This window comes from Cheilinus undulatus, linkage group 18 (genome assembly GCF_018320785.1).
Source record: "Cheilinus undulatus linkage group 18, ASM1832078v1, whole genome shotgun sequence".
NCBI lineage: Eukaryota > Metazoa > Chordata > Actinopteri > Labriformes > Labridae > Cheilinus > Cheilinus undulatus.
This window is the reverse complement of record NC_054882.1, coordinates 2,168,510-2,233,462: the sequence shown is the minus strand read 5'-3', so window position 1 is coordinate 2,233,462 and position 64,953 is coordinate 2,168,510. Positions and strand designations below refer to the sequence as shown.

The following is a 64,953-nucleotide window of genomic DNA, read 5'->3' as shown; positions in this document are numbered from 1 at the left end:
AAAGGGTGGATTTTCAACATTTTTTTTACTTTGTAATCTTAGAAATACACATTTTGGTTCACGCAATTTAAGTCTGTTAAAATGACACTCCCGTTTTTCTTTTTCTCTTTTTTACTTTCTAATGTAATAATATAACTAAATCAAAATTGCAATTTAAGCTGAAACTGCGTAGGGATGTGTTATTTCTGTTTCCTGTTCACGCATCGATCATCTCTCCATCTTTGTAGCATCTTTATTTTATCTTTTATTATCTTCCTCTTCGTCTTTTGGCCCGTCTCCTCCCCCGTCCTCCTCCTCCGTGCAGTAATAAGAGAGGAGAGGTCAGTCAGTCGACCCTCTGAGGCCGCCCAGCCAACTTTAAATATTTCACACTATTTTAAATGAGCGCACATGAATCATAGATCACAGGCAGCGGCGCTCTGTGCGAGTGTGTGCGGAGGTGCCCGGACCTGAAGCTCCTTCTAATAACCTCTGGCTGTCCGTCTCAGCGAGGAGGTCTGATGGTGAATTTAGATGGTAACGAGCGGCCTTTCATCATCGGCCGTGATGGACGGATGATGAAACAAAGCGTTAGAGATGAAACTCGCTCCTTTTTTTCTTAAATCTATCTGCACTTTCTCTGGGGCTGATCTCCCTAATTCCCAACATGCACCAGGAGTCAAAACATCACAAAAATCTGTAGAACTCTTTTGGAGACACGCCGTCGCTTCTGGAGACATGATGTGGCGTTTAAGTTCCTGAGGAGAAGCCCGGTGTTCTGGGCGTCTCTGCTACTTTAAAGAGAATTTATATGGATGTTTTTATATTTATCAATAGTATTAGTGTAGTAGGTGTCTGCTTCTGCAGAGAAGCCATCTTATACATATGAGATTTTTGGGGATTTGTAATCCACATTTGGCTTTGTCCTGTTCTCTGGCTCTGTTAGCTGAAAACCAGTGATTCTAAACATGTTGTTCACTCCACAGATTATCCAAACTGAGTCATGAAAGTGGAAGTTTTCCTCATTTCTCTTGAAACAGGTGATAATTAAGATAAGCACAGATCCAAAACATTGTTTAGGGCCGGCTAAAAATGTCAAATTACAAAGCAAAGAAAACTATAGATCAGATCCATGCCAGGAAATGCAAATTTATTCCAGCACTTGTTGGTTCCACTTTTGGCGGAAAAGCATGCTAGTGTGTAATAAAGCAAATCAGCACCGGGGGTTTCTGACAGAGTTTATCACAAATCAGTGCTGAACTCATGTTTGAGGGGCACGGGCAAAAATACAACAAAAAAGGGCACCTGCTGAATACTGTGGGGGTACCAGTGCATATTTTTGTCAGGTTTCACCCTCTTAGAGGGCACCAAAGAAGGAACTTTGACAGTTTGTTCCACAGAAAAGCTGAATTTGTCAAAATTTCCCCAATAAGAATGCACCAAAGAGCCACTTGTTCTGGTTTTACCTGATTAGAGGGCATTCAGATAGAGGGGAACAAAGAGGGTATTTGATCTGTTTTTAATTTAGAGAGCACATTTAGAAGATGCACACTGAAAAGGGGTATTTGTCAAACTCACACACTAGGCCGCTGAACATCAACTGGCAGCCCGGGGGCCACATCAGGCCCCCCAAAAGCTTCCTGTCCAGCCCCCCAGAAGATCCTTAAATCCAGTAAAGGAGGGAAAGAAGATGTTGTTGGCTTTAAATGTCTGCAGCCGTTAAATCCACCCCAAAAATAATTATTGAAATAGTTTTAAAATGACTTAAAATTTGATCTGTTTTTATAGAAATTTACTTGCCAGCCATTATTGGTAAAGCGTTCTTAACCCTCTGGTATCCCTACAAACTGCTGCCTCATTTTCCTCCTAGTGTGCAAAAAATGCACAAATATTAGTTTATTTTTGTTTCATTTTTTCCTTGTTTCATCAACTTGTGCCATTAACAAAAATACCAAATACTCAATAACTGTCATATCTTTTAACCCTTTAATTGCCATGTTTGTAATGTAAACAAACAAAAAATTTTTATAAAAAAAAAACAAATTGATTTTTTTCAAGATACCACATTTAAAGTGAATAACTTATTTATGGATGATTGCAGCCTGGCATATGTCATTGATTTGTAGCATCACTGGTTAAAATGCATTATTAGTATTTTTGTGAGGTCAGTTATTCTAAAATACTCATGTTTTTCACCCTTCTGCACAAAAAATGCACACCTTTAAATCATGTTATAAATATCATACATTTCAAAATTGTTTTACTGCTATTGAATTATAATTTTCTCATTTAAGGTCAGCCCTAATCATAAATGTCAAATACTCATTCATTTTATTTTTTTAACCCTTTAAATGCCATGTTTCATTGATGATGTCACTGCATTTTTAGATGCAAAATACACAAAAAATGATTTTTTGCAAGTTACTACATGAAAATTAGATGACTTGTTTTTTGATTATTGCACAGACACACTCACAGACTCACACACTGATCTGCACTGAAACAAAACCTCAGAGAGCTAGTGAGGAGGGGAGCAGAGGGCAGTGTAACACTGAAATCTGGTGGAAAAAACATGTATTTCCTGCCCTCGCCCATATATGGTAAAAGTGATGTCACAGGGTAAAAAAATGGTCCAGGTGCAAATGTAAAGCCCCAACTCTCAAATGAAGCCCAGAGACCAGAAAAAGCATGATTCATGCCTTAATGGCGTATGGATCTAAAGAAGTGGTTTGAATGGGTTTCAATGGGGACTTTTTACATACCAGGAATATTAACGCTATAAAAAAGGTTTACTTCATTTATGTTGGGCTGATTGTTGTGGCTGGGACAGAATTTTGAAAATTGTGCAAAAAATAAAAAAATACAATACACGATAATATTAATTGTGAAAGAGGACAAAGGTTTTTTTGTAAATATCAACTAAGTGTGCATTTTTGGCACAAGGGGTACCAGAGGGTTAAAATAGGGTAAAGTTGGCAGAAATGTTGCAAAAATGAACAGATAAAGTGGTGAAACAGGGTTAGAGAGTGGCAAAAGTGGGTGATTAAAAAAATGGGTTGCAGAGTGGCACAAAGTGACAAAAAATTGACAGCAAAAGTGGTGAAAAGAGGTTAAAATGGGGCAAAACATTAATTGGTAAAAGAGGGAAAAGCATTAAAAAGGGGTTGAAAGTTGCAAAAAAAGTGCAAAAAAGCAATGAAAATGGGTTAAAACTGGCAAAAAATACAAGAAAAGTTGCAGAAATAGATAAAATAGTTACATAAAGTGGAAAAAAATGCAGGAAACGTGATTTAAAAAGGGTTAAAGAAAGGCAAAAAATTTGGTTGATGTATCAAAGAGGGGCAAAAAGTGGCAAACATAGCAAAAGTAGCCTGGCAAAGTGATGAAAATGGGTTAAAGAGTTGCACACATGGGGAAAAAAATAGCAAAGAAGGGGTTTAACGAGTGGCAAAATGGGTGAGAAGTGGCAAAAATTGGTTTGAAAGTGGCAAAGTGGTGCAAAAAAAGGAATTAAAAGGGGTTAAAAAGTGGCAAAAATAGGTAAAAGAGCGACAAAGGGGATAAAACATGCAGGCTAAGTGGTACAAAAGGGGTTAAAGAATGTCAGAAAATGGTTAAAGAGGCAAATAGGGGCAAAAATTGAAAAAAAAAGAGTTACTAGTTAATACTGGTGCTAAATCACAACTGGGGAGAGCCTATTCTCTAGGATTTTCAGGGCCAGGCCTATTACGGGGACAGGCCTGTCTTCTTGTGGCTGGCTGCACAATTACATGTTAATCAAACCAAAATATTTACTTCATTTTTGTTTATTTAAAAGTCTGGCCCCAGGGTTTCTGACATGACTAAATCTGGCCCTTGTGCAAATGTACTTGATGACCCCTGCACTAGACTATTTTAAAATCTTCTACAACCATAAAACCATAGAAGACCACAGACATCAGGACAATTTCAGAGGGCTTTTTATAGGGGTGTAAGAAAATATCGATACACTGATATATCGCAATAATTCGCAGTGCAATACTGTATCGATATTTCAAAATGCAGTATCGATTTTTTTTATTTGTTTGGTGTGGCAGTTTGGTGTAATTTCACCCCCTGACCACTAGTTGGCAGCAAGCAGTTGACTCTTCCGTCTTCTCCTCTGCTTAGACAACGAGATCACGCAAGACTTCCTGTCTGAGCGAGCCAGGTGCTCGTGCCTACCCAGCAGAACAGTTTCTGCTGCATTCGTAGCTGATATGTGGACTTATTTTGGCTTCCAGAACATTAAAGACGGTACAGACTTATACAGGAGTCAAGTCGTTCGTAAGATATGCCAAGCCAGAGTGAAATACTTGGACAATACGACCAACCTGAGCGATAGCTTAGTGGCTAACAGCTAGCATGAAAGAAGCCTGCTGAAGCTACCGCTGATTTTTACACGTCACCATAATTACCCAGTCAATACTTTGTGTTTTTGTAAGGACCTGTGCCATCATAGTGTCGTTAAGAATGACAGCTTCCATCATGCAATTAAAAAAAAAAAAACTCTGGGCCGTCACGTCATGCCCTCCTCACAACACAGTCCACCAGTCCTTAAAGCTGGACATGTCCAGGTTTGATTTGTTTGGTTTTTGAGTTTCTCTAGTGTTTTGCTGTGTTTATTCTGTGTATTTCATGTTTCTAGTTTTGTGTTTCATTATTTCTTGTATAGTCTAGTGTTTTTTGGTAAGCCTTTAACCTCCCTGTGTTTGAGTTTCCCTCCTTGTGTTCTTTGTATTCCCTTTGGTTGTGAGTTTGTTGCCCTTGTATTCTCCTGTGTTTTCGGTCTTTCCTTAGTTGTAGTTTCTAGTGTTCTGTTTTGTTGTCTTTCAGCCCTTGTGTGTTTCTTGGTACTGTCTTGTGAAGTGGTCCATGTTTCCTTTTTTATTTTGTAGTTACCTTCCCTTGTGTGTGATTGCAGTTTTTCTTCCTGCCTCAGTTTCCCTCCACTGTGATCACCTTCACTAGTTTCACCTGAGTCTCGTTTACCACACCTGTCTCTCTTTGTGCAATCACTCCCTGTGTGTTTAGGTTCTGTGTTTCTCCCTGTCCTTTGTCAGATCGTCATATGTCTCCCTCCTGGTTACTCCCTGTGTTACTTCTAGTGTTACTCCTCATGCCTTCCATGCATTTTGCCTTTTTGATGGACTATTGTTTAAAGTAAGTTTTGTTTTTGTGTCTTTTTCCTTGTGGATCCTAAGTTGTTTTTTCACTGTGATGGACTTTAGTTTTGGACTTTAGTTTGTTTTATTAAATCCTTTTGAGTTCTGCATTTGGGTCCTCATTTTGAGTTTTTTCACCAAACCTGACAGGACATGAGGATCAGTGATCCTCCACAAGCACTTTGTCATTACGTTAAGACATACAAGCTGATGTACCACGAAATATAAAAGATTTACTCTATATTGATTTATTTTTCCATTTTTCTTTACAAGTCCTGAAAGAATTTAAATTCTTTACCACTAATAGGACAAAATCCTCATCTTCATATTGCACAAAAAGAGTTCAAACTCTAGATGATGCAGGACCATTTATTTTACAATACACCATGTATTTTATATTTATGTACTATACATATAATACATATAATTTTAATACATTTTTATTATCTTTATATGTTATATTCCATATTAACTTAAAATTACAGTTGTTATTTACTTAAATACACACACACACACACACACACATATATATATATATATGGTCAAATTACAAAAATACCACAATACATCGCCTTGCTCATAGTATCACAATATATCGATATCGGCACCCCTGTATCGCCTTACGTATCGTATCGTGTCGATATTTCCTCTTGCTGTCCCTCCACAACAGGCTGCCCTGGCGTGTGTTACAGGTGCAGCAAAAATCAAAACAAGGGAAAGACTCAGGATGAACTCCTGGCTGGAAAAAAGCTGAAGTTGTTTGTGGTTCTGAGAGTGAAAGTGTCTATGATCCAGCAGGTGATGCTGCTCCGTCTGCTCGCTCTCATTGGTTGTTGTGGGTGCTCATTGCCCATTTTTGCCACTTTTTCCCCATTTTTGTCCTTTTTCACAATTTTTTGCCACTTTTTGCCCATTTAAGCTACCCTTTGCCATTAAGTACCCATTTTTATCCAATTTTTGCCCATTTTGCAACTTAATTTAGCCACCTTTATCCCATATTTGCCTCTTTTCACCATTTTTCGCCACTTTTTGCCTATTTAAGATACATTATACCATTAAAAAAACACATTTTTTGCCCATTTAAGCTACCTTTTGCCATTGAGTACCTATTTTTTCCTCTTTTTTTGCTCACTTTTGCAAATTCTTTTAGCCACCTTTATCCCATTTCTGCCCTTTTTCACCATTTTTTAACCCCTTTAAGCTATGTATTGTCATTACATACCACTTGTGCGCTATTTTTTGCCCTATTTTGCCACTCTTGACTGCTTTTTGCCCATTTTAGTCACTTTTCTCTTATTTTTTTGTGCCCCGTTTTTGCCACTTTTGGACAATTTTTGCCCCCTTCAACCTATTTTTATTGCGACTTCAAGCTGTTCTTGTCACTTTTCACCACTACGACTGTGGCTCTTGCAAATGTATTTTTCAACAATTCTGCTCTTTGGTTGAGCAGGATTGAGTAACGCTGATTTAGATGTTTTGTTTCTGCACAGAGTCTGGTCCAACCAGCTGACATCTGCAGCCAATAACGGAGTGAAAGAACCACAGAGTGGTCTGAAGATGAAGCAGAGGAATTTGGAAATAGAGGGGAATAAAGTCTTCTTTTACAAGAGTTACCAGTAGCCCCATCAGATTATCTTCATCTGACTCTTCTTCCAGAGAGACGTAACTCTGTCTGGTGGAGTCACAGAGACATCTAGAGGCTGAAACCTGCAGGTGAGTTTAAATCTCTTCATCGCCACAGTCTGCTGGAAGTTGTATTCACTGGGAAATTTAGCATGAAGGAAAAAGCACTGTTTGCAGAGAAAATACTTTTTTCAAAACTCCATTTTCACCTGTAAAATCATGTTGTTTTCTTTATCTCATTACTAGCTTCTATAATGCAATGCAGCATTGAACTCTCTCCTCCTGCATTCGTTTGTGAGTTGTTTCATGTGTAGTGAAACCTCCTGCTCTTGACTCTAATGCCTGCATATCAGCAGTGGATGGAAACACATCAGTTTGCATTGTCTCATACTCATTTCTGAAAAATTGGTCCAACATTTGACATTAATTTTGAAATTGATCCACTTCTGAGTTGTTTCTTCATGTTGAAATGTTTAATTGAACATATCTGATACTGTAATGTGACACATTGGAGCTCTCAAAGAATCTAGATCTTTCCAACAAAGACTCTCGCAGCAGAAACTTCAACAAGTTGTTTTAAAGTGACTCGGGTCATCCCGGTCCAGCTGTGGAGAAACAACAGATGAGGTTTTAAAGGCAGTGTAAGTCACAGCGAGCGCTATTCTTTCAGGACTCAATAACATCTCCAAAGAGCTGTTTGAACAGAGCATCAATTATTCATCCTCTCTCATACACACGCTCTGTGACAGCCGCTTCACACGCCGCTCAACAAATCTGCTGCATCAGTGGAATCAGTCTCCTCTTCGTCCTTCCTCGGTTGGTGGAGGACGCAGCGTTCACAGAGCGCTGGAGGCCATTTAAAGAGTCAAAAACAAAAAACTTACAAGACTGCATACGGTGAAAGGAAATCTAAGATAGGATTTTAAAAACATTTTATGCTCAATAATCAAAATAACCCAAAAACAGGAAACATAATATTACCATGTATGTATGTATGTATGTATGTATGTTTGTATGTATGTGTGTATGTAGGTATGTATGTATGTATGTATGTATGTATGTTTGTATGTATGTGTGTATGTAGGTATGTATGTATGTATGTATGTATGTATGTTTGTATGTATGTGTGTATGTATGTAGTTATGTATGTAGTTATGTATGTATGTAGTTATGTATGTGTGTATGTATGTATGTACTTACGTATGTAGTTATGTATGTTTGTATGTATGTATGTAGGTATGTATGTATGTATGTAGTTATGTATGTATATGTGTATTATTGTAGTTTTGTATGAATGTAGTTATGTTTGTATGTTTGTACTTATGTATGTATGTTTGTATGTAGGTATGTATGTAGTTATGTATGTGTGTATGTATGTAGTTATGTATGTATTTATGTATGAATGATTTTATGTATATACGTTTGTAGTTATGTACGTATGTAGTTATTATATTGATTGTATGTATGTATGGTTGTAGTTATGTATGTATGTGTGTATGTATGTGTGTATGATTGTAGTTATGTATGTATGTATGTATGTATGTTTGTAGTTATGTATGTATGTATTTATTATGTATGTATGTATGTATGATTGTATGTATGTGTGTTTGTAGTTATGCATGTATGTACTTATGTATGTATGTATGGTTGTATGAATGCATGTATTTATGAAAGTATGTATCTATACATGGATGAATGTAGTTATGTATGTATGTTTGTAGTTATGTATGATTGTATGTCTGATGTATGTATGTATGTATGCTTGAAGTTATGTATGTATGTAGTAATGTATGTATGATTGTATGTATGTATGAAAGTATGTATGAAGGTATGGATGTTTGTAGGTATGCATGTAATAATGTATGTTTGTATGTATGTAGTTATGTCTGTATGTATTTATATATGTATGTATTTTGTTTGTAGTGATGTATGTAAGATTGAATGCCCAATATATGTTTGTATTATATATATATTGTATGCATGCATGTATGTATGCATGTATGTATGTATGAAAGTATGTGAGTATGTATTGCATGTATGTAAATTTATATTTATCTAAGTATGATTTTATGTTTGTAGCTATGTATGTATGATTGTAAGTATGTTTGTAGTTATGTATGTTTGATTGTATGTATGTATGTAAGTATGTATGTATGTATGTATTTTTTTCGTAGCGATGTATGTATGGTTGTATGCCAAATATGTTTGTAAATATACGTGCATGCATGCATGCATGCATGCATGTATGTATGTATGTATGTATATATGTATGAAAGTATGTATGTTTTGTATGTAAGTTAATTTTTTTTATCTAAGTATGATTGTATGTTTGTAGTTATGTTTGAATAATGATGTGCTTGTATGTTTGTATGCATGCATGCATGCATGTATGTATGTAAGTATATATGTATGTATGTATGTATGTAGCTGTGTATGAATGCATGTATGTATGTATGTATGTATATATTAGTATGTGAGTATGTATTGTTTGTATGTAAATTTGTATTTATCTAAGTATGATTGTATGTTTGTAGTTATGTTTGAATATGTGTGTGTATGTATGTATGTATGTATGTCTGTAAGTATGTATGTATGTATGTATGTGTGTATGTATATATGTATGTATTAAAGTATGTATGTCCTTATGTTTGTATGATTGTATGTATGTATTTTTGTATTTATGTATGATTGTTTTTATGTATGTCTGTATGCATGCATATATGTATGTATGTATGTATATATGAAAGTAAGTGAGTATGTATTGTATGTTTTTCAATTTGTATTTATAAGTATGATTGTATGTTTGTAGTTATGTTTGAATAATTGTGTGTATGTATGTTTGTATACATGCATGTATGTATGTAAGTATGTCTGTATGTGTGTATGTATATATGTATGTATTAAAGTATGTATGTCCTTATGTTTGTATGATTGTATGTATGTATTTTTGTATTTATGTATGATTGTTTTTATGTATGTCTGTATGCATGCATATATGTATGTTTGTATGTATGTGTATGCATGTATGTATATATGTAGGTATGTATGCATGCATGTATGTATGTATGTATATATGTATGTATGTATGTATGTAGGTATGTATGGCATGCATGCATGTATGTATGTAAGAAGGTATGTATATATGTATGTATGTAAGAATCTATTTATGTATTCATGTAGTTATGTATGTATGTTTCTGTGCATGCATGTATGTATGAAAGTATGTAAGTATGTATGCATGTATGTATGTTCGTAGTTATGTATGTATGACTGTACATATGTATGTATGTCTGATGTATGTATGTTTGTAAGTATTTATATATGTATGCATTTATGTTGTTTGAAAGTATGTATGCATGCATGTATGTATGTTTGTATCTAGTTATGTATGTATGAAAGTATGTATGTATTTGTAGTTATGTATGTATGTATGTATGTTTGTATGAATGCATATGTGCATGATAGTAGTTATATATGTAGTTATGTATGTATGATTATATGTGTGAATATTTGTATTTATGTATTTACGATTGTATGTTTGTATGTTTGTAGTTATGTTTCTATGTAAGAATGTATGTATGTATGTATGTATGTTCGTAGCTATATAATGATTATTGTATGTGCTTATGTTTGTTATGTATGTATGATTGTATGTCCAATGTATGTTTGTATGCATGCATGTATGCATGCATGTATGTATGTATGTATTTTTGTATGTATCTATGTATAGGTATTTATATATAGTTATGTCTGTATGTATGTTTGTAGTTATGCATGCATGTATGTATGAAAGTGTAAGTATCTATGCATGTATGTTTGTAGTTATGTATGTATGATTCTATGTCCTATGTATGTATGTATGCATTTATGTATGTATGCATGCATGTATGTATGCATGCATGTATGTATGAAGGTATGTAAGTATCTATATATGTATGTATGTATGTACATATGTAGTTCTGTTTGTATGATTGTATGTTTGTATGGTTGTGGTTATCGATGTATAATTGTATGTATGTTTGTATGAATGCTTATGTGTATAAAGTATGTGTGTATCTATTTAGTTATGTATGTATGATTGTATGTATGTATATTTGTATTTATGTATGTATGTTTTCTGTGTTTGTAGTTATGTATGTTTTGATGCATGTTTGTATGTTTGTAGTTTTGTATGTATGATTGTATGTACGATGTATGTATTTATGTATGTTAGCATGCTTGATGTATCTATGTATGTATGCATGCATGTATGTATGTAGTTCTGTATGTATGATTGTATGTATCTATGTTTGTGGTTATCTGTGTATGATTGCATGTTTGTATCTATGTTTGTATAAATGCATATGTGTATAAAAGTATGTATGTTTGTATGTGTGTGTGTAGTTATGTATGTATGACTGTATGTATGTATGTTTGTATGTATGTATGTATAATTGTATGTATGTTTGTAGTTATGTATGTCTGATTGTTTGTCCGATGCATGTATGTATGCATGTATGTACGTATTTTTGTCTGTATGTATTTATGTATGTATGCATGCATGTATGAATGTAGGTATATTTTTATGTATATATGTATGTTTGTATTTTTTGTATGTATGTTTTGTATGTATGTTTGTATTTATTTATATATTCATGCATGTATGTATGAAGGTATGTAAGTATTTATATATGTATGTATGTAGTTATGTATGTCGTTCTGTATGTATGATGGCATGTTTGTATATTTGTGGTTATCTATCTATGATTATATGTATGTATGTTTGCATGTTTGTATGAATGCATACGTGTATGAAAGCATGTATGTATGTATGTAGTTATGTATGTATAATTGCATGAATGTATGTTTGTAGTTATGTGTCTATATAATGAATGTTGTATGTATGTATGTTTGTAATTAAGTATTTATGATTGTACGTACAATTTATGCATGAATGTATGTATGTAGTTATACATGAATGATTGTATGTATGTATGTTTGTGGGTTTCTATGTATAATTACATGATTCTATCTATCTTTGTATAAACGCATATAAAAGTATAAAAGTCTGTATGTATGTGTGTAGTTATGTATGTATGATTGTTGGTCCGATGCATGTATGTATGCATGTATGTACGTATGTTTTTATGTATATATTTATGTTTGTATGTATTTATGTTTAGTGTGTATGTATGTTTTTTTATATATGCATGCATATATGTATGACAGTACGTAAGTATGTGTATATGTATGTATGTATGTATGTATGTGTGTATGTATGTATGTATGTGTGTATGTAGTTATATATGTAGTTCTCTATGTATGATTGCATGTATGTAAACTTGTGGTTATCTATGTCTAATTGTATGTATGTATGAATGCATACGTGTATGAAAGTGTGTATGAATGTTTGTTTGTAGTTATGTATGTATGTATGTTTGTAACTATGTAATGAATGTTGTATGAATGTGTGTTTGTAGTTAGTTATTTTTGATTGTATGTTCAATGGATGCATGCATGCATGTATGTATGTCTGTATGTATGGATGCATGCATGCATGCATGTATGTATATATGTATGTATGTTTTTATGTTTGTATGTATGTATGTATACATGTTTGTATGACAGTATGTATGAATGTCGTTATATATGTAGGTATGTATGTAGTTGTATGCATGCATGTATGTATGGAAGTATGAATGTATGTATGTTTGTTGTTGTGTGTATGATTGCATGTATGTATGTACCTAGTTATGTATATATGATTGTTTGTATGTATATTTGTATTAATGTATGTATGATTGTATGTATGAATGCATGTTATTTTTTTTGATTGTATGTATGCATGCATGTATGTATGAAAGTTTAAGTACCTATGCATGTATGTATGTTTTAAGTTATGTATAGATTGATGCATGTATGTATGTTTGTAGTTATGTATGTATGATTGTATGTCCTATGAATGTATGTATGTTTGTATGTATGTATGAATTTATGTATGTATGCATTCATGCATGTATGTATGAAGGCATGTAAGTATGTAGGTATGTATGTATGTATGTATAAATGTAGTAGTTATGTATGTAGTTCTGTATGTATGATTGTATGTATGTATGTTTGTGGTTATCTACGTATAATTGTATGTATTTATTTTTGTATAGAAACAATGTGTATGAAAGTATGTATGTATGTATGTATGTAGTTATGTATGTATGATTGTATGTATGTATGTATATTTGTATTTATGTATACATGTTTGTATGTATGTTTGTAGTCATGTATGCATTGGTGTATGTTTGTAGTTATGTATGTCTGATGTATGTATGTATGTTTGTATGTATGTATGTATTTATGTGTATATGCATGCATGTGTGTATTTATTTATATATGCATGTATGTATGTATCGATGTATGTATGAAGGTATTTAAGTATGTTTATATGTCTGTCTGTATGTATGTATTTAGTTCTGTATGTATGATTGTATGCATGTATGTTTGGGGTTATCTATATATGATTGTATGTATGCTTGTATGTATGTTTGTATAAATGCATATCTATATAAAAGTATGTTTGTATGTATGTTTGTATTTATGTTTGTAGTTATGTATGCATTGGTGCATGTTTGTATGTTTGTAGTTATGTATGTAGTTATGTGATGTATGAAGGTATGTAAGTATGTATATATGTTTGTATGTTTGTGGTTATCTATATATAATTGTATGTATGTATGTCTGTTTGTATAAATGCATATGTATATAAAAGTATGTATGTTTGTATTTATGTATGTATGTTTGTAGTTATGTATGTATGTATGTTTGTATGTGCATGTTTTTTTACATGTATGTATGTATACATGCATGTATGTATGTAGGTATGTTAGACTGTATATATGTATGTTAGACTGTATATATGTATGTATTTATGTATGTATGCATGTTTTTATGTATGTATTTATGTATATATGCAGGCATGTATTTATGAAGGTATGTAACTATGTATAAAGAATGTATGTATGTATATTTGTATGTGTGTTTGAATGCATACATGCGTGAAAGCATGTTGTGTTTGCATGCATGTAGGTATGAAAAAATGTATGTATGCATGTATGTATGTTTGTAGTTAAGTTATGTATGACTGTATATATGTAGTTATGTATGTATGATTGTATGTCCTATGTATGTATGTGTATGTATGTATTTATGTATGTATGTATGTATATTTGAATGTATGTATGAATTTATGTATGTATGCATGTATGTATGTTTGTAGTTAAGTTATGTATGACTGTATATATGTAGTTATGTATGTATGATTGTATGTCCTATGTATGTATGCGTATGTATGTATTTATGTATGTATGTATGTATATTTGAATGTATGTATGAATTTATGTATGTATGCATGTATGTATGTTTGAAAATATGTATGTATATATGTATGTATATATGTATGTAGTAGTTATGTATTTAGGTCTGTATGTATGATTGTATGTCCGATGTATCTTTTCATGTATGTATGTTTGTATGTATGTATTAATGTATGTATGCAAGCATGTATGTATTTATGTATGTATGCCTGCATGTATGTATGAAGGTGTGTAAGTATGTATATATGTATGTATGTGATTATGTATGTAGTTATGTATGTATGATTGTATGTATGTATATCTGTATTTATGTATGTATAATTGTATGTATGTTATTAGTTATGTATGTGTTGATGCAGTTATGTTTGTATTTTTGTAGTTTTGTATGTATGATTGTATGTCTGATGTATGTATGTATGTATGTATGTATGTTTGTATGTATTTATGTATGTATGTGTGCATGTATGTATTTATGTATGTATGCATGCATGTATGTATGAAGGTAAGTATGTATAAATGTATGTATGTAGTTATGTATGTAGTTATGTATGAATGTTTGTGGTTATCTATGTATGATTGTATGTTTGTATTTATGTTTGTATAAATGCATATGTGTATTAAAATATTTATGTATGTATGTAAGTATGTATATAAGTAGTTATGTATGTATGTATTTATTTATGTATGCATGCATGTATGCATGTATGTATGTTTATATGTATGTATTTATGTATATATGCATTCATGTATGTATGAAGGTACGTATGTATCTAAGTTTGCATAAATGTTTATGTGTATAAAAGTATTTATGTATGTATGTGTGTAGTTATGTATGTATGATTGTATGTTCTATATATGTATGTACGTATGTATTTTTGTAGTTATGTATGTATGATTGTATTTCCGGTGTATGTATGTATGTACGTATGTTTTTATGTATGTATGTACTTATGATTGTTTGCATGCATGTACGTATGTAGGTATGTTAGTATGTATATATGTATGTATGTTTGTGTGTATATCTTTATGTATATATGCATGTATGTATGTATGAAGGTACGTATGTATCTATGTTTGCATAAATGTATATGTATATAAAAGTATTTACGTATGTATGTGTGTGGTTATGTATGTCTGATTGTATGTATGTTTGTACTTAGGTATGTATGTTTGTATGTGTGTATGTATTTTTGTAGTTATGTATGTATGATTGTATTTCCGGTGTATGTATGTATGTACGTTTGTTTTTATGTATGTATGTACTTATGATTGTTTGCATGCATGTATGTATGTAGGTATGTTAGTATTTATATATGTATGTATGTATGTATGTATTTAGTTATGTATGTAGTTCTGTATGTATGATTGCATATATGTATGTTTGTGGTTATCTATGTATGATTGTATGTATGTATGTTTCTATGAATGCATTCGTGTATGATAGCATGTATGTATGTATGTAGTTATGTATGTATGATTGTATGTATATATGTTTGTAGCTATGTGTCTATGTAAGTATGTATGATAGTAACTATGTAATGAATATTGTATGTATGTATGTTTGTAGTTATTTATGATTGTACGTACAATGTATGCATGTATGTATGTGTGTATGTATGTATATGTATACATGTATGAATGAAAGTATATATGGCTGTCGTTATATATGTCGGTATTTATATAGTTATGTATGTATTATTGTACGTATGTGTTTTTATGCATGCAAATATGTATGAAAGTATGTATGTTTGCATGTATGTATGTTTTTATTTATGTATGTATGATTGTATGTATATATATTTGTATTTATGTATGTATGAAAGCATGTTTTAAAGTGTAAGTATCTATGCATGTATATATGTTTTTAGTTATGTATATATTAATGCATGTATGTAGGTTTGTAGTTATGTATGTATGATTGTATGTCCTACATATGTATATATGTATGTACGTATGTTTGTCAAAATGCATACGTGTATGAAAGAATGTTTGTATGTATGTATGTAGTTATGTGTCTATAAATATATGTATGTTTGTAACTATGTAATGAATATTTTATGTATGTATGTTTGTAGTTATTTATTATTGTATGTATGTATGCATGCATGCATGTATTTATGTTTGTATGTATGAATGTTTTTATATATGTATGTATGTATGTAGCAATGTATGTATGATTGTATGTATGTACAGTTGTATGATCATCTGTGTGTATGTGAGTATCCATAAGAATATGTATGAATACATATATACAAAAATTACAGAACACTCTTCGTCAAAATTCCTTTGATTTATTATCTTTAAGCATCAACAGATTTAACCACCTTTAAACATCCTTAACAACATATGAGTGCAACAACACATTGTGTATTTATTATTGACCTTTGTCACCAGTTACTTTCCTCTATTAATCCCCATTTGACTGAATTAAGAGCCCTCCCATGTGTTAAGTTCTTCCAAAGTCCAACAAAGACGTCATATACAGCATAGTAATGTCACAGTAAGTGCAGGTCCTGTCTCTTCAGTCTTTCTGTCTGTAAACCTCAGAGTCTGTTGGCTATCTCTCTTCCTTCTATTAAGAGACCTGAGGGCAAGGCTTTAAGGTGCGGTCCACATGTCCTCTCTCAGTAGAAATCAGCAGCACAAACATCATGTAGAGTGGGAAAAGTCCAGAGCAGCTGCAGGACCCTGAACCCATCATTGGTCAGGTTTCAGCAGTGCAGGAGGCCGGTCCAGACCTCCTCCAAGCAAAGACACGAGGGAAAACACAGATTTGTAGATTTCATAACCCCCTCAACTCCACTGGAAACTTTTTTTTTTTCTTTCAGCTTTTCAGAAGCTTTGCGAGTCTGGAGGAGTCCTGTCGTCCTTTCCTGCTGATCAGCAAGTCAAACACCAGGTGGCGATGTTTCCTCACATTCAGCTGGAGCTGCCGGCCTGCTGCTGTGTCGAAGCTGAAACACATGAACAAAAAGGTCAAACTAGAGCAAATGATCACCAGTATTCTCTACAATACTTGTATGCTCTTCTTAACTACCCTAACAAGATAGCAGATTTGAAGTCTAAGGTACAGGTGCATTTACGTTGGAGTGTTTCAAAATGCTAAGAAATGAAAGAATGTGTTTCTCATACTTTCTACATGCAAAAATTTTTTTTTCCTCATATTTTGAACTTTTTGTTCCCTTGTTTTCACCCTGACTTGCTAAAACACTTCTTCTATTAGTCACTGAATGTGTGACTGAAAAGGAAAAATAAATGGCTCTAAGTGAACTACTTCTCCCTTTATATCCAGTGTGTGCTCATGTCTGTGAATACCTGTCAGGCTCTTGAAGCGTCTCTTAGCCTCGGCTCTCTCCTCTGAGTCGAAATACCAGACTGTGATGGCGTATCTGAAACAAAAAACATTAGATTTTTACTCATTTGATAGCAGTTAACATGTTTGTACAGCTCTTACATTAAAACCAGTGTCTTTAATGTAGTTTTTCATAGATAAATACTCAATTTAAGCCAAAAAATGCCTGGCTCTCCCTCTGCACTGACTGCACAAGTTTTTTAAAAGCCAACAGAAGTGTAAAGACACAGGATAGAGGTTAAGATGTAGAATAAATAAGCAAAAAGTAATGTAAAAATACAGGTAATTATGATTAATTTCTGAGAACATAGTGATATTTTTTGCAGCTTGTTAAAATGCGTGATGGAAGAAATAAATCTGAAATATATTTCCTCAAGAAATTATCTAACAGATTTCTTTTTTTTACACTTACAATTTAATCCTGGCCATATATATATATATACATATACATATACATATACATATATATGTGTGTGTGTATTTCCTATTCTTTCATCCACATACACAATGGACGACACAAAATAAGGCCATGGAAGAGATGGAAATCTGCAATTTTCCCCCTTCAGACTTCATTTCATTTTTCTATATTTCCTAGTTTCATTTTCACACAGATCAGGGGTGTCAAACTCAATCACAGCAGGGGCTGGATTCTGAATTTGGGTCTAACCTGAGGGCCTAACAGGGCCAATATTTAACCATTTAACCAACCTAAATTATTTTGAGATTAAAATGTCAACATGATAAGTTAAAAACTCAAAAAGTCAAATTTAGTGTTAAAGGTAATGTTTTTAAAAGGCAAACTATGAGATAAAATATTGAAACCATGATTTTTGACAGTCAAAATATGATATAAAAGTCAAAATCAGGAGTTTTAAAGGTAAAAAATGAGCTAAAAGTCAAAGTTAGGAGTTGAAAATGGTCAGCAAAACTGAGAAAAAAAAGATCAAAATCATTATGTGAGAAAAACATCGAAATTGTGAGTTTAAAATGTCAGAATATGAGATTAAATTTCAAATTCATGAGTTTTAAAAGTCAAAATTAGGAGTTGAAAAAGTTCAAAACATAAGATAAAAGTCAAAATCACGAGTTTTAAAGGTTAAAAAAGAGCTAAAAGTCAAAGTTAGGAGTTGAAATGGTCAGCAAAATTGACAAAAAAAAATCTAAATCATGATAATATGTGAGATAAACATCGAAATTGTGAGTTTTAAAGGTCAAAATATGAAAAAATGTTAATAATGAGTTTTAAAGGTTAAAAAAAAGGGGTAAAAGTCAAAATTAGGAGTTGATTAAAGTCAAAATCATGACTTTAAAAGGTCGAAATAGGATTTAAAATGTAAAAATATGAATCTAAAAGGTAAAAATATGAGATAAAAAGTTAAAGTCATGAGATGTAAAGAATAAAATATTAAACAAAAAGTCAAACCATAACTTTTAGTCCTAACTAAAACGCAAAATTGAAAATATATATACATACATTTTGAAACCGTTAACCCTTGGCTGTACATCTTTATATTCATGACAAGAACCAGGTAAAGTGATTTGAGACGCTCCTTTTCTAGAATCAACTCAAGTTTTTGTGTTAATACACATTTTCACCAGCAGATGGAGCCAACTACCTGTTGATAAAGGGCACTCAGAGTTTAATTCAGTTATTTGAGAATATAAAACTTAATTTTATATCACTATTTAGGGACTGGGGAGAATTATTTGAAATAATAATTGAGAATAAAGTTGACTTAAAACAGAATAAGACTTATTTTGCTATAAAAGCTGACTTTGATGTAGGCCAGTTCAAATATTTCAGGTAAGAAATGATGGAGGAAAGGTCAGCTCGATAAATCTGTAATAATTAATGAATTATTTAAAAGCCAATGTCCTTTAGGTATAAACTATTCAGTTTTCAGTTATTGGTTGATTTCATCCTGCTGATTGGCTGGTTACCTGGTGGCGTAAGAGGGCTGCACCTCATGTGGGTTCCTGCGGTCGGACCAGAAGAAGAGCAGCCTGTCGAACAGCGGTTTGATGTCGACCACGTAGGATTTCCCCTCTGGAAAGATCCGGAGGATTCCTCCGTGCTCCTGAACGACAAAAAGAACAACACAAGGATCAGCTGATGGAAGCATGACCAGATTCTCTGACACAAACCAGAAAAATCAGCATGGTGGATCTTTTTTTTAGGCCAGATCCTGAAGCAGAGATGTTATGCATTCCATATGCAATCATTCTAGTGGCATGTTTTGAGAATAGTGTACAAAAAATATCTTATTTGCTTCATTTTTGCATGTTTTTCTCATTAAATATTAGAATTTTATTAAAATTACCACTCCCTTTAATGAAACAGTTCATATCTAATTGATATTCAAGATATTTTTTCGAAATTGTTCAGCCCTAGTTTAATCTCATATTGTGTCGGCTATAGCATGTTATCCCTCTGGGGTCTGGGGTATAATTGTTTTTGACTACTTTTGAGTTTTATCTTTATATTTCACCTTAATAACGGTTTACACAACCTCACATGTGAGATTTTAGTTCTATTTTTCATTTTGACATACTGTATCAGCACACTGGACCTAATATAACACACAAACATCAAATTTGAGTCGGAACAATTTTGGTTTGAACCACTTTTATAACTTAGGATGCAAATATAAACTGTAAATTTCAAAAATGTGTGTACAAATTTAGCAAAAAGAAGTTATATACAACATTTAATGGCGCAAATTATTCATCATAAGTCTGGTTTTTCTTGGCCTATCAACACAATTTAAAAACTGGTATATAGTTTGAGATCTGCACTTTTGACATGGGTTGAAACACAGACTGGGCAAGGCTGTGTCTTGCTGCTACACCGTCTTAAATCGGTCACGTGATTTGGACGTGCTGGTGTGTCCTTAGACTCCAAAGGGTTCAAATCTTTATGACATTACCAAACTTTTACCCTGAACTTTCTGTGAAAAAATGAAGCCCGAGTGATTACTAAAACAAAAGTGCTAACTCTCTGATAGATGTGAATTAAAACTAAACCCTCGCTAAGAAGATCAAACTTTTACAGGTTCCTAACAGCGGAGACAGACAGTGGAGCTGGAATGTACAGAGGTCTTTGAACGCACCTTGGGGTCCCAGTTCTTGTTGAGGTAGTAGATACAGGTGATGCAGCGTCCATCCATGTTCGGGTTGTCCACGTGTTTGACGTAACCCGCCCCGTTTCCAGGGTAACACGCCACCATGGCCTGGAGACACAAAACAGGACAGAAAGAAAAACATTTAAATTTACCTGAACAGGATATAATCCTTTTATCATCCCTCAAACTACATTTCCCATTGTTTTCAGTGGCACCTGGCTGTGAAAGAAGCTGGAGCAGATATTAAAACTGTTTGCTAGCCGCCATTAAATCACAAATAAAGAAGAAGGCAGAACTGAGGAGCCAAGAAACTCCCATTTTCTTAATTCAGAATCAGTCTTTTGTAATAAGTCCTCAATTCTATTTTTTACTTTGACCAGTGATACTAAACACGTGGCTCTTTAATGTCTAAATTTGAAATATTATCCCCCAGAAAACCTTTATAAAGGGAAACTAGGACTTCAGAAATTATACGTTACAACTCACATTAATCAGTTTGAATCCCCACATTAATACAGTTGGCTTTAATTTTCAACCTTTACTTTTTGTCCGTACATTTCCATCGCCCTAATTTGCAATTTTTTGCCTTTTTGTCATTTTTTTGCTCCTTTTAATCCATTTTTACAGCTTTAAGCCCACTTCTGCCATCTCTTTTTGCTCATCTTTACTACTTCTGTCCTATTTTTGCCACCAGTTTTTTGCCTCTTTTATCCTGCTTCAGGCTATTTGCCATTTTTGCCTCTTTTTTTTTGCCATTTTTTGACCATTTAAGCTGCATTCTGCCATGAAATGCCACTGTTTTGAGCATTCTTGCCACTCTTTGCTGCTTTTTGACCATTTTTTTTCCAATAAAAGTCACTTTTACACTCATTTCTTGCCATGTTCTTGCTGTTTTTGGCCATTTTTCCCACATTTTTGTCTATTTTAGTCACATTTACCCATTTTTCGCCATGTTTTTGCTGTTTTTTGGCCATTTTCCCCACATTTTTGTCTATTTTAGTCACATTTACTATTTTTTTCCCATGTTTTTGCTTTTTTTTGCCATTTTTTTGCCACCTGTTACTCATTTTTTGGTATTTTCTTTTCCATTTTAGCCACCTTTTCTCCCTGTTTTTCCATTTTTCACCCACTTTTTGCCATTTTATGCCTACTTTGCCCCTTTTAGCCCCTTGTTGCCATTTTTTGCCACTGTTTGACCATTATTTGGCACCTTGTACTTATTTTTATAGCCACTTTAATCAGTTTTCGCCACTTTTCACCATTAAAATTGTGGCTCTTGCAAAGGCATTGTTCAACTATTTGGCTCTTTGGTGGAGCAGGGTTAAGAAAGGTTGACTTAGACTGTTGATTTCACATATTCCAGGGTCGGACTCAGAGCCAAAGGCTGAGAGCTGCACTTGTAGACAAAGGCTGGTTGATACAGGAATTGCAACATCATTCCTCTCTGCAGGCACACCCACAGTTCTACTTCTCAGTACTGTAAATATCTGATCAGCCAATGCACTGGTTGGTTCCATGAGACTGCCATCCCTGCTCCCATGATTACAGAATATTAATCCCACATTAAACATCAGAAGTTTAGAATAAAACCTGGTCAGACGTGTCTATAAGCACCAACCCGCAGTGACATAGCAGACGTGCTGAGGTCGAGTCATGATGACAGTTGAGATTGCAGAAACTTCCTTGTTGTGTTTTGCGTGAGTGTGGGTACGCAGGAAGCTTATTGGCTAATATTTCTCGTGTTCATCGGGGGCGTGTTGTGGTTACATGTCTACAGCTAAAGCTGCACGTACACAGATTGCATATGTGTGTTCATGCTTGCATACGTGTGTAAAGAGGAAGGGCAGAGTCAAATGATGCAAATAACTAACAACCATAAACAGGCTTGTTTTGTGGAGTCTGTGGAGATTTCTTTCTTTCTTATTAAATAAAAGTTTAAGAACATTACTCATAAAAACTATGAGAATAGCTGTAGCATTTTTTTTATCTTGGAAATAAAAAGCAATAAACCTCAAAAAACAGTCCAACTCCTGCTGTATGCATGCCCCTCTGACTGCACTGTCAGGATCTTTTCCCTGTTTCTTAACAGGAAAAAACAGGTTTATATTTTTTAACAGAAAGTCTACAAACTTGCAGCCCTCTTTATCAAAAGCTGTTTACTCCAAAACAATAAAAAAAGAAAACAAATGTAAGAAAAATCTAAATTTGGATGGTACATTTTTCATTCAGAGCATGAGGGTAGATCCCCCTCCGTCTGTGAGCCCTGCAGGAAGCAGCAGACACGAGTTTCTATGTCAAAGTCAACAAAAGACTCAAACTGTGGATTTCCCTCCGGCAATAACAAACAGCTGATCGTCTCAGAGGTTACTCCAGGTCAGTGCATGGCTACGGCTGCAGATTATTCTGCTGGTTTAGAGGCATAATACTTCTCTTTCAGGGTTACATACCAGATATGTCTGCTGCTCCCTGAACCATCCTGGAAAACTGTGAAAATAAAAATCTAATCTAAATCATCCCCCCCAAAAGTCGCCTCTTCATCTAATAGTGCTACCGGATTATTTGACTACAGGTACATCTCAAAAACTTAAAAATATCATGAAAAAGTTCAATGTTTTTTGTCACTCGTTTCTGAAAGGTAAACCCATATATTATATAGACTTGTTACACATAAAGTGAAATATTTCAAGCCTTTATTTCTTGAAATGTTGATGATTATGGCTTACAGATAAGAAAACCCAAAATTCAGTGTCTCAGAAAATGAGAATATTACATAAGATCAATAAAAAAAGGATATTTTTAACAGAAATTTCAGGCGTCTGAAAAGTATGTTCATTTCTATGCCTTCAATACTTGGTTGGGCCTCCTTTTGCATGAATTACTGCATCAATGCGGCGTGGCATGGAGGCGACCAGCCTGTGGCACTGCTCAGGTCTAATGGAAGCCCAGTTTGCTGGCGAATCAAGCGCAGTAACACCATGGTCATTGAACCAGTTTTTGGTACCTTTGTCAGTGAGGGCAGGTGCCAAGTCCTGCTGGAAAATGAAATCAGCATCAGAATCCACGTTGCTTGAAGTCCAGTGTGAAGTTTCCACAGTCCACAGTCTGAAGTCCACAGTCAGCGCAGCCATCTACCAGGTCATTTTAGAGACCTTCATGCTTCCTTCTGCTGACAAGCTTTATGGAGATGCTGATTTCATTTTCCAGCAGGACTTGGCACCTGCCCACACTGCCAAAGGTACTAAAAGCTGCTTCAGTGACCATGGTGTTACTGTGCTTGATTGGCCTGCAAAGTGGCCTGACCTGAACCTGAAAGGGGATCTAAGGTACTTTCTGGTCTGCAGCTTGTTGTATTTTTTTCCCTCAGAAGAATCTGGCAGCTTAGTAACGCAATCAATAGTTTTAAGTGTCCAACATTTTACTTCTTGACCTAAAGTCCAGCTCATGTCCTCACCTCATGGGATCTTTTTGATTTGATCTGAAGCAGTGCTGCACGATTTAGAGATAACGTGCAATTATACTGGACAATCCATCATAATCCATGCATGATCTCATGAGTCTACTAGTTGGTTAGCAATGAAATGCAGAGAATATTGAGAGGTCTGAAGCGTGTTTTTCTCAACTTAAAACAAAAAAATATTGAGTAGCATAAAACCGGAAGTTTTTACAGTACTGCTTTCAAAATGGGGGGGGGGGGGGGTCGTCGCAAGGTGCTTTCAAAAAAACAAAGAAAAATGTAATTGACATAAAATCATAAAATGCATTATTTATTGTAAAAATATTGTTTAAAAAAGTTCAATTTCAAATAAAATCAAAGCTATCAAGTGGTATTTGTGCTTCAATGTAAGTAAGAGTTATAAAAACTGCCTGAAATGAAAGTTTTGTACATGATGCTTCATGCAACTTTGTGCATTTTATCCACCTTAAGTGAAGGTGGGGGTCCCTGATCTCTTAAGCCATTATTTTGGGGGTTACAAGCTTAAAAGTTTGGGAACCCCTGTTTTATGTAATTATGTAACTGCACAGCCTGACTGTGCAATTGCAATTAGATCACCCTTGCAGTACTAGAACAAAGCATATTTAACATAGTGTCCAGGACATCCTGACATGTTCGTTAAAAGACAAATAACGACTGTTCTTTCCACATATTTTAGGGTCTAAATAGGTGCAAAAACTTTGGAAGCTGCACTTTAAACAAAGGCTGAATGATACTGGAAAAATGGCATTGCATTATGTTTTCTTTCTGCACTAACCAATCATTTTATTAGTGGTGTTAATATTAACTCAGCCAATCAGATGGCACCAACCAATGCATACAGGCATGTAGACATGATGATGAAGATATGCCAACGTGAGCATCAAGAAAGGGAAGAAAGGGGATTTGAGTGACTGACTGTTCTGCCAGCTCAGTGCTGTACACCATGTTCTTTCAGAAGAGGCTCCCTCTCTCACCAGTCTGGAGCTTTTTCCTCTCCACTGCTGTCTGAATCCTTTAGTGCCATTATATAGTAAACAATATCAGTCCTTACCAACTAAAGCAGCTAAATAACAGACCTGACACGTTAGATGCTACTGCAATGTCAAAATAAGAAGAAGTCAAGCTTAAATGAGCCCTGATTGAGTTGTAAGACCGTCTCACGCCAGGACGTCCAGATGATGCAAGCGGGTCGCCTCAATGACGTCAAACCAGCAGCGTTGATAAAGGAACGACACGTGTGTGCTCAGGTAAATCACGCAGGCTTGTTTACCCCCAGCTGCTGAAGCATACAGACTCAAACGCAGAGTCACCGTGAGCTCTGCAGTAAACGGCGTGGAGGAACAGAGGAGGGTCAGAGGAGAGGAAATGAGACAGTGTGGGAAAAAATGCATGACAACAAAACGCCTCTGTGAGCTGTTTTCAATTTTATCTTATCGTTCTAGTAAAGTGGGGAGGGGGCTGGAGGGATGAAGGGAAGGATGGGGGCGTGTGGTGATGTCTGTGCTGTGGTTTGGCTCGCTTCCAACCTGATGATGGTTTAATGGCAGAGCTACGTGTGGAGCGTGAGGCTGCAGAAGGTCTGCTCGGCTTCATTATCTGAAAAACAAAGCTGTAGAACAGAAAACAGGGCAGGAATAAAACCTGGATGACTCTGGGGTTATAGAGCATTTCTGTCGTTTAAAGGCGTGGATAGCACGATGGCCTGTAGAAGGATGGGGTGAGCTGCCAGACAGTGAAAGAACAGAGGTGGGTAAAGATGAAGGGCTGAGGACCCCTCCATTCATCCTTGATTCAGAGTGGAGATATAGCAGTGTTAAAAACTAGTTTAATACTAATACTCATATAGGAGCAGACACTGACATCTGAAACACCTATTTGGCAGAGCTCAGTGCTGATGCTTTATTTAACAGGCTGATGAGCATCAAACATGCGTGAGGTGTTCATCCAGCAGCTTTCCACATATTTTCAAATTCCCAAAAACGCCTGACATGAAACCCTGCAAACTCAGAAACAACTCAACAAACAACCTAACTGACCAACTAAGAAACAAACTAATGCACTAATTAACAACCTAACTGACTGACTTATTCACTAACTAAACAACTATATAACTCGCTAACTAATAAACTACCAATTTACTCACTAAACTATCTTATTACTAAATACCTAAACAACCCATTTATTTACTAAAAAAAAGTTTAACTTATAAACCATTTTACTGAGTTACTTATTTACCTGCCTAACTGACCAACTAACTAACAAACTAATGATGCACTAATTTACAAACTGAGTTTTTAAAAACTAAACAATTATGAACTCACTGATAAACAACAAGTCAACTAACGAAACAGTTATATAGCTAACTAAACAGCTGCTCAAAAAAATCGTATTAACTAACTGGCTGACAGGCTAATTAACTCACTAACAAACGAATAAAATTAACTAAATTGTTTACTAATTAATCAAATAAGTAAGTCATTACCAAATTGAACAAACTCATTAACTTAATAAATTAATACATTAATTAGCTTATAAACTAGCATGCTGATTGACTCACTCACTAATTAAAACTATCATTAACTAATTTACTATCTTAATAATTGACTTCCCAAATTACCTCACTTTTTCACCTAGTAAAGAAATATTTAAATTAACTTATAAACTTATTAACTGACTAATTTACTAAACAAAATTAACTCACTAACCAACTAACTGACTGAATTAATTAAGTAATTAACTAACTAAAATTAACTAACCTCTTTACTAACATACTAAATAATGAAATTAATTAACTTATCAATTATTTAACTGACTATGTGAATAGACTAACCCATTTATTAACTTAATTACTAAGTTAACAACCTAACTTAATAACTCAATAACTGCATAACTACTGAAATTAACTAACTTAATTTCTAACTTAATAAATAAATAAATAAATAAATAAATGACTAACTGACTTCTAAACCTGTCTACCAACTAATCAACTTACTAACATACTGAATGACTAAATGTATAAATAATTCAACTAATTTCCTGACTGAATAAACTACTATCTACTGAAAACTAACTTAGTAACTAACCCAACAAAAAAACAATTAATTTAAATTTTATTAATTTTTTAACTAACTCACTAGCTTAATAAATAATTTATTTATTTACTATTAACCTTACTTAGGAAGTAACTCAGATAATGTAACTAACATAAATTATTTAACTACTAACTAAACAAAAAAAACTTATTAACTATTTAACTACCTAACTAATTAAAAAAAATAACTAACTTATTAACTATTTAACTACATAACTAATTTAAAAAATAATTAATTAACTAACTTAGTAATTATTTAACTACCTTACTAACTTAACAAAAAATTCATTAACTTATTTACTAGTTAACTTACTTACTTACTGAATTGACTAAATAATTCTAAGTCAAAACTTGAATTAGTAACTGAATAACTAACCAAATACTTAAACTAACTCACTAATTAAAGAACTTCATAAATAAAATTACTCACTAATTGTGTAACTTACTGAATAACTGAAAAACTTTTGATTAAATTCCCCAGCTTATTTACTAACCAAACGATTGAATAACTTACTAATAACTAGCTAACTAACTAATATAAGTAAACATCCCATTTAAAACCAGTACTCAGCAGTGGATGGAAATACATCTGAAATTGCTTTTTTCTTTGCTGAATTTTTAAAATTTCCTTTCAAATGTGTATTTCTCTTGTCACGACAAGTGAGAAGAAAATCCTTGAGATGATTTGTAGATTTGTGTTCACAGGAACGGTAAATAAACATAAGGAAAACATCATCTCCAGAGAGGAAGCCAAAGAGGAAGTCAAAGTAAAAGCCTTTGTCTCTTCATCTGTTGAGTTACCAGAGCTGAAAGAACCTCATCTACCTGCTGGTTAACACACCTGAGTGGTTGAGTACGTGCTGGTTTTCATGTACTTCAGTTCTTCCTGTAACAGGGCCAACCAGTTCTCTGAAATATTCTATTTAATGGGACAAACAGACGAGTGATGGATGCTCTCTCTACATGGCTGCACGTGCAGACGTGGCTGACTGCTGGGGGTGTGTTTCTGTGTGTGTGCCGCTCCTGCGACTGGTTTGTTTTTCTTTGGAAGTCCCATCTGATAACAAAGACAGAGGCATGGGAAGAGGGCTCGCTCCACCGCTGCACCTGTGGACGGGGCGGACGCACTGGAAGTGTGTGTTTGTGTGTGTGTCGGAGGAAAATGAGGATGCTGTAAATCAGTGTGTGTATGTACGTGTGAGAGAGACGGAGTGAATCACTGCGTAAGTGTCGGTGTGTACGTGAGAAAGTCCACCAATACGCCTTCAGGACTCCTACAGGAAAACACAAGTTTGTTCTCTGAGTGCTATCCTACACAAAGAAAGGCTCTATCTGCTGTTAGTGTTTATGCTGAGGTCATCTGAATAACAAGGAGACCAGTATCAGATGACCCATTTTTAAAAAAAGATTACAGAGCAAAGTAGCTGCTTTAAACTACAACATGAGCAGAAATATTTACATTCTATCAGAAAATGCTAAAGGCAGACCAAAAATTAAATCTATACAAATTACATGCAAAACTAGTGTTGTGCCTTTGTTATCATTTCAGAGAAGCTTTACCCTACATATGACCAGCCTGCAATACCTGACTCTATCACTAAGAGGAGCATTTTGGCTTATCTAAACCCAAACACATCAGAAATATATTAAACTGTCTTAGATAAAAGTAAAGGCCTACACCAATGTTCAATATCATATAAAATATAGTAAATAATAATAAATTGAATAATAAAAAATAGAATAAATAGATAAAAATATAAAGAAAAGCATAATAATAATTAAAAAATAACACAAATAAGAAATAAATAAGTAATAGATCAAATAAATAGAAATATGATAATATGAACGAAATAAATAACTATCAAATTGAATAAGTATAAAAGAAAACCATAAAAATAAATCAAATAATAAACACTATAATAAATAAATAAAAATATAAAGGAAATATAATAATAATAATAAAATTACTGAATAATTGATAATGATAGATATTATATGTAATAGCAATGCTTAGTATTATATAATAAATAATAATAACTAAATAAAAATTAATTCAATACATTAAAAAACAAACAAAAAATAGTAAAAAATTAATAAAATAAATACAAAGGTAATAATTATAATAAATAAAATGAAATAAACATGATAAATAATTAATAAAAATATTTTTTAAAAATGACTTAAATAAAAATCAATAAAAAAATAAACAAATAAATCAATAATAATAAATATTATAAATAATACCAATGTTTAACATGACATTTTAGTCAATGCTGATGCCAGTAATGATGTTTTTATCACTTCTCTTTGTGTCGGACTGCTTATATGTCAGCATTTTCTCACATGGCAGCTGCAGTCTCCGTTAGGAAAACTCGCCAGGGGTACCCGTTTCTACTACAGAGCTGTTCTCAGGACTGAATTAACCCACAATCGCAGGAACAAAGCGTGCAGAGGACACCCAGAGGACCTGAACTGGTCCAGGACATTTCCTCCTTTCCAGAGCATGTTCTGGTTTCTGAAGCCTTGGCTCAGGGCCCAGAGCAGGACCCTGGACCGCTGCCAAAAGACGTACACAATTCAAAGGACAAACATGTAGGGACACGGCGATGACACCTCCGTCGCTCTGACATGGTTCTGTTTGAAACGGGACAGAAACAAAAGGAGAAAGTACCGGCTTCTCTGTGGCCACAGACTGACCTGAATCCAATAAACAGACGGCCTTTCTCAGCTGAGTTTGAAGTAAAATAAAAAAGTAAAAACTTTACATTTAACTCTAAAGTCCTCTGAAGTTTTAACACTTGAAGTGCCACTTAAGGACTGCTAGAGGTCACTGTCCCACCATGAAGAGGAGCAGAGAAAGACAGAGACCATCAATGATAGCTGGTAAAGGATAAAGACAGTGCTGTTTAACATCACGCTTATCCTTCATCACACAGATTTATGATCACTACACAGACTTGGTGCTGAAAAAATCTTGTGCAATTTCACCTTAGAAGATATTTTTCTCAAGTTTGACTAAAATAAACTCAATTACTGACAGTAAAATGGTCGTTAAAATCAGGGAGACAATATTTATCACAACAGCCTGTCTGATTTAGGGTTAGTTACAGTAAAATTACAGTGCATTGTCTAAATTAAACAAATATTTTACCAGTGTTTAAGTGGAATTAAGGCCACATTACCCATAACTCCAGCTGAAAATGGTAATCTTATGTGCCATTTACCTGCTCAACTACACAACAAAGGGCTGAAAATGGCACTGCTATACCTGGCATCATCTAAAAACAGAGATTTCTTTGGTACAAGAGCTTCACTTCCATTGCTTCTTGCTGTTTTGAACTGAATGGTCTTTCACTGAGACATATACTCTATAATGCATATTTACAAGACTGACAGCATAAATGTTTAAATTGTGACTGATTAAGGTTCATAATGAGTGCATTAATTGTTGTAATGCAAATACTAATTTCTTTATACTTTATTGTTCTTTTCAGCACCACTGTAACATCTTCCTGCAGCCACACTGGTGTAAAATAACTTCCCCACTGCTCCTTATTGTCTCATTGTCTCATACAAACAGGAGGTCTAAGATAGAGGAAAGTACCAAAACCAAACAATAGTGGAAGTTTAAATCTTTGTTTTTACTAATCAATATTCTAGATTCTTTAGTACACAGGTGAATTGTTTATACTGAGGGAAAAACCTGCTTGAAAGTGATGATGCTGTCCAACTCTGGGATGCAAGGGCTAGTGAAATTACAGCTGATAAAGGCAAATAATTACATCTGGTATATGTTGATATTTACAGCTGATATAGCTTAATATTACAGCTGATACAGCGCAACATTAAAGGTGATATAGGCCAATATTTAAAGGCAATAAAGCCCATTATTTACAGATGATATAGCCCAATATTTACAGCTAATATAGCCATATAACACAGCTGATATTGCCAAATATTTACAGTTGATATAGCCCAATATTTACAGCTGATAAAGCCCAACATTTACAGCTGATAAAGCCCAACATTTACAGCTGATAAAGCCCAACATTTACAGCTGATAAAGCCCAACATTTACAGCTGATAAAGCCCAACATTTACAGCTGATAAAGCCCAACATTTACAGCTGATATAGCCCAGCATTTATAGATGATGTAGCCCAGCATTTATAGATGATGTAGCCCAGCATTTATAGATGATGTAGCCCAACATTTATAGATGATGTAGCCCAGCATTTATAGATGATGTAGCCCAGCATTTATAGATGATGTAGCCCAACATTTATAGATGATGTAGCCCAACATTTATAGATGATGTAGCCCAACATTTATAGATGATGTAGCCCAATATTTACAGCTGATATAGGCCAATATTACAGCTGATATAGGCCAATATTACAGCTGATATAGGCCAGCATTTATAGATGATGTAGCCCAATGTTTACAGCTGATATAGCCCAACATTTACAGCTGATATAGGCCAATATTACAGCTGATATAGGCCAATATTACAGCTGATATAGGCCAGCATTTATAGATGATGTAGCCCAATGTTTACAGCTGATATAGCCCAATGTTTTCAGCTAATATAGCCAAATATTTACAGCTAATGTAGCCCAATATCATAGGTCTGAAGAGTTGAATCCCTCATTTACTTTTAAAGCTAATATCTAGTAAATTAAAACATGCATCATTCAGGTGTTACTGAAATGCATTGCAAACTCTGTGCACCACAGTACCCAAACACGAAAAATAATAACAGGCAAATATTGCATTAATTTACTGACATATAGGCATTTATTTTTGTTTCACTCATGAGTACGGCCCCATCTCTCCAGTGTTTGTTGTTTAATAATCGATAAATACTTTTTAAATAGATTTTAACCCTTTCTGCTCCAGCTCCTCTCCAGTATTATAGTGGTTTCCACTCTTGAACTTGACCCACATCCCTCGCCCTCTTACCTTGGACCTCTCTCTGATGGCTTTGCCCCCGAGCCTGCTCGCGCACACAGAGATCAGCTTATCGATCACGTTGAGCAGGAAGCTGATCGCCTCGCAGCCGCGCTCGGCGCCGCTCACCCAGGCGATCTTATCCCCGCGGATGCTCCTCCGGTGGATGCCGGGCACGGAGCCCGCCAGCCGGCCGTCCTGCAGCGCTCCCGACAGGTGCATCTGCTTCACCTGATCCAGCACCGCGTCCCCGACCACCTCACCGAGCAGCCCGTCCACGAAGTAGAATCCCCGGGACAGCAGAGCCGGGACGACCCGCTCCAGGGCCAAGCGCTCCAAGTCCGCGTCAGGGACTAGCTCGATCAGAGGCATCTTATCAGGCTGGAAAGTGACAGAGCAACACTTCATTCACTAGTAAATGTCTGTTACTGTCAGTGACAACGGCTGGAATAAAGTTATTTTGACTTTTTATCAACCTTAACCTGAGAGTCAGCCTGTTCCGGTTTGATTGACAGCTGAACTCTTCAGATTAGGATTTCTACAAACTGATTCTGCGTGTCCTCGACTTCTTATGAAGGCTGGAACTACGGCAAGTCAGCATACGTGCGGACACCACCACTTCCGGTCACCAACTTCAAAATAAAAGCTTCAAAGGCTGTACGAGCCCTTCACATATGAAAAGGCCTCGTGCTGCAAGGGGCCTCAAAATATTATGTCATTATCTATAACACAATATAACTGTGCATACGTGCAAATATTATCATTATTTATAAAATTACTTTAATCAGTGTTACTCAACCAAAGAGCCAAATTGGTGAAAAATACCTTTGAAAGAGCCACTAAGTGGTGAAAATGTGTGAAAGTGGAAATAGAGGTGAGTTAAAGCCGGCAAAATAGGTGAAAAAGCTGCAAAAGAGTGGCCAAAAAATGGCTGAACAGAAACAAAAATGTGGAGAAAAAGTGGCAGAAATGAGTGATAAGTGACTGAAAATGACATACAGGTGGCAATAATGGTAAAAAGCTGCAAAAATGTGACAAAAAATGAGTAAAAAGTGGCTACATGGACAAAAGCATAAAAAAGATGGAGGAAAATGACAAAAATAACTAAAATTGGCCAAAAAGCAGCAAAAAAGTAGGGAAAAAGGAGTGATAAATAAATAAAATTGGCAAAAGCATGAAAAAGTTTGGGGAAATGAGTGAAAAGTGATTAATACTGGCAAAAAAGATGAGGAAAAATGGGTGAAAATAACTACAATAGGCAAAAAGCAGCAAAAAGGTGGGGGAAATGAGGGGGAAAAAAACTAAAATTGGCAAAAAGCAGCAAAAGTGTGTGTGTGTGTTGGGGGGGGGGGGGTGACTGATATTGGTAAAAAAAAAAAAAAAAAGGTGGGGAAAATGAGTGAAAAATAAGTTAAATTGCCCAAATTATAAAGTGAAGTTAGCAACTCCACTATTAAGTATTTGTTTTCATAGAGTCCTTTATTTATGAAATATCCTCCTACCATGAATTATGGGTTGGGAGTTGGATTTAAATTTCCTCCAGTAGAAGTAAAACTCTTGCGATATAAATACATTCCAGTGGAAATAAATGTTTTTGTTTTAATTTATTTTTTTATTCCTGAAGGGGGTGGAAAGGTTAAATATGACTTTTTATTTCGAAAATCAAGAGAATATGAAGGCCAGTTTATAAAGTTTTTTTTTTCTTTTGGGGGGGGGGGGGTCAGTTCTTAAAGTTATTTAAAATGTAGGAAAGAACAATTCCTCAAGAGTAAAGTAAAATTACGGATTTTAAAACAACTATCTCTAAAAGTAATATTTTATGTAGTAATATTTCAATGTAGTTACTCTGCCCAAACACAAAGATACTCCATTTTAATTCAGTTATAAGTAAAGCAACAACACAGGAGTCAGTCACACCTAATGTCTGTTCGTGAGGCAATGCCATCCAACTTCAGAGCACGTAGGCAACTTTTTAAGAGTAGTTTTGTTTTTTTATTTTGAAGGTACACCAATCCACTTCCGGTGTTAGCGTGTCCTGTCTGCGGTGGATCGAGAGCAACGTGAGGGAACAGAGAGACGTGCTGGATGTGATGTCCACTATGAGAGCGGAGGAGGAGGAGCAGGAGGGAGCCTCAGCTCCTCTCTCTTCTCTTATCGACATTTTTATTACACCTTCTTTTATTTAGGTCGAATTAAAATCGCTAAACTGTTCATACAGTATTTAGGGTTACACTTAACTTCCAGAAACATCCACATAAACTGGTGTAACAGCGTTTATCTGGCGTTACTTTCACCACTAGTTGAACTTTTTCGTGCCCATCTGTATAGAAAGTCAGATGAGCTCCAGTCACTCCGGGCTGACACGTGCCCGCGCGCTGGGCGTGCCCGCCGCCATTGTAGACTCCACGAGCCGCATGTAGCCCTCGCGCTCCCTCCCTGCAGCCCGCGAGGAAGTAAACAGTGAATGTGGAGCTGAGCACGCGCCAGAAACAGACCGAGCAGCTGATAAGAGCGGACGACAACAACAATAATAAAGATAACACCATAACAATACTAACAGTAAATATAACAGTACTAGTAATAATGATGGTGATGGGTTAATGTTGAAAATGCATCAGCTTTATTATGTCCCTCATGTGAAACTATCCTAAACAGCTTCAAAACTCTTTTCTCTGCAATCTACAGAGGAAAAAAGAGAAACACTGAACCAGCTTTATTTCCAGGCTGTACTGGCACAGTGGGACGACTTCAGCATAAAATAATGCATAAAAGCATACAAATAATGTAAACAGCATCAATTATAAAATTTCATATGCATTTAAAATTAAATACAGAGAAATTCATTACTATATATGCTATCTAAAATATAAAGTGCAGCATTTACGACTCTATTTATGAAGAGTCTGCACAGAAAGGTCTGTTTGTCTCCCTCTGTAGGACGAACATGAATTCACCTATTCCTGATTTTAGAGACTGTTATTAGTGACACTTGTTAAACTGTTGTACGGATATCGTCTGATTAAAAAGGGATGCTTTCAGTACTAACTGAATATTATAATATTATCTGCTCTTCTTAAAGACTTATTTAAATTTCTTGCAGAGTTTTAAGCAGCAGCCACCCTGCAGACAAATTTGACCCACATCTGAGTTTTTTTGGCTGATTTGTTAGGAATTAGCTTGTTGGCATGAAATAAAAACTAAAATAAAAAAGTAAATCCTTATCATGTTTACCTAACTGGCATGTTTTATGAAGGTTAGTAATAATAACAACAAGAAAGGGCCTTAATACTGCAAACAAATGTATGGAAATGCACTGGAAGGAGGAGGTGTACTAATGCAGTAGAATCCTGCACACTAAATGAAAAGTTCAGGTGAACCTGAGGGCTGCAGCGGTTCTTAAAGAGTCTCTTATCCAGCTTCTGCTTCTTTGTTTTTATTTTTTGGCCAGAACTTTGCACTTTTCCTCCTGTGAGCACTATTCTCAAGGTTATGTTGAACAACAAGAAAAACATCATTTTAATGTTGATTTAAGACCGGGATGTCGGACTCAGTCACAGCAGGGGCCAAATCCTGAATCTGGGTCTAACCTGAGGGCCGAACTGGGTCAAAATTTCCCATAAACTGTCAACCTCATCTTCACCGCTAACCGAGAACAGGAAAAAAAACAATGGTGAAAAATAAACTTGAGATTAAAAAAAAGTCAAAAGTTAAAATCATGTTGTTGTTTTTTTACAGTAAAGGTACTAAATAAAATTGAAAATCATGAGTTTAAAAGGTCAAAATATGAGATAAAATTCACAATTATGAGTCTTGAATGCAACATATGAGATATATTACAATTCGTTAATTTTTTAAATTGAAAGTGTCAATAATTGGGAATAAAAGTTATATTTAAGAGTTGAAAAGGTCAAGGTGTAAGAAAAAATATCCAAATCAAGAGTTTTGAAGGTGAAATATGAGATAAAATTCAAAATTAGGAGTTTTAAATGCAAAATGAGATAAAATTCAAAACGATAAGTTAAATTTTTGAATCAAAAAGGTCAATAATTGGGAATAAAAGTTTTATTTAAGAAATTAAAAGGTCAAGATGTAAGAAAAATATCCAAATCAAGATTTTGAAGGTAAAATATGAGATAAAATTCAAAATTAGGAGTTTTAAATGCAAAATGAGATAAAATTCAAAACGATAAGTTAAATTTTTGAATCAAAAAGGTCAATAATTAAGAAAAGTTGTATTTAAGAGTTGAAAACATCAAGATGTAAGAAAAAAATTCCAAATCAAGAGTTTTGAAGGTGAAATATGAGACAGAGATTGATAATTAGGAGTTTTAAATGCAAAATGAGATGAAATGCAAAACAATAAGTTACATTTTTGAATCAAAAGATTAATTATTAGGAATAAAAGTTATATTCAAGGGTTTAAAAGGCCAAAATATAAGAAAAAATTAAAAATCATAAAATTCTAAATATGAGATAAAATTAAAAATATTAAGTTATAAAGGTCCAAAGATAAGATAAAAATGTAAGATTTTAAATCGAAAAGGTTAATATTTGGGATTAAAATTGAAATTCATGAATGTAAAATGTAAAAATATGACTTAAAAATCTAAATTGTGAATGCAAACGGTCAAGATATGAGATAAAAGTCTAAATTATTATTTGAAAAGATCGAAATATGATATAAAAAGTCAAACCATAACTTTAAGTCATAACTGTGAGATGCAAATTTGAAAACATAAAACACAAATTTCTTTTCTCCACATTGCTGACTCTTATGAGATTATTTTAACTCTTTACTCTTTCTAATTCTTATGACTTAAAACAGATATTTTCAATCATTATGGTTAAGTTTACATTTTTAAACTGGAGGAAATCTGCAGACCTCATACTGGTGGGCCAGTTAGAATAAAAATATATGATCTGGTGGGCCGGATTTGGCCCCTGGGCCTTGACTTTGACACCCCTGCTTTAAGATATATCTGCATTATTTCACTGCAAAGTGAAGGCCACGGGGTCTGCAGACCACGTTTAGTCTGCTAAACCTGTCTACAGAGGCCTCTTTTCAACTGATTTTAACCTTTTTTAGATGCTTTATGGTGCAGTTAGAGTAAAATACCCATGAACTGGTAGACACATAATTAAGTCTGTCTCCGTCTGTGTCTGAGCATCACAATCAGCCCTTATCTGCTTCATCTGCAGCAGACACTGACTGACCCCGCTGCTGCATTCAAGGACATCAGGAAAAGAAACCGCCCTATATCTGACTACAAAATCCTCACTAAGTGGGAGTCATTATGCTGATGAAAGCGTTGCAGACGTGTCACATCGCGTCCCGTCACAACCTTCATCAGTGAGGAATGTGTGAATACGTGACGCTGCACAGCTGCCAGGATCCTGCTGCTTGGCGAGAACCAGCCGCGCCGGCTTTACCAACCGAAACCGAAGTCAATCGGCACGTAAATGTCAGAATGTTATGCCCTGATCAATCAGGAGCTGATGGGGATGGTTTCAGGGCATGAACAATTATCTCATGTGAATAAGAAAGGTCACCTGCAGTCACAAAAAACTCTCTTGTCAGCACTAAAACTTCTAGTCATGAGAAAGTTTCTGAGTCACAACAGGGGCCTCCTGTTCTATATTTCAGATCACATCCCTTTAATACAGAGTCTATAAAAAGTATTCAGCTCCTTAGCTCAGGGGTTCTCAACATTGGGGTCAGGACCCCCTTGGGGGTCGCCAGATGCCTTAAAGAAATGGAGAATATTTTTAAAATGAAATCAAACTGTATATTTTAGCCATTTTCATGAAAATACATGCACAAAATTAGTTAAATGTAAAATAAAAAAGTTTTATCAGTAGCATCCTGAATAACTGTTTCCTCATTTGGTAGATAAAAAGTGTGTCTCACTGTTATGGGTTTCTTATATTAAAAATATCTATTAGTGCCATTGTCTAACCATTTTCCCCAACCAATGTCGCTATCATTGGCAACTTTTGATCAATTTTTGCTCAATTTGGACCCTTTTTAGCCACTGTATACCCACTTTTGCCATTTCACACTAATTTTGCCTGATAATTACCAGTTTTCATTACTTTTTCCCACGAATTATAAAACAATTTAGTACATTGTTTAAACTTTTTTGTCAGTTTTTGCATATTGTTGCTTCTGTTGACCCATCATTAGAACTATTAACCCCTTTATACCACTTTTGACACCCATTTTTGCCCATTTTAACCACATTTCACTATTTGTGATGCCCTTTTTTGCAGATGTAACCCATTTCTGCCAATTTTTGCCTACTTTTCTGACTCATTTAACCCATTTTTGCCCGTTCCAACCACTTTTTTCCACTTTTAAATCCCATTTTACCAAGTTTCCACCTATTTTTGCTATTTCTAACCCATTTCTGCTACTTTAGAAATCCAATTTCACCACTTTTTTCTACCAATTTTGCCATTTTTAACCCACTTTCAGGCTGTTTAGGCTATATACTAAGGCACAAAAGGATAAGAAAAGACATTTGGGATATTTGTTGCTTTGATAACATGTTTATTATTCAGTTTAAATGTATGGATATCACAGCCTAACATAAAACATGGGCCCCAAGTTTGAATGGGACCCAGAAAGCTCCCCCCTTATGAGCAGCCTTGCACATGACTATGTGTTCAGCCACCTTCAGGTACAGTGGGGGTCCCCGGTCTCTGACACCTTTATTTGGGGGTCGTGGGCTGAAAAGGTTGAGAACCCCTGCCTTACATGATTTACTCTTGTATTAATTTTATAAATCAACCATGGTCGATATGATTGGGCTTTTACGACAAAAAACTCCTCAGTGTGGAAGTGAAACAGATTTCTACAAAATAAAAAATATGTAAGGTAAACTAAGTGACTACAGAAATGTTCCCTCCCTCTAGTCAGTATTTAGTAGAGTCACCTTTGGCTGCAGTCACAGCTCTGAGTCTGTGTGGATAGGTCTCAGTCAGGCTCAAACTTCTGGACTCTGGAATTTTGCTCCGTTCGTCTTTGCTAGACTGATCAAGATCTGTCAGGTCGCATGGGAACATTCCCCTTGTCGTCTTTAAACCACCTCTGTGTAGCTTTCTCTGTATGCTTCGGCTCATTGTCTTGTCTTTACCCTCTACCTTTAGAAGTTTTCCAGGACTGGATGCTGAGAAGCATCCCCACAGCATGATAATGCCACCAGCGTGCTCCACAGTGGGGATGGTGTGTTTGTGGTGATGTCAGTGTTTGGCGTCTTGTCTGATGGTCTCAAAGCTCCATTCTGGTCTCATCAGACCAAAGAACTTTCTTCCTCTTGACCATGGAGTCTCCCACAGTCCTTCTGGTGAACTCTAGTCCAGATTGAATCTGAGTTTTCTTCAACAGTGTCTTTCTCTTTGCCACTCTCCCATAAAGCTCTGACTGGTGAAGAACCCGGCCAACAGTTGTTGTCTGCAGAGTCTCTCCATCTCAGCTGCTGAAGCTTGGAGCTCCTTCAGAGTAGTCATAGGTGTCTTTGTGTCCTCTCTCACTAGTCTCCTTCTTGCACGCCCACTCAGTTTATGAGGACGCTCTGATCTAGGCAGATTTACACATGTGACATATTCCTTCATTTCTTCATGATGGATTTAACTGAACTCTGGGGGATGTTCAGAGACTCTGAGATGTTTCTGTCTCCATCCCCTGATTTAGACTTTTTAAAAACCTTTTCTCTGGAGTGTTCTTTTGTCTTTGTAGTGTAATGGTAGCCAGGAATACTGATGAACCAGTGACTGGAACTTCCAAACACAGGTGTGTTTATACTACAATCACTAAGACATATTCACTGCACTATTCATGCAGTCACTTACAGTCATGGACGAAAGTATTGGCACCCCTGGAATTTTTCCATTACAAATGTTTTTGGTATACATGAGTTTATTTCCTTTATGTGCATTGGAGCAACACAAAAAATCGGAAGAAAAAAAGACAAAATTCACATAATTTGACACAAAACTCAAAAAATGGGCCGGACAAAATGACTGTTACCCTTTTAAAACTGTGGGTAAATCATTTTATTTCCAGCATGTGATGCTCATTTAAACTCACCTGTGGCAGTAACAGGTGCTGGCAGTCTAGAAATCACACCTGAAGCCAGTTAGAGTGTCTAAAAGTTGACTCAACCTTTGTGTTGTGTGTCTGTGTGTGTCACACCAAGCATGGAGGAGAGAAAGAAGAGCCCAGAACTGTCTGAGGACTTAAGATGCAAAATTGTGGAAAAATATGAACAATCTCAAGGTTAAAGACCATCTCCAGAGATCTAGAAATTCCTTTGTCCACTGTGTGTAATATAATCAAGAAGTTTATAACCATGGAGCTGTGGCTAATCTCCCTGGACGTGGATGGAAGAGAAAAACTGACAAAAGAATGCAACGCAGGATAGTTGGAATGGTGGATAAACATCCTCAGTCAACTTCCACACAGATTCAGGCTGTCCTGCAGACTCAGGGTGCAAAAGTGTCAGCTGGGACCATACGTGGTCATCTGAATGAGATGAAGCGCTATGGCAGGAGACCAAGGAGAACCCCACTGCTGACAGAGAGACATAAAAAAGCCAGGCTGGAGTTTGCAAAAATGTACCTGAGTAAGCCTCAATCCTTCTGGGAGAACATTTTGTGGACAGATGAGACTAAGGCAGAGCTTTTTGGAAAAGCACGTCATTCTACTGTTTACAGAAAACAGAATGAGGCCTACAAAGAAAAGAACACAGTACCTACAGTCAAACATGGAGGAGCTTCAAGGATGTTTGGGGTTGTTTTGCTGCCTCTGGCACTGGGTGTCTTGACTGTCTGCAAGGAATCATGAAATCTGGAGACTATCAAAAAATTTTGGGCTGCAATGTAGGGCCTAGTGTCAGAAAGCTGGGTCTGGGTCAGAGGTCATGGGTGTTCCAGCAGGACAACGACCCCAAACATACCTCAGAAAGCACCAAGAAATGGTTGGAGACAAAGCTGGAGAGTTCTGAAGTGGCCAGCAATGAGTCCAGATCTAAATCCCATTGAACACCTATGGAGAGATCTCAAAACTGCTGTTGAAGAAGCACCCTTCAAATCTGAGAGACCTGGAGCAGTTTGCAGAAGAAGAGTGGTCCAAAATTCCAGCTGAGAGGTGTAAGAAGCTTGTTGATGGTTATAGGAAGTGACTGGTTTCACTTATTTTTTTCCAAGGGTGTGCAACCAAATATTAAGTTGAGGGTGTCAACAATTTTGTCCGGCCCATTTTCTGAGTTTTGTGTCAAATTATGTCAATTTTGTCTTTTTTCTTCAGATTTTTTGTGTTGTTCCAATGCACATAAAGGAAATAAACACATGTATACCAAACACATTTGTAACTGCAACAATTTCTGGGAGAAATGGTGTATTTTCTGGAAAAATTCCAGGGGTGCCAATGCTTTCGTCCATGCCTGTATTTTACATTACAGATTTTTATTAAATTGATATTACTTTGTAGAAATCTGTTTTCACCTTGACATTAAAGAGGGTTTTTTGTAACTTTTTGGTCATAAATGCCGAATGATGGTTCCTATTGTTTTATGGTACCTGATGTCTGTGTCTTGCCTGCATCCTGATGATGTTCATGATGTCTTAGTTGTGTAGAATGGCTTCATGTCTGCACTCTGATTGATATCTGTGATGTCTTAGTTTGCATGGCATCACATGGCATCTAGGTTTTGATGTATATTGATCTTTATGAATAATTATCTCATCCATATTCCTGTTTAGTTTCTTTAAATGTGTGGATTCTGCTGATGTTGTCTGCATGTCATGTTCTGTTTTCTTATCTTTTCTTTGGGTTGTTGCTTTGTTCTTCTGCTTGCTTCTGCACATGTCAAAGCACTTTGTAAACCCATGTTTTAAAAGTGCTATACAAATAAAGTTACTATTATTATCATATTGACCATCATTGAGTTATAAAATCAATAAAAGGGTAAAACATCAAAGGAGATGGTTCCAGCTGGAATAGTTCATGTCTTTATGGTTGCACACTGTACCCATAAAGTACTCTAGATCATTTTACAATCATCTGCTTGAAATAAGGACCTTTATTCATAAATAATTAGTATGACTCTAAGCCAGCTTGTTGTAGTTGTTTGTCCACCTTAGCTCTGCTTCTTTGTGTCTTTAGGTTAATATAAAGTTAGTCTGAGGCCACATTTTCAATATGGTGGATGCAGATTGACCTCAAGGGCCTACTTCAGTAACCAAATGGCTGACGTCACTGAGGCGTTGTCCAATGTTTTCCATATTAGATGCAGTATTTATCCCAGGGAGTTGTAACCAAACACAGATCTGGATCAGACGTGTGAATCAAACCCACAGAGAGAGCCCTCAAGTGAACTCAGAGCGCGTTAAATGTTTGTTTTTGTACGTCAGATGATGGCGGATCAAACTCCAGCCTGCAGCTTGTTGTGCGTACGTGAGAAGAGCTTCATCGCCGGAGTTAACCAGTAACCAGAGCCGTGCTTCCTGTCTGACCCACTGCCAAGGTCTGTGTGAGTGTGTCTACTGTAATCAGAGGAAAACGCCTCAGGTTTATTTCAGTCTCTGACTTATGTTCCTAAGAACACTATAAAGGTTTCCAAAAAACGCTGATCGAGGATTCATGATGTTATGGCTGTAAAGAAAAACATGCGTCATCAGTTCTCCTTAAATATCCTGGTACAGGCTGAACTTTTCATCATCATTTAAATCAGACACATTATGACTAACAGAGTGATCCATATTAGGGCTGGGCAACAGGCCATGTTTTAAACTAGTCCTAATTGCTAAATGGGGAATTACTTTTATTTATTTAACTTCAAGGAGCATTTCTATTATTAGTAAAAATCTAAAGATATTCCTTCCTTCCATAACAGAAGGTGTACATCAGTAAATGTGAAAATACATTTTATTTTTATTGCTATTTCTACATTCATCTTTCTTTAATTACATACTGTAAGTGTGATTTTTTATTTTACTTTGTTTTATATTTGCTATTTATACTGTGAGCTGCTGCAATAACCAGATTTACCCCATCAGTAAAGTTTATCTTATCTTATTGATTCCGTTTGACACCAATCGGCAAAAACAGAAGTCCTAAAATCCCAAATTTGGGATTTTTTTTTTTTCTGTTTTAATCTTCTGAGCACAAGTCTGCTTGCTGTCTAAGCTGCACAAAGATGCTAGGTCGTGCCATTTCCAACCACTTTTTTCAAATGTCACCAACATTTTTATGCAATTTAGACATTTTTCCCCTCTGTTTTAATGAATTCTCCAAAGTTTTCCTTTAACCTTAATTTTATCTAAATGATCTCTAATTTCAATTGTGTTCATTGTTTCATTGTTATGTCTTTTTGTTGTATTTTAAATGCTCTTTCCTTTTAATTTCTGTAAAGCACCATGAACGGTGCAATACAAATAAACTTGGCTTGTCTTGAAAATGTGGCTGAGGATCAGACAGTTCTGTCATTTTTGATACCACTGACCACTAAAATAATGGAGATTTTATTATTATATTATTTAAACCAGGGGTTTTCAAAGTGTGGGAGAGTGAGCCTCCCCTAAGAAGAAATTAAGCTATTGGCGGACCCCCACCCACAAAAACGATTCAAATAAAAAAAAAAAAACAACATTTCAAGCATTTATGTCTAATCTTTAAACATTTTTAACATTAATATCTTTTGGATATTTTGGTTTGCAAATTAAACGTCTGCCTTTCCCTCTTATTCAGTTATAATGCCATTAAATATCCCTTTTCATATTTTTTGGCCATTTTAAAACGTCTTTTTGCCTTTTTTTCCACATTTTTTCCACTTTTATCCCATTTTTGCCCTTTTTCACCTTTTTGTCCATTTAAGCTACCTTTTGCCCATAAATACCACTTGTTTCCTTTCCCCCCAATTTTTCCCTCTTCTTTTTGCCATTTTTTCCCATTTTGCCCTTTTTAACTTTTTTTTTTGCCACTTTTTGCCCAGTTAAACTACCCTTTGCCATTACATACCACTTGATTCCTCTTTGTTGCCCATTTTTGCCACTCTTGACTGCTTTTTTGCCCATTTGAGTCACTTTTCACTCATTTTTTGTCACCTCTCATCCATTTCTGCTACTTTCTGACCATTTTTCTTTGTTCTCCCCATTTTTGCCCCTTTTTACTCATTTTTTTGCTGCTTTTTGACCATATCTGCCACCTTTAACCTATTTTTATTGCTACTTTAAGCTGTTTTTGCCTCTTTTCTCCTCTTAGATTGTGGCTATTTTTCAACAGTTTTGCTCTTTGTTTGAGTAACACTGCTCTATAGCATAGTCCCTACAGTAACTATAAATCTATCCATTTAGCTCCATGCACAGCAGAGGTTAGCAAAGCAAATCACCTTTTTTCATGTTTTTGGTTCTGAGCCTCCCCTGAAGCTCTGTGGCGCCCCCCAGAGGAGGCCCGCCTCACACTTTGAAAACCACTGCTTTTAAAGTTAAGAATTCTTTTAGACCCTCCACATGCAGAAATGTTGCCAACACATTTGTGCTATTTAGACTGTGTGCAGGAGCAAAACCACAAACTCTGATTATCTTAACTCTGTGCTGAAAGGGTCTCTGCACACCTGAGTATGTGACAGGTGAGAAACACCTGATGTGATGAAGGTCAGTTAGGCTGAAACGGTGTGTTTCAATTTAGGCTGTCAATAGATTAGAACATTCTAATTGTGATTAATCGCAGGATTTCTGTAATTAATTGCGATGAATTGTACCCCATTCATTGTATTTAAAAATTTCCCTACTTCAAAGTCTAATTTGTGTCATTGTGTCATTTTGAATTTTTCTACTGTCTTAAACTAAGGGGCATCGACTCGTTGTTTGAGTACAGACCTGCTTTAAATGGGACATATTCAACCCTTTTCAGACAAGTTCATATCGGTCTCAGAGGTCCCCAAAACATGCCTGTGATGCTGAAAAAACACTCCAGTACTGGTGTCTAAAAAAACCCTCTGTTTCAGTGTCTGCAGCTTTAAATGTTAATAAGCTGTCTGGCTCCGCCCCTGGCCACGCCCCTCTCAGGAAATGGCTGTGGCTCTCCTGATCCCCCTTTAAGCTGACAGCTGAGAGAGAGATCGGGGTCCGTTCAAAAAGTTCAAAAAATTACCTCCTAAGTCCTTTCCTGTTCACTTTTCCTTAACCCTGACGAAAAACGTCATGGGGTCAAGGAAAGGAGGGAGTAAGAGGATAGGAAAGGAGAACTGTGGTGATTAAGGAATCCAACTGCTCTTCCCCTAGGCGAATGTTATGGATGCAACGTGTTTTTTTTTTTTGTAAAAACTACAATTTAACGTTGATGGACTACAAATTCTCATCTACGACTCGGTGCGTTCTCTGTGTTGTTATCTGCTGTGAATGAAACTCTAAAACGTCAGAGATACGAGCTCATTAACATTTTTATATCGGTCTCTTCAGGGAGAGGAACAGCAGAAACTTTTCTCTTAATCTGAACTTTCTGCTAAGTCGATACAACGAGATGAATAATGTTCAAGTCCTTTTATTTCACAACCAATTCTTTTGCTTTATTTCCTACCTATCCATTTTTTCTTTAATTTTCTCGACTCTGTTCATTTCATTAGTTTACTCTGGTTCTGTCTTTATTTCAGCTCGTCATGTGAAAAGCTCTGTAAACCTGCGTAATTATGATGATAGATCTAATATTCACAATATAGCCAACATCGCTTTTAATTGGTTGTGATTTACAAACGTTTGTCACATTTACTTCAATATTTCAAAACAGCAAAACAAATACAGTTTAAAATACGGACAGATCGGTTTACTGTTTGAATAAAATGGAAATGAGAAGAAATCGTGATCATAAGTTGAATTATAGTTTTCATGTCTGTAATATTTCTCTGTTCATCCCTACTGCCTTCCGTTTATCACATGGATTATAAGTTTGACTGAACTTTACGGTTTAAATCGGGGCTGGTAAAGTTACAGTTAAGTTACTCACTTGTTCTGATGAGCGGTCAACAGGTGCGTCACTTTAAATTAGGTTTACGCAAAGCATTGTGGGTCGTCTTTTCATCTCTCCTTTGGTAAAGGATGCTCCAGTGTTTCCTAGGCCAAAGGAGATAATAAAGGAAGTTATGAAGCTTCTTTCCTTTTCAGTTGGAGAATTCAAACGGCCTTTATCATGGCCGACACTAAAATGCCCTGACCCCAGGGCTGTCCGAAATCACTCCCTATTTACTATACAGTGAATAGTAGGGGGGAGTACTGGCAAGAACCTCACAATACGATACGCATCACGATACTTGGGTCACGATACGATAGTATCACGATATATCAGGATATCATGATATTGTGATATATTGCGATATTCTACAGTTAACTAAGAAAAACATAGAGATGATGTATATCTAAATCACACAATACGTTGGAGGTGTTCCCGCTATATTTCACGGCAGCAAGACAGAGCTCGCACGGCATTTCCTTTCTCTAACTCGCTGTTTGTGCTCCCGTTTTAACTTTGAAGCCTAAATGCGTCCAAACGTCTGCTTTGAACTGAGCAGGTGTCGTCATTTTGTCAGCCACGTGGAGGTGCAGAAGTCGTATTTTACTAACAACTCGGCTAAAATACGAGTTTTTACTTTTTACAAATAAACCGATATTAAGAGTTGAAGTATCGATATTGTATCGGATGTCAAAGTATCGCGATATATTGACGTATCGATATTTTTTCACAGCTCTAGTGAATCGGCCATTTTGTAGTGGTGTCCGAATTCTGAGTATTTTTATTCACAATATAGTGAACTCACACTATCCCACAATGCATTGTGAAAAGTAGTGAACAACCGATGCTCACTAGCCCAGCAATATTTCCCATCATGCATCACGGCTGCTGCTCTCAAACATGATGGAAAAACGAGAGGAGCACAGGAACATATAAAACTTTTTTTTGTTGGTTTTCACCAAAGTATTTAGTCTGTAGGAAAATGTTAAGGATTCAAAACAGAGTAACTTTTTTCCCTTATGAGGATTATAGACATGAAACCATCATCTTTATGCAAAAATAAGTGATAATACACACACAAACGTAGACTATTTCACCACTAAAGACACAAAATGTTTTTTCATCTTTTAGTATTTCTATTTTTTTGTTTTAGCACACATTTTCTGAAAGGTTGACAGAAGGAGGGAGTGGATTTTTCTGGTGTTTGAGGTGATTGTGGACGGGCCGGGGCACAAACTTTTGTTAGAAAAGCCTGAAAAAATAATTTTGGCATAATATGTCCTTTTTAATAGATACTGTCTTGAAGATTATGACATAAACTGAACCATGGAAGAAGCAACTTTTCATGGATTGAAAAGAAAATAAGGGGACAGTGAAAGGGTAAAAGTTAGATTTCACAACATGCAGAAAACTTCTGACTTGTCCTGACTTAAACCATGACACCAGATGAAATTAACCGATGATTTTCAGCCTAATTCATCGATTTTTAGGACTTTTTACGACTAATTATGTTTAATAAGTTAAAAAACAAGACTAACACTCGGCTCACAAAGTATTTAAAAGCAAAAATACAACAGAATAATAATAACTCGACATAAAATACAAACCAGTGTGAAAGCAGAGCGAACCAATCGGTGTCATCCATCAGAAACAGCGTCGATGTGCTGGTTTGAAGCCACAAAAGAGGGAAAAATAATGAAAAACTCTCTTAAATGTTCAACAGTTCTGAGAAATCACATTAAAAGTCCAACAAACGCCGCTGTAAAATCAAACATGGCGCGTTGTGCCTTCATCGCGCTCCGCTTGGAGTTGTGTTCAGCGGCTGCTGGCTCACTACCGCCCCCTGGTGGTTCACCGTCAGTGCGCCACCACACAGAGGGCATCTATCAGATGTCCATCAAAATCTGGTCACTTCTGATCAAATTTAAAGGGAAAAAAGGACTCCAGGATATTAGAAACACAAAAACGATGTTTTATAATTGTATTACCATAAAACTAAAACTTTTTCTTTTAAAATTATTCTGAAAAACGTGGGAGATTTGATAGAAATATGTGGTTCTGTGTTCTTAGACAATAAAACTAAGTAGTTCTGACTTCAAAAGTCAAGGATGTGTGCTATCAGTCGCATTCAAATACTTTCAGATTATTTGCTTTGTTTTAAACATCAAGCATTAATACAATGATTATTCTGAAAGTGGCATACAAATAGCTTGTTTTTGGAAAACGCTTAAATAGAATTCAAAATAAATACAGTTTCTCTAAAGCTGGAGATCCATGTGTTTTTTTTTCAGGTTCTAGTAAAAGAATAAAATTATTTCTGAGCATTCAACAAAATCTATTCCTTGTTTAACTTACTTAAACAGCATTTGTACAGTCTACCATGATATGTTAGGAGTCAGTTCAGGCCTGTGCAAACATCACAGATATTTGTTGCTAAAATAAACCTTTCTTTACGAAATGTTTTAAGCAATAATTAAACAAAAACAGTTAAGACAAACTGCTGTATCTTAGTGAAATATCCCTTTAATGATTTCAGTTTACAGAGAGGTATTCAGCATCAGAAGCTCACAGGAAACCACATTTATTTTTATTCTTCTCACCTTCACATCTGACTACAAAACTTTACAAATATGTATACAAGATTATATACAAAACATGAGAAAATACACTGTTTTGCAGGGATAGGAATCATAATTTTCTAGGATAGCAGTAGCAGTGATGCACATAAAAATAAAATCACAAAAAAGTTAAATCTTGGAGTGCTGTGCAAAGAGGAGGCTGTTAATAACACCTGCTGGAGAGTTTTAGACAAACATGGAGGATTTGAAAGGGGTTTTATGTAATTTTTAGCCTTTTTACTATCATTTAAAGGTGAGAATTCTCTAAATATCAGCAAATGTTTTTACATGAACAGAAGTCTGCATGAATTCTGAAACAGTACAGTTCTCTGGACCCAAAATAAAAAGACTTTGCTGCAGTTTAAATATAAGAAACAAGCTGAAAGGATGATGGCATAACTGCGGTATGATGTAGATTTTCTTTTATTAAGATGACGGGCAAACACAGCCGGAATTTAATTCAGAAAAACAGTTTTTACAGGGATTCTTATTTGATTCACTTTTTCGTCTTGTGCTGGGCTTCATTAATGTTCTGATCCATCTAAAGTGCAAAATTTTAATTTAATAAATATGAAAATTCTCATATGTTGGTCCTGACTTCTCTGTAAAGAAGTGGTAGTGGGTCCTCAGGTTAAACCGCTGCTTTCCATTGTAAATCCATCTTGCAACAAACAACATTTTTGTGGTTTATTATTTTGCTGCCTTGGAACATTCCCAGTAAACTCCCACAGGAGATCTTACTTGCAAAAATCATTGATTTGCAACGTTTCAGGATCCAGCCCTTCATCAAATAAAGAGCCCAGTACCAACCTGTAGCAGATGAATGGATTTCTTTGTAAGTTGGAAAGTGTGCAGGAGTTTACTTGGAATTTTTTTGATGGACATGTTGCCCCCCTACACACCTGTCTCATTAAAATACATGTGCCAGGTATTTTTTTCCATGGTGCACGAAAATACAAATCTTCAGCCCTCAGGAGTATCACTGTTATGTCTGATATTTCACTGGTTAACAATGATGCATGCTGCTGCAGGTCCAGTATGACTGCAGAGTCATGTAGGGAGGTAATCTGCCCTTACTTAGAATAAAATAAGTCACATCTCAAGTGTGTCAGTGAAATAAAGGAGTAGCTCTGTCTAAAGATCAGGCTGTCTTTAAAAACACAGTTATGGATATTTCCCTGCATGTTCTGTCTGCAGATGACGGCCGTGGTTTTTGGTTTCAAGCTCAGAGAAAAGCAGAGTTTGTGGAAGTTGTGCTTAGCAGGAATTCACCGCAGATCTGTGAACGAGCCTCCACATAATCACTCAGCCACCTCAGGAATGTGACAGCTTTACAGTAAAATACTCCTTAAATATACGGTAACTTTATGTTGGCGTACAGCAGGACTTTTAGGATGTTTTAGAAGCTCTGAGTATGATTTAAACCAGGGGTGTCAAACTCAGTCACAGCAGGGACTGGATTCTGGATTCAGATCGAACCTGAGGGCCAAACAGGGTCAACACTGAACCAGAAACTGTCAACCTCATTTCACCAGTAATAAAATATGAAAAAAACTTAGCACTGATAAATGATGTTTAAGTTTTAAAGTTAAAAAGATAAGTTTAAAGGCGCACAATCTGAGATAAGTAAATTCATCAGTTAAAAATGAAGTTAAAAACATAAAATGAAATGTAACGTTTTCTTGAAGGCAAATATATCAGAAAAAAGTCAAAATCATGAGTTTAAAAGATCAAAATACGATGTAATCACGAAATTAAAAGTCAAAATATGATTCAAATTTTTAAATTGTGAGTCTAAAACATTAAACTATGGGATTATGAGGTCAGAAATAGGAGCTGAAAATATGGGATAAAATACAACATAACTGGTCTTGGATTTAGAATTTAAAATTATGAATCTTAAAGCTCAAAATATTTTATAAGAAGTCAAAATAATGCTTTGAAAAAGACTCAGAATCCTAAGTTTAATTTATTTTCCCACATTGACTTCTTATGTAATTTTTTTTACTCCTTACTTTTTCAGATTTTGTGTCTTTACAATAAAATCTTAAATCAAGGATAAGTTCACATTTTTATTCTTTAGGAAATCTGCAGACCTCAGACTGATGGGCCAGTTAGAACAGAAATATGATATAATCTTGTGGGCCTGATCTGGGCCCCGGGCCTTGGGTTTGACACCCCTGATTTAAAGTGTCTGAAACCATCAGTTAGTACATGTCGACCTCACTGGATTATCAGTGGTATCTTTTAAATGCACGTCTTAAAATGTTGCATGTCAGTGGTGTTATCTCCTTCTGTGCCTTTTAATTTTCTTCTTTTTCATAACCTTTTAAAAATTTTTATTTTTAAGGCTGCTCTTTTTGGCAAATTTGCCTTTAAAATCACATAAAATAGTTTTTATTTAAGTCATTAAGAATTAACCTAAGAGGACTTACAGTTTATGTCGTAATCATGTGGTTTTACTTTTAAAATAAAAAAAATACGTATTTATACTAGTGGCCGACCAATGATCCACCTGGCTGATAATTGAGGCCGATATCTGGCGTCTGACCGATTATCTGTAAATCAGTAAATCAAAATGAGCCCTACTTTGATTTTGCTTCTTCTCCTCTGGCTGTTTTCACTCTCCAGTCTCATTTAACATCCCGTCAACAACATGATCAGTCTGGCTTTTGGTGAGCCGAGTACAGGGGGACACGACGGCCAATCACAGCCTGACCAGTAGCTCCCTACTGGTTGGATGGATTTCTGCCATGTTTGATATTTTGGTGGCACACGTGCAGAACACTTTCCTTTGTAAACAGTTGGACAGCGACTTAAATCACCATGAAAACAGCAGAATTGCCTCTATGATGAGTCTTTCTTATAATAAAGGACATAAACAACCTCGCACTGATATCAATTATTCAGCCAATAGATTTGTTTGCTGGTAATGCTGCTTATTATGTGGGAGAGACAAAACATGACTATACAACTTCAACCTCAGGGTGTGAGACTTTTTCAAAGGGAAGTCCACTGATGTTTGCCATTCCAAATTCACGGGTACACTGCGAGACTTCAGGCTGTGCATGACCTTCGGACTGTAAAGTGTGAGCACATTACTTGCACACGATGGTTAGGCGTTATGACAATTCAGTCGCACATTATGAGCCGACTTTCCTCCACGATTGTCACAGGGTCGGCACAGAACTGCTAAGTGTATGCCTGGCTTTACACTAAACTTGTGAGCCCTGCACACAGAGACAGAGAGGCGGTATACAAGCAGTCCGGCTGTAAATGTCACCGTATCGTGGACAAGTAAACGCACAAAAAGAATGATTAAAATTAGGGCTGGGCTATTAATACAAATGTATATTCAATCGCAATATGACCTAGTGCAATTTTCAAATGGCAGAGGGGGCAATATTTCTAAGGCAGAGGTGTTTCTCTTCACGTCATGCAAACATTCAAGTGCCAGCATTTTCTAGAATAATTGACAAGGTTCCTATTTTTCCTTGTTTTTGTATATTTTGTCTTCAAATTAAGAAATCCATAAAATCATCACTGCATTACAATTCATATCAAATTTGCAATAAAGGACAAAATAAAGACATTTTTGTTAGATTTGTCTGAATTTTGGGGGGAAATTTGCTCAGAAATTTTTTGATATAATTTGAAAAATGTATTTTGACATTTTGAGGGATCTGATTTGATTTTGGGGGGGGGGGGCTTTTAAAATTTAAAGCATTTTCCTGAAAATTTAATAGATTTATTTGTAAATTTTTGGGAATTTGATTTAAATTTCTTTGGAAATTTGATTTAGGGAATTTCAGGGAAATTTTCAACATTTATTTGTAAATTATGGGGAATTTGATTTGAATTTTTGGGGGAATTAGCTTTGCAACTTTGAGGTATTTTCATGAAAATTTGAGAAATGTCTTAAATTTTTAAGAAGTTGGTTTGATTCTTTTTGGGGGGGGTGCTTTGATTTTTTTTTTTCTTTTAGAATTTTCAGAAAAGTTTGAGGAATTTATTTGTAAATTTTTAGGAATTTGATTAGATTTTATTGGGTGGGGGCACTTTTATAATTCTTAGTTATTTTCTCAGAAATTTGGAACATTTATTTGTAGATTTTGGGTGATTTGATATAGATTTCTGGGGGAAATAGCTTCGTGTGTTATAATATAGAATGGTTTATAAGATGAGGAATCTGAAGAATAATCACATTAAATTGCAATCGCAATGTTGGGTGAAAAAAATCATAATTACATTATTTTCCCAAATCGTTCAGCCCTAATTAAAATCAGACATCTTTATCTAGAAAAGGAAGATTGGATAAAAACAAGTGCCTTCTAAAATTCAAGACCTCTCAACAAGCAAAAATACAACTTTTTAAGGCCTTATATTTCAAAAGTTCATTTTAGGATTTGTTAGTATTTTTCAGGGATCCGTGTACACATAGAAGATACCGATTAAAGATGCACTGAATATAAAAACCTGGGTGAAATTCAGCAGATACTGATGTTCCTTCTCTTAAGACTCGTTCATCTAACAGATGACGACTTCTTTCCAGTGAAATCTCTTTTTTGGTTCAGCAGTCAGGTGAGCCTTAAACACCTGGTCCATGTTTATTAGCAGGGCCGATACCAGCTTATACTGAGGTTACACTAAGACTAATGCTGATCAGATACAGTCAACATGCAGGTTTCCTTTTAATATCATCATGTATAAAAATAACTTCTTACTGTGGCTGACATTTGCTTTGCAGAGTAACTGTAGTTTATAAAGTAGACTTTAATATTAAGAAGAAAAGATGGTGAAAATGGCGGAAGATTTCCTTCATGAAAGCTCCTGCTCACGTTAAACACCGGGCCTCTTTCAGGGCTCTGATCCCGCTCTTATAATCTTATTTGGCTCATAAAAAATATCAAAATCAACGCTTGCATTCCCTTAACAAAACTCTAAGACAACAATGGTTTGATATCTTCATGGAATAAAAATAAAATAGTCCAATCACTCCAGACAAACACACATCTGTATAATTTACACTTTTCAAAACTGTATGGTGCGCTTGATTTAAGGAAATAAAAGCAGAAAATGATGATGAAAATCAAGCACGCACTCTTTTAGGGCCTCGCCCCCATGATGAATATCCTTCACAATCCCAAACATTTCAGTGAGGGAGAAACTGTCCCAACATCGTCCACCGTGAAGCTCCAGCGTGACGCTCACAGCTTTGACCTTTGGTATGGAATCAGCTTTGGAGGAAACAAAGAGAAGTTCTGCCTCTGATGGGTGGAAACGATCCGCACCCCGAGCCCCAGAGACAGCGGACAGACAGGAGGATGGTCGGACCAGGAGCCAGGGACAGACAGGGCCAGTGGACAGACCAGCAGTGTCGCGGTGTCATTGGACGACCTCAAAGTAGTGCAGGATGGCCATGATGTGCTGCGGCATGAAGACGTAGCCGGTGTAGATGGCCATGCCGGCCACGGAGATCAGCAGGGAGTCTGAGGAGGCGCTAAGGAATAACAGCTGATAAAAACACCACACACTTCTAGATCTGCAGGAGGATTATTTCTTTAATTTTTTACACAACCTGCATGGAACAAAAACAAGCTGTGTCTAAAATCACCTCTCTTCCCCATTCTGATGTGACCATTAAAGCAGATACCTAATCAGCCAATCACATGGCTGTAACTGGTGCATTAAGGCATAAGAGGATTCACCGACGTTAAGCACACCTGGTCAAATTCATGTACATCACAGTTCTTCCACGTTACGATGCTTGGTTAGAACTTCAGCAGACTGTCTTCATCAAGTCCACATGACTGAATGCCCTGGTTACTGCCCTGTGATTGGCTGAGTAGATATTTGTATTACTGAGCAGCTGAACAGGTATACACAATGAGGTTATCAGTGGGTGACAACAATCAAAACTGAAAGGCATGTTAGATTTCTCAGTACACTGGACCAGGGTAGAATTTTCTGGTTTACTCTATCGCAGTGATACTCGACGTGTGGCTCTTCTGTGATGATTTGTGGCTATTGATATTCATGTCAGCCATTTTGTTTATTATTCTTCTTCCACGCTGGCTATCTCCTCCTTCATACTTTGTTGTATCGACACCGTTTAAACTTTAAAAAATTAGGTTTCTTTGCCATTCGACTGCTATGACTTTTCTCATTTCGAACTTTTATACTTTTAAAAATGGCTATTTCTATGCTTTTTCAGCCATTGAATGCCATTTTCAGCTACTTTTAGGTCAAAATCAGGAATTTTCATGCTTTATTAAGCTATTTCTATGCTTTTTCAGCCACTGAATGCCATTTTCAGCTAATAAGGCTATTTTCAGCCTTTTTTTCATCCTTTTTTTAGCCATTGAATGCCAACTTCAGTTACTTTTATGCCATTACATGCTATTGTTATGCTATTTTCAGCTATTTTTGTGCTTTTTGCTATTTTCAGCAGTTCTTCCACAATTCAGCTCTTAGCATCCCCACACAATTTCAGCTGAAATTGCAATTTTGATCTAGTTTGAAATATTACTCCCCCCAAAAAACCTTTTTAAAGGGAAACTAACTTCAGAAGTTATCCGTTGCAAGTCACATTAGTCAGTTTGAATCCCCACATTAATAAAAGCGTAAGGATAAATGGCTTTAATTTTCAATCTTTATTTTTTGTCTGTATATTTCCATTAACCTTGTTTGCAATTTTTTTCAATTTTTTGCCACGATTATCCATTTTTACTGCTTTAAGCCCACTTTGGCCTTTTCTTTTTGCTCGTTTCACCCATTTGTACTACTTTATCCCATTTTTGTCACCAGTTCTTTGCTATTTTTCCCCTTTTTTGACACTTTTCGCCCAGTTATGACATGTTTTGCTATCAAATGCCACTATTATCAGCATTCTTGCAATTCTTGCAGCCTTTTGACAATTTTTCCCCACACTTTTCCCATTTAAGTCACTTTTACATTTTTTCTTTTGCCATGTTTTTGCTGTTTTTCAGCCATTTTTTTGCCACCTGTAACTCATTTTTGGTAACTTCTCACTCTTTTTGGCCACTTTTTCTCCCTGTTTTTCTGACTTTCACCCACTTTTGGCAATTTTATGCCTACTTTGCCACTTTTTTGCTGCTGTTTGACCATTATTTGCCACCTTCAACTTATTTTTATTGCCATCTTTTTCTAAGTTTTTGCCACTTTTCACCATTACATTGTGGCTCTTGCAAAGGCATTTTCGACAGTTTGGCTCTTTGGTTGTGCAGGGCTGAGTAACGCTGCTCTATCATTTAAGAAATGTCAAATGATAAAGGACAAAAAAAATGGGGTCCTAAACACTCAAACTTGATGGTTTGTGGCAAATGTTATACCTCTTTTCCATTTAAATACTGTATCGTAATATTTGTCAAAATATACTTTCAGGTGTGCTAACCTGATAATTATCGTTGACATTTTTAAAAAGGAGAATTACACTTTTGTCAGGGAGGGCCTGTCAAAATAAGAGGGGCCTGTAAAGATTTTAAAGTGGGCAAATTAGTAGACCTGAGAACTGTAATGTAGACAAACACACACACACACAAAAAACAACCATCAAATCGAGTATAGTTGGCCAGAGAAAATCAAGTTGATAAAAACATGTCTTAGTTAAATTGCAATCTAAAATTTTAGACATCTCACAAGTAAAAACTAACACATTTTCAGAGATTTTGTGGCCTTAAATTTCAAAAGCCCGCCACAAGAGTGTTAAAAAAGACTTCAAGGATCCTCGGGAACACTGTAAATCAGGGGTGTCAAACTCAAGGCCCGGGGGCCAAACCCAGCCCGTGGTACAGTTAGCCAGCTGCAAGATCATGTATTTCTATTATAACTGGCCCACCAGTTTGAGATGAGGCCTGCAGATTAAAAATGTAAACCTAACCTTGATGACTTAAAATATCCTCGTTAAGTCATGAAAATCTTAAACAGAGTAAAAATATTCTCATTAAAAAGTCAAGAAAGTGGGATAAGTGATTAATTTGTGTGTTCATGTCATATTTGCAATTTTGCGTCTCAAAATTGTGACTGAAACTTAGTATTTTGACTTTTTTTTATACTTTGACACTTTCAACTCATAAGTGTGATATTTTATATCATATTACGATATTTTAGATACATTTTTTGAAATTTTGAGTCCTTTTAACTCATTATTTTTAGTTTTAAGTCATATTTTGACCTTTCAACTCTTAACGTCACCTTTTTATTCCATATTTGACCTTTTAGACCTACAATTTGAAATTTTAACTCATATTTTAACCTTTTAAATTCATGATTTTGACTTTCTTAAATATTTGCATTTCTTAAAACCTTATTTTCCTGTTTTATTTTTGACCCCTGAAACTAATAAGGTTGACTTTATACCTCAGATTTTGAGCCTTTAAACTTATCATTTTGCGTTTTTATTTCTAAGTGATTTATAATCAATGCCAAGTTTTTTTCATTTTTTTGTTTCTAGTGAAAAGAGGATGACGGTTTATGGTCCAATTATAACCCTCTCAGGCTCTCAGGTTAGACTTAAATCCAGTATCTGGCCTCTGGTGTGATTGAGTTTGACACCCCTGCTGTAAATGCACTTTTTCTTTTTTTTGACATGCACCTGTACACACCTAAGCTCCTACTGCAAAAACACAATAAAAGTCTACAGCTATGGGAAACCACGAGTTTTAAGTCAAAGCTTTGTAGCCTCAAACAACTCATTTTGCCAAACAGAAATATGGAAAGGCAGCTGAAGGTTTATCCGGGCATTAAGGATGTCCTACTCAACAAGAAGTCCCAGTTTGATCCCTGCAGGAATTAACATTTGATAGGGAGCAGCACTCAGGCTGATAACAAGCAGAGCAACAATAACACAACCTCTGACTTATTCACACAAACACACCTGAGCCTGGGGGGAAGAGGAGACACGGCTCGAGTGTAGGAAGACGATACATCATGTACATGGAGTGATACTGAAGAAATACAGCAGAGGGGCTGATCACAGTACAGCCATAACACCGCTCACACAGCACACTTTAATAATTAACCGCCAGTCCCTGTGTCAGGACAGGAGTCGGAGGTTGAACTGTAATCAGAGCTGGATTTAAGGGAGCTTAAAGACGGCTGTAACCACAAACACATGATGACACTTGTAGGAGTAGTCAGTGGTTTTAGAAACCTCGACACCGCCCATCTTCAGGTACGGAGCTAACCATATGTCGAACTTACAGCTTCACTTTCTAGTATAAAACACAACATTATACGACAAAACCTGACTGTGTTATTAAACAGTACTGCCACCCTTTAACCCAGGACAGATATTCAAACTATAAACCTTACTGTGCTAATTCAAGCAACCATTAAAGTCCTAACTCCCTTCATATTAACGACTGCTGATTTATTACATGCTGACAAAAACAACAACAGCCACGTACATGGTCTACAAGCCGAGTTAGACGTCTATCCTCCTTCATTTTACCAATATATTAACAAATATTCACATCACAACCATCCTACATCAGTCTGTTTGAACCTAACTGTTGCGTAGCTGGAGCTGCTTTAGCTCTGGCTAGCATTAGCATGTTAGCTCGCCTGTTCAAAGTAGTTTCCCCCGGTAAAAGGATACTGAACACGGTCCTCTCCCACGGCTCCAGCATGTACAGCGCCGTCACCAGCAGATATTGGTAGTAAAACCAGGACAACTGTTTCCAACAGTCACCCAGAGCCATGGTTTCAACTTTACAAACGACCAGCTAAGTTTTTTAATGTCCGACTCCTGGCCGTTTCCTTCTCCCTGCGTGATTTCTGGTGACGTAGGACGTTACAGCATGAGATGCTCGTTTTCAGCCAATCATAAGCGAAGATTAGGCAGTGACGTGTACTAGGGAGTTCCAACATCCTGATTTCAAAATAAAGCAAATAAGGTCAGAGAGGTTAGTATTAAAATACTTCATAGATGCTATCCAGTCAAGACCAGCCTTATAAAGCTGTGGTTTCTAAAGTGTGAGGCGGGCCTCCCCTGGGGGGCGCCACTGAGCTCCAGGGGAGGCGTGGAACCATAAACCTGAAAAAAGGTGATTTGCTTTGCTAACCTCTGCTGTGCATGGAGCAGAATGGATAGACTTATAGTTACTGTAGGGACTATGCTATAGAGCAGTGTTACTCAACCCTCAACCAAAGAGACAAACTGTTGAAAAATACCTTTGCAAGAGTCACAATCTAAGAGGTGAAAAGTGGCAAAAACAGCTTGAAGTAGCAATAAAAATAGGTTAAAGGTGGCAAAAGGGTGAAAAGTCAGCAAAAAATGGGTGAAAATGGGGAGAAAAAGTGGAAATATGGTCAGAAAGTAGCAGAAATGGGTGAGAAGTGACAAAAAAAATGAGTGGAAAGTGACTTATATGGGCAAAAAGCAGCCAAGAGTGGCAAAAAATGGGCAAAAAAGTGGAAACAAGTGGTATTTAACAACAAAAGGTAGTTTAAATGTGTGAGAAGTGGTGGAAAAATGGTGAAAAAGGCAAAAATTGAATAAAAGCGGCAAAAAATGGGTAAAGAGTTGCCAAAAAATGTCAACATGGGCAAAAAAGTGGGAGAACAGTGGTTTTTAATGGCAAAAGATAGCTTAAATAGGTGAAAGGTGGCCAAAAAAAGGTGAAAAAGGGCAAAAAAGTGGGATAAAACAGCAAAAAGAAGAGCCAGGAATTGGGAGAAGGAAACAAGTGGTATTTTATGGCAAAAGGTTGCTTGAATGGACAAAAAGTTGCAAAAAATGGTTAAAAAAATGGCAGAAAGATTTTGCAAAAATGAGCAAAAAAATTGGGGAAAAAAAGAGGCATTTACAGATGAAAGGGCAAAAAGGTGAAAAAAGACAAAAATGGTATAAAAGTAGAAAAAATGGGAAAAAGGGGCAAAAAAACATGAAAAGGGGATATTTAATGGTATTATAACTGAATAAGAGGGAAAGGCAGACGTTTAAGGACATTTGCAAACCAAAATATCTAAATTTATTAATGTTAAAAATGTTTAAAGATTAGACATAAATGTTTGAAATTTTGTTTGTTTTTTCAATCGAAAATTGTTTTTCATTAATTGTATGTGTTGTAAAACGATTGTCACGAGTTGATGAACTGTTGAACTGATGTATGTTGAAACTGTTTAATGCATTAGAAAAAATAAAGTACACAGAAAGTGATTACATTGAGAAAAAATTCGTTTTAATTCGATAGTTACTGGTTATTTTCTTGTGTATGTTATTACCCATTTTTATCTAATGATCTTTAATATAATATGTTCATAACTGGAACAGCTCTTATTTTCTTCTTGTTTAGTTTGCATGAACTCCATCTCTTAACCAACATTTATACTTTTACAGTGAAATGCAAATAAATGTACTTCATTTAATCAGCTAAACGCAGTATTTAAGATGTTTTTTCAGTATGTTGAACTTAATATTCACTGGCTATTTCAGTATATTTTCATAAATATCTACTCTTATCAAAACTCATTTAATGATGCATACACAACATTTTATCAGCAACAGTTACAGTTACTTAAATCTCTAATTTCTTGCAAAGAACTTAAGATATCCAAGTTGTCAAAGTTAATTAAAGACTTTTTATATTTTTATAGTGTCAAGGTAAATCTATCATGTGTCCAGGCCACACTGAGTAAGGAGGGCCACATGTGGCCTCTTGGCTACCATTTCATTTGCCCAAAACTGATTCAAAATCTTGCCGACAGAGTTTCAGCAAAAATTTAATATATAAAAAAATAGAAAAGCAAAGTGAATATGTCTTTCAAAAGATGTGTTTATTTGAAATATCACTTACTTCACATCTTGTGAAAAAATAAAAATTAAAAGCCCAATAACTTTTAATATTAGGGATACATGTTATTGGATTTAGTGGATTTCTGATATGCTGATAATTACAATATAATTTTAGCCAATGAAGACATTTAAATGCAGTTCAGAACAGAAATTCAGACCTTAAAACTCATAATTTAAAGTTTGAGGATTGTTTCACGGGGAAATCTATAGCCAGATATTACTTATCGTATAACACTGTCTTTGTTTGAGTTGTGATGTCTGGTGAAGATTCGGTGATATGCCTACACTTTCCAGAAAGTTTTCCCATAAAAGTTGTCCTCCTTGCAAGGAATGCATTCATGAAAATGAACAATATCTGCTTACAATTTACATTGGAGTGAATTAGAAACTCCTGCTTGGCAAATACAGGATTTTGTAGACAAGGGAATAAAAAAAAATCTAAATCATCCATTACTGAATTCACTCTAGGTGCTGTTAATTTTCAAGCTGGAATGAAAAGGCAAAAAAACCCTGGACCAGTAAAATGTGAGTCAACCAGTGTTTCCACATCCAGCTTTAATAAATCTCAAATTAAACATTCGTATGAGAACAAGCTCAAATGTCTGCAGTCTAAAAACAGCAGTGATGATCATCTGAGCTTAAACAAGCAGATTTAGAGAGACACTGTGGAGAGATGGCATGATGCTGCAAATTCAGTGCATTCAGAGGCCTTTTCTCCTCATCAGCATCACAGAATAACCAGCTGTTACTGGTCTATTGTAAAAGTTTGTGAGCTGATTGTTCCTGATGGAGCAGCTGGATTCTGCCTTCTCAGAAAGACGCTGAGTGCTGGAAAATCAGGAACAGATCCATGATACAAAAACACGTCTGTGTTGGTGAGTGTCAGCAGTGGCTGGCCAGGATGTTGAAGAAGTGGTAAACCTCGTCTTTATCGTACACGGCGACCTCCGTGGAGCACTCTGAGCACTGAACCGGGTGATAAATCTCGTCACTCTCCATCCCTGCCGGCGTTGGGTCAGGTTCCTCGTCTGGTTGAGTTTCTGTTTTCTGTCCCCGCCTCCTCTTCCTGTTCCTCTGCTTCCTGTCCGGCTTGGTTTTGTAGCGAAGCGCCTCGTCTCTCTTTACTGTGCAGTTCATGACAAACATGGCCCGGTACTGTGTGCGGTACTTCTCATGCCTGAATAGAGAAAAAAGATCATTTACATGAATGCTATCAGCGCAGACGACCCTGTGATAATCCACGTGTTGACAAAGTTCTTCCTGTAAAAGACGTCAGTGTAGTAACAGAGAATCATCACTCCCTCTGTTTGCCCTCTGTTAAATAAAAGGTCCAACATGTGTATTAGCTTTTTCTGCAGCTCTACGTCATAGTCAGTGGATCATTTTTGTTTAAATGTGGCTGAAGTTAAACACAACACAAGGAAAAAGGATAAGGACAGTACAACACATTTGAAAAGTCCCTAACACAGGAGAACATCTTCCCTTGTGTTAAAAACAAACTGTTAAACCAGTGAAACTCAACGTGTGGCTCTGGAGCCACATGTGGCAATTTTTTAGGTCTTAATTTGAAACATTATTCCCCCAGAAAACCTTAGAAAACGGAAACTTTAACCTCCTAAATAAATCAGATTAATTAGTTTGTTTCCCAGACTGGTACAAAAGGCTTTCATTGTCAAACTTAATTGTCCCATTAATCCCATTTTTGCTCATTTTCACCATTTTTTTGCCACATTTCACCCAATTAAGCTACTTTTGCCATTAAATGCCATTTGTTTTGTCTTTTCTTGCCCATTTTTGCCCCTTTTATTCAATTTTTTTGCCACTTATTCACCACTTTTTGCCCATTTAAGCTACCTTTTGACATTAAATATAGTTTTTTTCCTCTTTTAGCCAACTTTATTCCATTTTTGCCCCTTTTCACCATTTTTTGCCCATTTCAGCTACCTTCGCCATTAAACACTACTTGTTTCCTATTGTTTTGCCCTATTTTGCCACTCTTGACTTGTATTTGCAACTTTTAGTCACTTTTCTCTCATTTTATTGCCAAGTTTTTGCCACTTTTGGACCATTTTAGCCCTTTTTCACCATTTTTTCATGACTTTTTGCCCATTCAAGTTACCTTTTACCATTAAATACCAACTGTTTCCTCTTTTTGCCCATTTTTGCAACTTCTTTTAGCCAACTTTATTCCATTTTTGCCCCTTTTCACCATTTTTTGCCCATTTCAGCTACCTTTGCCATTAAATGCCACTTTTTGATCCTACTTTATTGCCCATTTTTGCCCCTTTTATCAAATTTGTTGTCACGTTTTTCACCACTTTATGCCTATTTCAGCTTCTTTTTGCCATTAAATACCACTTGTTTCCTGTTTGTTGTTCTATTTTGCCACTCTTTATTTCTTCACACTCATTTTAGTCACTTTTCTCTCATTTTTTGCCAAGTTTTTGCCACTTTTTGACCATTTCTGCCCCTTTTCACCATTTTTTCACCACTTTTTGCCCATTGAAGCTACTTTTTGCCATTCAATACTACGTTTCCTCTTTTTCTGTCCTATTTTGCCACTCTCAACTGCTTTATGCACACTTAAGTCAATTTTCTCTCATTTGTTTGCCAAGTTTTTGCCACTTTAGCCATTTTAGTCACTATTCATAATTTTTCATCCATTTCAGCTACTTTTGTTTCCTATTTTTCTGTCTTATTTTGCCACTCTTGACTACTTTTGCCCATTTTAGTCACTTTTCTCTCTTTTTTGCCAATTTTGGACCATTTTTGCCACCTTTAACTTATTTTTAGTGCTACTTCAAGCCGTTTTTGTCACTTTTCACCACTTAGGTTTTGGCTCTTGCAAAGGTATTTTTCAACAATTTGGCCTTTTGGTTTAGCAGGGTTGAGTAACACTGTCTTAGACACTCGCTGTTGTAAAGTCTCACCTCTGACAGTCCAGGCAGAGCGTGGTCATGCAGGCGGGACAGTTGAGAATGGCGTCGCTGCTGGGTAAACCCTGAGGACGAGGCTGAGATGGAGCACCTGGTCGTTTACTGTTGTACCTGCAGAGGACGAAAAGATGCTTTAACTCCTACAGAGGATTAGAAACGTACACCTGACTTTGTTGGATCTTATTATTAAGAGAAAGAGTCTTAACACCTTTGTGTTTCTATATGTATTTTATATTTGTTCTCCTTCATGTCTCACCCTCTCCTCTTGGCATCCACCCAGGCCTGGTCCCTGTCATCCTCATCGGGGTCATACAGCAGCTCGTCATTTGTCTGGACCATCCGTTGTCTCCGCCTCCGGCCTGTGGAGCTGCCTAATAAGGAAACAGAGACATAAAAATGTTTTTATTTTCTCTAATAAGAACTTTTTCTGGTTCTCTGTGGGCCAGCCTGATGACTTTAACATGCATGGTGTCGACACGTTAACTGGGTAACATGCTTACTCGGTGTGTCCTCTTCCTCTGAGTCAGAGTCAAAGTAGACCTCATCGTACATCCGAGGGCTGCGAAGTCCAGGACCTCCTCCACCTCCTCCTCTTTGACCGCCTGAGTTTTCTGAGCAAAAACAAAAACATGCATTCATCAGGATAATTCCTCTCTTATCAGATCCAGTCGAGTCAAAGTCAAGCTAAATTTATTTCCATAGCACGTCAAATGACAAGCATAGACTCAGAGTGTTTTTAAAATAAAAGCTGACAGCAAACATGAGAAAAGCCTTAAAACTAAGGATGAAAATCATCATAAAAGAAATGCATATAGGAGCAAAGAGGGTTAACTACACACATGTAGGATTTCTCTTCTCACTACAGCAGTGACACTCAACGCGTGGCTCTAGAGCCACATGTCTAAATTTGAAATACTAAACCAAAAAAAGGCAAACTTTGACCTCAGAAATTATCCATTGCAATTTGTTTCCCACACTTATACAGCAGACTTTAATTGTCAAACTTAGTTGTTGACCATTATTTTTTGTCTGTATATTTCCATTGCCTTTATTTCCTGCTTTTTGCAAATTGCATTTTCCCCTTTTTTGCCCATTTAAGGTGCCTCTCGCCATTACATGTAACTTCTCCCATTTCCCCCCACCTTTTAGCTGCCTTTTGCCAGTTTTTGTTATTTTGCACTAATTTCTCCCACCTTTTTGCTGTTTTTTTTTCCAATTTTAGTGTTTTTTTTACTCATTTCCCCCACCTTTTTGCTGCTTTTGCCAATTTTAGTTATTTTTCACTCATTTTTTGCCACACTTTTGCCGCTTTTTACCATTATTGCCAGTTGTAAGTCATTTTATTGTCGCGCCTCACCCATTTCTGCCACTTTTTCTCCACATTTTTTGTCACTTTTCACCCAGTTTTTGTCATTTGTTGCCTATTTTACCCCTGTTCACCCAATCTGGCAACTTT

At 35.8% G+C, this 64,953-nt stretch overlaps 2 protein-coding genes and 1 long non-coding RNA gene across 5 annotated transcripts in view; 1 reads left to right on the top strand and 2 right to left on the bottom strand.

Moving 5' to 3' along the window:
* Window positions 1–5,058: 5,058 nt before the first annotated feature.
* On the top strand, window positions 5,059–17,406 carry LOC121525886. Its single transcript, XR_005993274.1, has 3 exons — window positions 5,059–5,160; window positions 6,653–6,875; window positions 16,960–17,406. It is a non-coding gene; the product is annotated as an uncharacterized LOC121525886 (long non-coding RNA).
* On the bottom strand, window positions 16,946–47,892 carry egln3 (egl-9 family hypoxia-inducible factor 3). 3 transcript variants are annotated; one of them, XM_041812083.1, is made up of 7 exons: window positions 47,733–47,892; window positions 46,123–46,229; window positions 32,133–32,501; window positions 20,594–20,713; window positions 19,425–19,561; window positions 17,447–17,520; window positions 16,946–17,085 (listed from the first exon to the last, which is right to left on the bottom strand). In XM_041812083.1, the coding sequence occupies exons 3-7, from the start codon at window positions 32,490–32,492 to the stop codon at window positions 17,051–17,053; spliced, it is 726 nt and encodes a 241-aa protein (XP_041668017.1). In that variant the 5' UTR covers window positions 32,493–32,501; window positions 46,123–46,229; window positions 47,733–47,892; the 3' UTR covers window positions 16,946–17,050. The 3 variants fall into 3 exon arrangements, with proteins under 3 accessions (XP_041668017.1, XP_041668016.1, XP_041668015.1); XM_041812082.1 differs by lacking the exon at window positions 46,123–46,229; XM_041812081.1 differs by lacking the exons at window positions 46,123–46,229; window positions 47,733–47,892 and having other exon boundaries at window positions 32,133–32,670.
* Window positions 47,893–60,523: 12,631 nt separating this feature from the next.
* Window positions 60,524–64,953, bottom strand: part of LOC121525890 (e2f-associated phosphoprotein) — a 6,429-nt gene continuing 1,999 nt past the window's right edge. Inside the window, exons 3-6 of the mRNA XM_041812087.1 lie at window positions 63,998–64,108; window positions 63,754–63,868; window positions 63,492–63,608; window positions 60,524–61,738 (exon numbers count right to left, since the gene is read on the bottom strand). Of these exons, the coding sequence (XP_041668021.1) occupies window positions 61,444–61,738; window positions 63,492–63,608; window positions 63,754–63,868; window positions 63,998–64,108 (638 nt within the window). The 3' untranslated portion in view covers window positions 60,524–61,443. The remainder of the gene's footprint in view (window positions 61,739–63,491; window positions 63,609–63,753; window positions 63,869–63,997; window positions 64,109–64,953) is intronic.

Bases quoted from the DNA above. Each gene is read 5' to 3' on its own strand.
- egln3 (XM_041812081.1), bottom strand. From the start codon at position 32,528: ATGAAGTGTTGCTCTGTCACTTTCCAGCCTGATAAGATGCCTCTGATC. The intron at 20,714-32,132 runs GTAAGAGGGCGA...TTGTGTCTCCAG, and splicing joins CCATCAGAGAGAGGTCCAAG to GCCATGGTGGCGTGTTACCC. The intron at 17,521-19,424 runs GTAACCAGCCAA...TTTTTGTTTCAG, and splicing joins CAGCCCTCTTACGCCACCAG to ATACGCCATCACAGTCTGGT.